The 71,577-nt window shown below is 43.9% G+C and overlaps 2 protein-coding genes across 3 annotated transcripts in view; both read left to right on the top strand.

The window, feature by feature from the left end:
* NOS1 (nitric oxide synthase 1) overlaps positions 1 to 14,580 on the top strand; it is a 140,355-nt gene extending 125,775 nt beyond the window's left edge. Inside the window, 4 exon segments of the mRNA XM_021007998.2 lie at positions 1,764 to 1,912; positions 3,909 to 4,103; positions 4,599 to 4,717; positions 7,675 to 14,580. Coding sequence (XP_020863657.1) covers positions 1,764 to 1,912; positions 3,909 to 4,103; positions 4,599 to 4,717; positions 7,675 to 7,690 — 479 coding nt within the window. The 3' untranslated portion in view covers positions 7,691 to 14,580.
* A 15,921-nt stretch (positions 14,581 to 30,501) lies between these two features.
* Positions 30,502 to 70,803, top strand: FBXO21 (F-box protein 21). Of its 2 annotated transcripts, XM_078154355.1 has the most exons (13): positions 30,502 to 30,785; positions 35,062 to 35,172; positions 37,592 to 37,727; positions 40,274 to 40,368; positions 45,861 to 45,982; positions 48,276 to 48,422; positions 49,296 to 49,429; positions 51,557 to 51,693; positions 55,844 to 56,020; positions 57,895 to 58,027; positions 61,982 to 62,172; positions 63,384 to 63,541; positions 67,839 to 70,803. In XM_078154355.1, exons 1-13 carry the CDS (start codon positions 30,517 to 30,519, stop codon positions 68,024 to 68,026), a joined length of 1,998 nt encoding a protein of 665 aa, XP_078010481.1. In that variant the 5' UTR covers positions 30,502 to 30,516; the 3' UTR covers positions 68,027 to 70,803. The 2 variants fall into 2 exon arrangements, with proteins under 2 accessions (XP_078010481.1, XP_020863602.1); XM_021007943.2 differs by lacking the exon at positions 35,062 to 35,172.
* Positions 70,804 to 71,577: the final 774 nt, after the last annotated feature.

Raw genomic sequence — 71,577 nt, 5'->3', positions numbered from 1 at the left:
GAGGAAAACAACAGAAGCATTCCCAATAACTAAAGGGGTAAATCAAGGATGCTCCTACTCCCCAGTATTATTTGACATAGTTCTAGAAATGTTAGCTGCAGTAATAAGACAAAAGGGAAATTCAAGGTATAAACATTGACAGAAGCGAGCCAAAATTATTCCTATTTGCATGTGACATGATGGTTTACTTGGAAAACACCAGACTGTCAATGAATAAACTAAATGAGATGATTAATAGCTTCAGTAAAAGAACAGGATAAAAAATAAATACACAAAAATCATCAGCATTTTTCTCTGCGATAGAAGAAAGAACCAAGAGGAAACAATAGAAAAAGAAATTCTCTCCAAAGTAACTACCAAATACATAAAGTATTTGAGAATTAACCTACCAAGACAAATTTGGGGCTTACATAAATAGAACTATAAAATACAGTATTTATAGAAATAAAGGAAGGTTTAAATAGTTGGAGATGTATTTATCGTTCATAGTTGGGCCATATTAATGTAATAAACAATGACCAGAGGATCACCATCTTAGAAACCATCTAGTCTAACCCCATCATTTTACAGATGAGGAAACTAAAGCTGGAAAAAGCTAAGTGACTTGCCCACAATCACACAGCGAGCATCAGAGATGAAATTTGAAACCAGGTCCTCTGTCTCCAGAATCAATATGCTAATGATATTATGAAAGATAATTTATGGATTTAGTGCCAAACCAATCAAAATACCAAGGGTTTATTTTACAGAACTAGATGAAATATCAACAGAATTCAGCTTAAGGAGTAAAAGGTCTACAATCTCAAAGGAATTAATGAGGGCAAAATAAGAATGAGGGGAACTAGAATTGGCAGATCTCAAACTATTCGATAAAGTAGTGATCATCAAAACTCCTTTGGCACTGGTTTAAAAAACAGTAGACAGAGCATTAGCCCTGGATTCAGGAGGACCTAAGTTCAAATCCAGCCTCAGATGCATGATACTCACTAGCTGTGTGACTCTGGGCAAGTCACTTAACCCTGATTGCCTCAACAAAAAAAAAACCAAACACCCAGATCAGTGACATAGACTAGATAAGCAAAACTCAGAAGTAATCAAATGCAATAAGTCCATCTTTTGATAAACCCAAGAATAGAAACCACGGAAGAAAGGATTACCCTATTTATCAAAAACTGGAAAGCAGTTTTGCAAAAAATAGGTTTAGATGGACATCTTATACCATATTCCCAAACAAGCTCCAAATGGATAAGCAACCAAAATGTAGAGAAGGTAGGGAGGCAGAGAAAAAAGGAAGGAAGGAAGGAAGGAAGGAAGGAAGGAAGGAAGGAAGGAAGGAAGGAAGGAAGGAAGGAAGGAAGGAAGGAAGGAAGGAAGGAAGGAAGGAAGGAAGTGAAGAAGGGAGGACCAACCAACCTATAATTCATTGTTATAGGGAACTCCCAGGTGAGGAAACTCTCTTTACTGATGTAAGTATAGCACCTTCCCTTCAACTTAGAGAGATGCTTAGAGTACTAAGAAGTTAAGAAATACTCAGCATCACAGAGCCAATATGTGTCTGAGACAGAACTTGAGCCTGGGTCTTCTGGCTTTCTAGATCAGCTCTCCATCCACTACACCACACTGCTTCTCAAATAAATAAATATTAACCATTATTGCAATAATATTTATAACTACTACTACTGCAATGACTATTATTTCTACATGGGCTTCCCACCTAATCAGCTGCCAGTGTTGTCAGTAACCTGAGTTTCCCTGACTTCCAGGCATGTCTCCATGTCCCATGGTCCTGGTCTTTGGATGTCGACAGTCCAAGATTGACCACATCTACAAGGAGGAAACCCTACAGGCCAAGAACAAAGGGGTCTTCAGAGAGCTGTACACGGCCTATTCCCGTGAGCCAGACAAACCAAAGGTAGTTAATCCTTCTGCCCCTCTCATGCCCCTATCTGATGGGCACACGCTTGGAGAGCCATTCTCTCTTACTGCTCTCTCCTGCCTTCTCGTTCCACAGACACTTAAGCACTCCAGTGGACTCTGGAGCCAGCGTCTTCAAGGCCTTGGGGTCTTGTCATGTGAAACAAGGTCTAGATTGGTTCTATTTGATACCAGAGGGCAGAACTAGGAACAGAGGGTTGGAGTTGTTTGTCCTTTGTTCTGGAATAGGACCATGACATCAGGGAGGGGATGCCATGGCTTGCAAGTGAATTGGACTTAAGTGAAGGAGGGATATAGATCAGAATGACTAGAGATGCCCCTGGATGCAGTGGGAGAACTTGGGTGAAAGCTGTAAGGAGGAAGATTCAACACGCATTTATTAGGGACCTGGGTGCCAAGCACTCTGTCCTCAATGCTAGTGACAGAGACTAAAATGAAACAGTCCCTACCCACAAAGAGTTTAAATTATATTGGGGGAGGAGGGGAGAGAATGAAGATAATACATAAACCAATCAATAGAACATACATACATAGTCACTCTAAAGCTGGGGGAATCAGGAATGTTCTTGAGTATATGTGGAGGAGACAACATAATAAACCCCAACAGTTAGCTTCTGAAGAAGAATAAATTTACTGGATCTGTTCTAGCAGCTGAAAAAGGAACAAGACATTTGTATCGGGCTGGCTTTTGGCAAAATTGTGATGTGGGATCACGGATCTAGAGATGGAAGAGTCTTTAGAGCCTATTGAATCTAATCCCCTCATTTTACAGAGGATGAAACTAAGGTCCATAGATGGGAAATGACTTGCCTAGGATCACATAGCTAGTAAGTGTCTAAGGCAGGATTTTAACTCAGATCTTCCTGGTTCCAACTCCAAGATTTTGTCCATTACACTGCAGTCTTTTTTTTTTTTAATGTTGTTGAGTCCTGGGATGGCTAGCTGCTGCTATGGACAGAACACTGGGCTTGAAATCAGGAATACTCATCTCCATGAGTTCAAATCCAGTCTCTGACACATATTATCTGTGACCCTAGGGAAGTCACTTAATCCTGTTTGCCTCACCTTCCTCAATCTGTAAAATGAGCTGGAGAAGGAAATGGCAAGCCACTCTGGTATCTTTGCCAAGAAAACACGAAATGGGGTCATGAATAGTTGGACATGACTGAAGAAGACTGAACAACAACAAAGAGTTTTGAAAGGAACTAGGGATCCCAAGAAGCATTCCAGGCACAGAGGACAGTCTACTTTCCAATACCTGGCCCTACTCAAAAGTAGAATGGATTGCCTTGGGAAGTATTGGATTTTCCTTCAGAAGAGGTCTTTCTGGAAAAGCTAGGTGGCTGCTTGTTGGGGACTCTTATTCAGGTAAGGGTTGGACAAGATGGCCTCCAAGTTCCCTTCCAATTCCAGGAGTACGAAATTCTTGGAAGTATAGGAAACGGGAGTCCTTGAGGAAGAGCTCCTCAGCTTTAACAGGGATAGGGACCATGTAAGTCCTTTGAGGCTTCTTGTCTCAAATGTAGTCATATAATAATAAGAAGGAATGGACAACTTTACCAGGAGAAGGAACCCTTTGAAAATGAGGGAGTCAAAGCTTGGCTTGAGAGAGGAGTTGAGAAAATGAGTTTGAAAATCAAATTAGATAATATAAGCAAAGTGTTTTGCAAACCTTAAAATGCTATATAAATGTTAGATAGTATCATGGTTATTGTTAGATATTATCATTAATCATCATCATCATCATCATCATCATCTACCTCCACTCTTCACAAAGGTAGGGGATTATGGGTATAAAATGTCACATATGCTGTCAGACACAGATAGGTTGATTTTTTTTTAATTTTCGTTACAGAGTATGGGTTGCTGGTTTTAAAAACAAGTTGTTTGTTTTTAAAAAAAAAAGGAAATAAGGGTGTCCAAGGTTCAGGACTGGCCAGCCCATTGCTATTGACACTCTCTCTTCCCCACAGAAATATGTACAGGATGCCTTACAGGAACAGCTGGCAGAGACCGTGTACAGAGCCCTGAAGGAGAAAGGGGGCCACATTTACGTGTGTGGGGATGTCACGATGGCAGCCGATGTCCTGAAAGCCATCCAGCGCATCATGATCCAGCAGGGGAGGCTCTCAGCAGAAGAGGCTGGGGTGTTCATTAGCAAACTGAGGGTGAGTGGTGACTAGGTGTCCTGGAATCTTCCATGGCTGGAGCATTTCATAGGTCACGTAGACTATTAAGAGCTGGAGGAGTCATTTCAGAGATGCTGTTTGGGAAGGACTTAGAGGCTACCGAGTTCAGCCCCATTCACTTTCCAGATGGTGAACCTGAGGCCCAGAGAGTTACGGGACACATCCAAGGTCAGGTCATAAGTAGCAGAGCCAAGATTCAAACCCAGTTCTTCTAAGTTCAAAGCCAGTCTTCTTTTCACTACACAAAGCTGTCTCCAACCTAATCCAACCCTCTTATTTAACAAAGAAAAAAGTTGAGGCCCAGTAGGGGGAATGACTTGCCTAAGGTCTCATGGCAAGTTAGGAGAAATGTCTATCACTGACTCATGTTTTTAGAAACCATAAAGTTCTCGGCATTTCCCACCAACACCTGGGCTCTTGTATGACTCTGGAGAACTTCTCCCTGGACTCAAAGCCAGTGTTTCTATCCCTCAGGATGACAACCGCTACCATGAAGATATATTTGGAGTCACCCTGCGCACGTACGAAGTGACCAACCGCCTTAGATCTGAGTCCATTGCCTTCATTGAAGAGAGCAAGAAGGACACTGATGAGTAAGCCAGCTCTGTTTCTTTGGAAATCTCAGGGACCAAAGGCAAGCACGACTTAGGCTAGAGCTGGAACTAGGGTGGAGCAACTGGGACTTTCACCAAGGGCACCAACATTCAGAGGGTTCTAGGAACAATTGTGTTTATTCAGCTGGTACAAATAACTAATCATAATACCTATTTAACAGTAATAATTAGTTAAAATAGGATGCTACAAGATGGTCTACTATCTCCCCCCAGCAGCTGCATCACAGGGGAGTTCCTCCTTGACTTGGCCCCGCCAAGGTCTTAGCAACCTTCCCATCATCAGCCTGCTCATGGCCTAGGTTCTCAATCCATGGGACTTCGTGTCAGGAATCTCTCTACCACCCTGAACTGAATGTCTCTTTTTAAAAATTGCTTTGAGGCTACCTTTTGTGGTACTTCTCCAGAGGAATGGAACTGCCGATGATAGTTCTGGCTTACACACAGAATGTTCCTCCTGCCTCCAGAGACCCCTTCCAGTTCCATTGGGCACATCTCTTAAGATACTGTCTTTGGATCATGGCTGTCCACTTGGCTGAATAGCAGGGGTCCCCAACCCATAGATAGCTTAAACACTTTCCATTGTGGTTTTGCTTTCAATCCACCAACTCCCCCAACCAGAACATAATGTTCCTACAGACTATTTGTGACCAACCCATGGTAGAGCCTTGCGAGATAGTATCGGTCTGACCAGCCACAGTTAGTCACACTGTACATTGGTCCAACATAGTGAGGACATTTTGGTCCTGTTCAACTATGAAGGACAACCACCAGTTTTCTTTGGGGATGGGGAAGAGACATGGAACCTGCGATCACACTGGTATAAGGAACTTCTAGAAAGGAAACTCCCTTACTCATGCAAATTGTAACCTTCTACAACTTAGAGTCTTATAATGACTGAGGCAGGGGCAGCTAGGTGGTGCAGTGGATAGAGCACCAGTCCTGGAGTCAGAAGGACCTGAGTTTAAATCTGGCCTCAGACACTTACTAGATGTGTGACCCTGGACAAGTCACTTAACCCTGATTGCCTCCCCCCCCAAAAAAAATAAACAAATAATGCCTGGGGCACTAAGAGGTTGTGACCTGCCCAGGATCAAGTGGCCAGCATGTATAAGAGTCAGGACTTGAATCCAGGTCTTCTCACCTCTCCGCCCAGATCTTTACCTATTACACTACACTGTCTCTCATGTAATCTTCTCATGAATAACAATTCATTGTATTTTGATAATGCCATCCACAGGCCCTGCTCCAGACACCTAGAGATTATAGGATTCAGAGTCAAAAGGAACTTCTGAGGTCATCTAGTCCAACACTTTCAGTCCATAAATGAGGAAATTAAGACCTTTGAGGAATGAAGTGACTTGCCCAAAGTTACCTTGGTAGAAAAGGGGAGGGCTGGATTTAAACCCCTAACTTCTGATTTCAGATTTAGCACTCTACACCAGAGATAACAGCGTGAGGTAGTAGATAGAGCACCGGACTTGAAGTCAGGAAGACCTGGGTTCAAATCCCATAAGCCGTGTGACCCTGAGTAAGTGAAATCACCTCTCTGGGCCTCAGTTTCCTCATCTGTAAAATAAAGGGGTTGGATTCAATGACCTCTATGGTCTCTTCCAACTCTAAATCTATGATCTCACAGGAAATGCCTTACAGCATGATAAAATGAGGACAAGACATCACTTCCTTAATGGCTAAAAGTATGGTTGACTTTATTGTCATCCTTACCTTGTCATGTCTTACCATAATTTCAGATCTATAAGATGCCATTCCACACAACACACACTCCCTCCAACTTGTGGTGACCACATGGTCTCTATTTATTTCCTAAGACTTTTAGATTAAACTGTCTTAGAATTGAAATAGGACCCTTCTTTAAACCACCACTAAACTGTTTCTCAGATGCATGTGTGGTGAAGCGGTGGTGACCCCGGATTCTCTAAGACCGTGCCAACAAGGTGCAATCTCGGCAGGTCCTAGCTGTCAAGGCTTCCACACCTGGTCAGCATCAGAAGCTTATTGTCTGAAGACCAGCTTAGTTAAGATGAGCAATGTGCCTCAACAGGCTGTCTGTAATGAAATGAAGGTTTTGACCGCAGCAGATCACCAGCCAGGCTGCAGTGAGAAGCAATCTGTGTGTTAGCAGAGGAGGTCCCCAACCTCCAAAAAAAAAAACCCATGGATCTTCAATACACTGAAACATCTTTTTTTTAATGCTTAACATATAAGTCACCTTATCTTCTAATACACAAGGTCTCCATATTTTTTCCCCAAGATAAGAAATCAGCTTGGGCGAATTTAGATGGATTGTGATCCAAATCCTTGGAAGAAATTCCTCATCAACAGGGCTATTGTCCTATTGGAGTAAGATGATAATGTGTCAAACATGAACCGAACATCTTCGGGGTTTGTTTGGGGGTTTGGGTTTTCTTTCTCCTAATGAGCTAGTTTCATTTAAAGTCACCATGGGCCTTATATAACACATAGCATTTTGTAACTTTTTTTCTCCATTCTATCATACTTCCTTGGCTATAGTCTTAGTAACATAATGCTTCTCTTGATTCTTTACTGTTGCTGGTTCCTCTCACCCACCCCCATCAAAATTGCTTTGTATACATGTTGACTTGTCTATGGCTATGTTGTTTTGCCCAATAGAAGGTAAGCTCCTTGAGAGGAATGATTGTTTCATTCTTTTTCTTTGTATTCCCAGCCTTCTGGCACATAGTAGGTACTTTTAAAATGTGATTGGGAGGGGAGGGAAGGAAGGAAGGAAGGAAGGAAGGAAGGAAGGAAGGAAGGAAGGAAGGAAGGAAGGAAGGGAGGGAGGGAGGGAGACATCAGGATCTTGGGAGATTGTGGGAATGTTTTCTATAGTCGTCTCTGGTCTACTGGGAGGGCTTTGTGCTAACCCCACTCTCTCCCCCTCCCTTCTTCCCCGACAGGGTGTTCAGCTCCTAACCAGGTCCCTTCTGCCCCATTCGGATGGATGCCAGGCTGGGATGCCTGCCCCCAGGCCTTCTCCAGGTGGAAGGTCCTAGGTTTGGGAAAGATGGACTCTGCTGACTCTTTCTTATGGGACTCCCGTGAAATGCGCGCTCCCTCTTGTCCTGTTGTTGCATCGTGGTTTTTGGGTTCGTTTTTCTTCTTTTTAGACTTCCCATGGGGCTTCCCTTGGCCCCCTTTGTTTCCTCTTTGAACTTTTCTGCTGCAATGCAATGGCTTCTTCTCCGCAGCAGCTCTTATGAAATGATTTTTCTTCTCACCCTCTTTCTCTCTCTCTATTCCAAGGGCATACCACAGCTGCATGAAATCACCAGATCACTCCCATTTGGCATTTCCATGTTGGTTTTCTGGGGTTTCTTTGGAAAGGCAGCAGGGACTGGGGAGGAGAGATTAGCTGTGGGTTTCTTCCTATGGATGGTCTCCAGCACCTAACGTCACACACCATCCTTTTTTAAAAGTTATTGTCATTTTTTGGTGTGCGTGTGCACGCACGTGTGTGTATGTGTATGTGTGAGGGGCATGGGTCCTCATCTGTTCTCCTCTTGCCTGTGCAAGCCTGTTGCCTGCAGACCTTTGGTGCAGAGAAATTGTTTTCCCTTGGCACATGCTGACCCTTTCTGTGTTCCCACTCAACAAAGCTGGCGCCATTTTCTATGAACCACTTGGGAGCCCCTGGATTGTACGACATTGGCATTCAAGTGGTCAGGGTGGCTGTGATGACTGGAGATGATTTGTCCCCCACTTGGGATTGAAATCAATTAGTATATAAGCCACCAAGGAACAAATCCATCTCATGAATTCCATATACCATGCTCTTGCTCCCACTTCTCTGTCCCCTGACACATCATCTAGTTATGTCCCTCAAACCTTTTCCCAGGTCTGTCTGCTACACTGCTCCTGGTCCAGGTTCTGCCACTATTTGGCACTGAGCAAGTCACTCCATTTCCCTGGGTCTCAATTTCTTTCTCTGTAAAATGGATGAGAATCTGTAAGGAATAAGCTCCTCCTCCCGCCTCCCCCCAAAAAAAAGTTGTCTGAAAGTAGAACAGACTTCCTCTCCAGTAGAGTCCTTCAAGCAGATTTGGATGGCCTGACAGGCAGCCAACAAGCATTTATAAGCACCTACTATGTGCCAGAAATGATGCTATGTACTGGAAGTACAAAGAAGGGCAAAACCAATCCCTGCCGTAACTTGGTACAAATAAGGTATAGACAGAGTCCATGGAAAGCCACTCATCAGTGATGTTGTAGAGTAAAGTTAACAAGCATCTATTAAGCACCTCCTGTGTGTCAGGCACTGTGCTAAGTGTTGGGCATACAGTGAAAGAAACAAACCCACAATTCCTGCTCTCAAGGAACTCACAGTCTAATGGGAATGCATTCCAAAGGCTGGGGATGGCCAAGGCAACTTCTAAATTTCTTACAACTCAAGAGTGTGTAAAAGAGGAGAAATGAAAAGTCTCTAAGCTGCCTTCTGAGCCTAAAAGTCTGTGATCCACTTGAAGCTGGCCAAAAGCAGCAGTCTGGGAATCACAAGCCCTACATTGACCTTGCTGTGTGATGTTGGGGAAGTCTCCTTGCCTCCACATGCCTCTGATTTTCTCAGCTATTTTTTTTTTTGAGAGAGAGGGAAAGAAGACTTTGCTTCCTCAGCTTGGAGACAGTATAAAGGTTGTTTCTTGAGCGCTACATTATGTCAACACTTAACACCGTTAGTTGGTTTCTGGCTCCAGTGGTAGACTTGCCCTCTCCCCCTGAGATATGAAACCTGAAAGGATAGTTACAAGAGGGGCAGAATAAAGACACAAGGTGTACCCATGTACCCTCGACAATAGGAGACAGCAGTGGACTGTGGTAGTTCAAAAAGTACAGGAGATGCTGCGTTACACTAATGGAATAAAGAAGGTTTTAGTCCTGTTGTCTGTCCTCTGCTGCCCTGATCAGACCATATTTGGAGGACTTGTCCAGAGGAGGATGACCAGAACAGTGAAGGGTCACCAGGTCACGCCATCCAAGCTCAATGGGGGACCTGGGGATGTTTAGAATCTAGAAGAAAAGATTTAGGACAGTGTGCATAACTGCTGAGTGGAAGAGGATTCAACTTGGAACTAGAAAAAATAGATGGAAGCAGCAGAGGTAGATTTTGACACAGGGACAGTGAGATGTAGCCAAAGGTGGTATGCCTTCACTGAATGTCTTCAAGCAAAGGCCAGAGGACCCCTTGGTATGGTTATTGTTGAGGGAATTCAGGGTTACGTTGGACCAGATGCCCACTGAGGTGCCTTCCAGCTCTGAGATTCTGTGATCTTGCGCAGAGGAAGAGATTCAGGGATAGATGTGTTCACTTCAACAGTCTGACCCTATAGAACAGAGGTTCTTCACCTTTCTTCCAAGACTTCTGACAATTTGTTGAAACCTATGGACCTCTCAGAATCATATTCTTAAATGCATTAAATAATAGATATAGGATTACATACAGGAAACCAAGTATATTGAAATACAGTTATCAAAATATTTTTAAAAGCAAAGTTCAAGGTCTCTAGGTTAAGAATCCATGCCTTAAAAAGATGAATAATTTAATTAGATGCTTTTGACATAATTCCCTTCTCTTGATCCAGATTTTAAAAGTCCTTTCTAAAAACTTTTGCCGCCCTACCTAATGGAAAGCAAATCTTCTCCCATTCATGATAATCCTGACCTCTCCCTGGCTAGGCCCCTTAGTGTAATTGCCTCCCCAAGAAAGAACTAGTAAAGTTTCTGCCTATTTGTAGGTGCTAATCAATGTTGGGTGGCATCTGAAAAAAACAATGGTCTCCCAGGTGATGAAGCCTCAGAGGGCCTGCTTTAACCCTACAGGATAAGAGAGAGGCCTCAGTTTCCCATCCATGCCCTAGCCCTTGGTTTTCTTTATTATTTTGGATGGGCAACATTTCTTATATAGAGCACCCTCTGACTGAGCTTGGAGACCTGGCAAAGAGAAAACACTCGGGCCCCCTTGGCCAGAGTTAACATAGCTGTGAGGCCAGATAATCTCTAAGAACCAATCTCATGGAAGCTAGGAGTGCAAAGGGACCTTCCAATGAGCAAGCCCGCCCAGGATAGATGGTTGTCCTTCTCCTTCCCTAAGACCTGTAAGGAAGATGGCATCACACATGGTTCGTGCTACTGTTCTATCCCACGGTGGTCAGCAAAATCTTCCTCATGTCCAGTCACAATCCCAAAGCAGTGGAGAGAGGTCCAGATTTAGGATTAAGAAGACCTGCATTCTAATGCTGCCTCAAACACATCCTAGCTGTGTCACCCTTGGTAAGCCGCTTTCGGATCCCATTTCTTCACTTCTAAAATGAGGCTAATAATATTACATGCTACACATGGTTGTCCTAAAGATCAAATGAAAAAATATCTCTAAGATGCTTTGCAACTATAACAAGCTATGTAAATGTTAGCAATGATAATTCGCTCTCCTTTTTTTCTTTAAGCCAGTTTTCTCTTATTTAATCAAGAGAATGGCTCCAGCATCCTCCTTATAAAAGCCCCTTCAATGAGTTGAAGATGGTCACTGAGTCATCCCTTCACCTTCTTCAATTAAAATAACTCTGGCTCCTCTCATGGCTCCTCCCAAGGCCTTTTTTTCAGTCCTTCTGAGCCTTCTGAGTCACATCTCCTAAGATATCACTAGCTCCCCAGAGCTGCTGCTGCTGCCTCTGCCCTCCCTCTTCCCTTCCCCTCTGACATAGACTGTCCTCTCTGATTTCCATTCCCAACTAAGCTTCACGTTTTCACAAATGCCCCAATCTTTGATAAATATCATTCGTAAGGAGGATTGTGACTGCAGCCACTCATTCTAAACTGGGACTCAGAAAACGAAAGAGTCAAATGGAGAAACCACAATGTGTCTCTAGAAATGGGTGTCATCCTAAACTCAGTCCCTGGCCCCCAACACAAGCTTCTTTATAGCCACCCGAGACTAGCTATCAGGTAGGAGATTAATCAGGTGAGATCCTCAATTTCCAAGTACTCCTTAACCTTGAAAAATCTTAAAACAGCTTTATCCTCAAACCAGAATCCTTCTGTGTGTCATAGGGTCATAGGATTATGGTTTTACAACTGGAAAAGGCCTTAGAGGTGATGCAGTCCAAGCCCATACATCCCTCAAAGAGACAAAGCAGCAGGCCCCAGACAGAATGAGAATATGGTCTGCTGAAGAGCAGCCCCTTAGATCTAGAGCTTTCAGTGATGCTGGAGGCCAGGCTCATTTTACAGATGAGGAAACTGAGGCAGGAGGTACTTAAGTGACTTCCTCAAGCTTACACAGGTAGTGTCAGAGGTTGGGTATGAATCCACATCATCTGATTCCAATTCCAGTGATCTTTCCATTGCCCCATGATTTCCTGGGCAGATCCCTTGTGAAAGAAAGAGAACCAGATCCTTTGACCTTCTTCATCCCAGGACAGTGGCCCAAGCATGGATGGGTTAAGATCTGCATTGTTGGAGGGTGTGGTCTTCAGAGTATCACTTTAAGTGAGTAGATGCTGCCCCCTTGTGGTGATTCTCAGGCAATTCCTTGAAGTCCTGGGGTTGTCCAAAACAATGTAATCCCATCCGAAAATTACAGAAATTCACTTTGCAGTTTTTTAAATCTGGTTACCTGGCATCTGAGAGTGGTCCCATTGGGGGGGGGTGCATTTCTTCTTCTCTAACTTATTAATAAGTAGGATTTCTTAACTCTAAATATCCTACTAAGAGTGAGGTAAAGGACCAGATCCTTCTTCCTCCTTCTCCAACTCCTGCCACAAAGAGTAAAGACAGAACCTGGTGAGTAAAATCATTTTCTCTCTAAGTCAGCAGAATGGTCCCTCAAAAAAGGCTAATGATCCCTAGATGCAGACCAGGCCTCAGCAAGCTAACAGCCCATTCCCAATAACAGAGAAGGAAAAGAAATGGAGAAATGCTTCTCCCAAGATGGTTGAACTTGAGTCAACCTCACTGGCCTCAAAAACTACATCAACCAAATGTATACACACTCAATGTTACTCTCTCTCTCCCCTTCCCTTTCTTCTTTTCTCCCTCCAACCAGACTCCTAGCTTACATGTCTTTTTATACCCTACTCTTACTATCTTCCATGAAGGGTCTAGGCCAAGAGCACCAAGAAGTTGCAGGGTGGGATGGCAGAAGATACATTCTTGAACCCAAACTATGAGGCAAACAAGTAACATTCACCCTGGCTCTCTGTGACATGGTGAACTTTCTAAACCATTCTCTGCCCACCTAGCTGGACCCCCTCCAGTCTGAATGCAAAGCTGTCCACTGAGTTCACATGAAAACCTACGCTTGAGAACTCTATCACTGGCTCTTTCATCAGTTCATCTCAAGCCCCTATGTCCATCTTCATCCATGCCACTCCACCCAGCCTGCCTCCTCTGTTTGCCCTTTGACATCTGAATCCTTCTTTCTCCTTGCATCTTTCTGAACCTACCGATTCCATCGGAGGGCCTGGGTTACCCTGACCCTCTCTAGCCCACAGATAATCAAGTGAAAGGAATGCTGACCTGGGATTCCAGAGTTGCATCTCCACACTCCGTTATCCGCCTGCCATTTCCAAACTTTCCACTTGTTTTGAGAATGCAAAAGGCCAAACAGCAGTGATACCCCAAACAAGACAGGAGGGCCAAAGGGACCCCTGTAGCCACACCGGATGTCAGAAGGGTCCTCCCAGGACATGGGTACAAGAAAAGCCTCTCTAGCCGCCTTCTCTCTGCAGGGCCCTTCAGGCCACTGCAGAGATTGCCTCTGGTGACCAGGGCATTGGTTACAACGCCATCTGACCCTGAAATGTTTCTGTGCCTATGGCCCCGAAGGATAAAGGGCAGCTAGGCATGTCTTCATCCTGGGGAAACAATCGGATCTTTTTTCCAAAAGCCAAAACTGGGGACAAGGGAGGATGGGAGAAAGAATACATATGCTTCCGTTTAACCTCAGATGCACCTTTAAATATCTCGTTTACATCTGCCTGGCTTAACACAGAACCCAACTTATCAGCCAGACTGCCTTTGTAGCCAGAGACTAATCAGACCTTCTGCCCCTCACAACCAGCTTGCTTCCAGTCAGAGTTGAACATTAAACAGCGAGGGTCTTAGATTCAGTTCTGTAGTTCGGATCAAATAACTCCATGAGGCTTTCTAACGGAGCTCCTCATGGATGCTTTCTGAAACCTTACAATGGCCTGAGCATTTCCTAAGCAAAATGCAAGGAAGAAAGGGTTATCTCCCAAATTGCAGTTTTTAAAGGAAGAAAGATTCCTTGAAAGCAAGGTGGAGCTGAAGATTCCTGAGCCTGAGATTCCAGGCCAAATTCCTTGGGTTCCCATCCATTCAGATGCACCATCCCCATCCCATCTCTCGTGAATAATCATAATATGTGCATAATAAAGAATACAACCGTGTTCTTTTTGTTGTGATCACCTACACCACTTGACAAGCTGAGGATGGACTCGGTGACTCAGGGGCAACTGTCTGGTCAGCTTCCGTCTTGAAGCACAGTTGTATATGTTTCCTGGGGGGGGGGGACTAGGAGGAACAGAGTTGGAGCAGGAGTGGATGCTGCATTTAATCATGGATTTTCCCCCCTACCTCTGAGCTCTTAATGCTGCTAAGTCTGTGCCATGCTCCAGCGCCTCTCTCCAGAACTGACTCCTGCTCAGTCTCTGAGGCTCTCCAGGCTGTGTTCTCCGCATGCACTTATTCTTCTGGATAGTTCCAATCTTCTGGTTTTATGGAATTAAAAAAAAATTATTCATGCTTGTTTGCATTATGGTTAAAAATTAAAAAGTGGACCTAACATCACAGACTGTGGTCTTTTGTGTGAATTGCTTAAAGTCTGTAAATTCTGTACCCTTCCACAAGATACAATTTTTGATTATACAGGATACATGTTTGCCCATCTGTGAAATGGGGTGAATAACATGTGCACTACTGGGGCAGGTAGTGGCACAGTGGGTAGAGCACCAGCCCTGGAGTCAGGAAGACCTGAGTTCAAATCCGGTCTCAGATCAGACACTTGACACTTACTAGCTGTCTGACCCAGGGCAAGTCACTTACCCCTAATCGCCTCGCCAAAAAGAAAAAAAACAACCTACCTCACACGGTTGTTGTGGAGAAAGAGCTTTCTAAATCCTAAACCACTATAGAAATGGAAGTTATTATTATTATTACTTTACTTAAAGTAAGGCAATGTGGTAAGAGCCAGAGTGCTAGGCTTAGACACCAGAAGACACAGTCCCAAACTTTAGCTCTGACACATACAGGCCCCTGGACCCTAAGAAACACACTTAACCAACCTCCATGTGCTTCTATAGATAGGCAACTATCTAGGACCAGTCTACTAAGTCATATATAGGTTGGGATCTACATTGGTACATGGAGTTCCCACACCAGGCGTTTCCCTATGCTGATGAAATCACTGTTGAAGGACCCAATTAAAAAGCGTTCATTAAGCCCTTACTATATTCCAAGCACTGCGCTAAGCATTGGGGATACAAACAGAAAAGTGAGCTGGCCCCTGCCTTTGAGGGGCTCACATTCTAACAAAAGGAGACAACACATAGAGGAGGGTTGCAGCTGCAGGGTAAATGGTAAGTCCTGAAGGTTCACAGGAAAATTCCTTCACAAGTTCACTTTTTTTTAAAACCACACCTGGGATTTTATTGATATAAAGAATTTCCAGTGAGGAAACTCCCTCTACCACTGGAGATTAGCACCTGCTCTGCAATTTAAAAGTCTTCCGGGAGTTCCCTGAGACACTGAGAAGTTAAGTAAGTGACTTACCCAGGGTCACACAGCCAGGACTTGAACTTCCTGATATGGAAGAGCAAATCACAGATCCAAGAATCCATTATTTCATTCACGCTATCTTTGTGAGTTGTTGTAGACAAATAAATAAAATAAAACAATAATAAATAAATGGGGGTGGTCACTTGATGGCCGATCTTCTAGTAATGGGAGTCTATGCACTTAGTTAAGATGATCTTAAGACCACAGGCTCAGCCTGAGGCCAGATCTATCCCTGAAACTCTTCCAGCTCAGAAAGGAAGACCTGCCAGAGATTGCCTTCCACATCCTTGGAGAACCTGAGTCAACTCCAAATCCCAATGGAGTACCAGTAGACTACCTTCCTTACAAGCTAAGAGAAGGAAAGAGGAACAAGTGGTCTGGAAAACCTGAGGCAACATGGCTAGGGTGGATCAAAGATCATCAAATCAGACCCTTGGCAGCAACCAGAGAGACCATCGGCTCCAACCCTTTAACTCGCTTTTAACAATTCAATAGACCTTTATTATATGTCTTCTATGTGCTAAGCAATGTAACGGTCGTTCCCTGCACCACGATGAATAGGACACATGTCCTGCTCTCAAAGAACTTACAATTAAAAGCAGAAAACCAAGTAGATAAATAACAGTGAGAAAAGAAGAATGAGAAATGCTCCAAAGCAATGTTCTGAGAGAAATATAAAAAGATAGAGACTTCATCTGAGATCGTGGAGACGCTTGAATTTTACAGATGAGGAAAATGAGGCCCAGAGAGAATTAAAAGTATCATATATTGAGAGCTGGAGAGGACCTTAGGGGGCATCTGGTCCTACTACTTTATTTTAAAGAAGTAACTAAGGATCAGGGAAAGGACACGATTTACCCAAAGTAACACAGGTAGTAAGGGTCAAAGCACAGATCTGAACCCAGGGCTTAAAGTGTGGTGGGTGTAGTAAGAGCCAGGAAATAGGTGTCAAGGTGGATCTAGGAGCAAAAAAAGGAAAGATGAGCATTAGGAATATTATCCCTCTGCATCTTCCCACCTGGAGCCCATTAAGGAATAAGAGTGGCCCGAGCTACTGGAGGAGGCAAAGTTCACACTTGCTTGTTATAAATTTTTACAACAGCTCTGAATTTGTGAGCCTGAGAACATTTCTTCCAAGTCTCAAGAAACACATAGGAGCTATCAGTGGCCACTCAATTACTGCGAGTTTGCAGACTGGGGAGTCCACCAGATTGTTTCTTTTCCCTTAAGGACAACGAGAATATGCTGTCAATATGGTGACAGCAGTGCCTCTGACCTCTCTGGGCTTCAGTTTCCTCATCTGTAAAATAAAGGGGTTGGGCTCAATGGCCTCTTGTGTCCTTTAATGCTCTAAATCTGTGATTTTGGGCCAAGATTACAAATTAGGTGCTGCTCCAAGGTGAGGGAATTTCCTCAGCTCCCCAGGTTTATCACATTGATACTGTAATCTGAAGCAAACACTCTCTTGAGGGAATTTAGATCTCTCTTTCCCTCCTGAAAGGGGAAGACGACCGGAGAATGAAAAGGCCAGTTCTTGAGATTTTAATTTCCTTTTTCACTAAAAGAGAAGAAAACCAGAAGAAGATGATGCCTGTGAAATTAAAGAAGGTTTTCATTAAGCAGGAAAGAAAAAAAAATAACATGCTCATGGGTACTATCTGGGCTGTGCTGAATAGGATGCCAGGTAATGGATGGGAAGAGTTTATATACCTTTTAAACAAACAAAGGTAAGGAATTTGGTGGAAAAGATGGGCTTAGAAAGGAATAAGTCAGTGGGCCCATCTCCAAGGGAAGGGGGAGTGAGGAACTCCAGATGTCAAGGCTGTGGACAGAAATCAGAAGGCATCCTTGGTGACCAAGCAGTTCACAGGTCAGGGCTTGATAAGAGATGTCTCCAAAAACAGGATAACTCTGATAGCCTCATAACCAAAGTTAGGGCAGTCTCTGGAGATAAGGTTGTCTCCAAAAAGACCATAAAACAGGATATATCCATAGTCTCATAACCTGCAGTCAGGAAAGTCTTTGAAGATAGGGATGTCTCTTGAAGGTCCATAAACCACCAAATGGCTTAAGGGCTACTTCAAAGCTGATGTGAGTTTAATTGGCTTCAGAGTTGGTGATTTTCTGCACATCCTGCTGGCTTCAGTCTCGGGGTTACTGCAAAGGACTTTTGGTATGTCAAGCAATTATGCTTCTTAATACAGCTAGTCCTCATACAACTCTTTTCTGTTACCTGGATAATTGGGGATAACTCTGTTACTTGAATAATCAAGCAAGTCAAGGCATTTAGTATACTCATTTACAGATGCACCCATATAGTACCACGGAAAGAACATTGCAGAAATCGGGGTCAGATTCTGCCTCCATCACTTATCTGTATACTGTGACCTTCCACAAGCCACTTAATTTCTGTTCAGTTCCCCCGTCCACCTGAATTTTAATGAAAACAGTCAACACGACAAAATGAATGTCTTTAAGCGGGGCAAATGAATTGTGCCTGGGGTGCTACTTAGCAAGTGCTGGGGAACCCAGGGGCCTGGGAACAGGGTTTATATAGGGTACTAAGGCAGAGAGAATGTCTAGGCTGCAGGTGGGAGAGGTCAGGCATCTCACTGTCTCACCAGATAAGGTAACAAGCTAAAGTCGACAAAGAAAACTTGGGAATCTCAGCCAAAGAGGACAGCTTGGGAGATTTACAAAACAATCAGAGGCTGGAGTGATAATCAGAGCTTGTGATCAGCCCCAGGCGATTCATTGGCCTGGGAACAAAACCAGGCCAAGCTCAGTCAGTTCTCGGCTGACTGCATTTGTGCCGCTCTCATCTATAACATGAAGGAGATGGAGCTGATAACGTCCACGGTGCTTTCAACTCTGGATCTGCGAGCCTGTGATCTTACTGGCTGTGTGATCTTGTATAGGTCATTTAAACTCTGTGTTCCAGTTTCCTCATCTGTGGTAGGAGAAGATTGCCATGCACGACTTCTGAAGCCCCTTCCAGTTCTGACCCTATCATGCCAGGAGACTGTGTGGACGGCATGTAAACGGCATTTGGTGAGAATCTGCCAAGGAAAGCCCTTGAAGTGAGCGTGAAGGCCACGCCAGTAGAAGTGGACTTTGGAAGTTCCTATCAAGTAGAAAGGACTTTATGGATCTGGAGATTAAACAATTAAGAAGCATTATTAAGTACCTACTAAGTGCCAGGCCCTGGGGATAAAGTCCTTGCCCTCGAGGAGCTTATGTTTTGCTGGGGGGCACATCATTTCCCAACTGGATGGTTCAGTGGACAGAGCACTATCAGGAAGACCTGAGTTCAAATCCAGCCTCAGACACTTATAGCTGTGTGACCCTGGGCAAGTCACTTAACCCGTGTTTGCACTCCAGAATCTTTGCCAAGAAAACCCCATAGACTATATGGCCCGTGGGGTCACAAAGAGTCGGACATGACCTAAAAACAACAATGCGACATTAATCAATATTAACATTTGTGTGGCCCTTTAAAGGGCTGCAACATGCTTTATACATATTGCCTCATTTGGTCAACCCTAGGATGTAGGTGCTATTATTTCCCCATTTGGCAGGTGAGGAAACTGAGGCTGAGAAAGGTTAAGTGACTTGCCTAAGCATGTTTGAGGCAGGATTTGAACTCAGATCTTCCTGACTCCAAGTCCAGCACCGTCTACTGCCTCAAGTTGACTTGATCAACCGCTAAGCATTTATGAATCACATTCCAGGCACTGTGCCAAGTAGTAAGGCTGCGTAGACACATATCAGCCTCAAAACGCTTCCCTAACGACTTCATCTGTGTTTAGAGTAGAAGGTATGGGTAGGAAAGAGGATAAATCTCAATGGACAAAGTGTAAGTTTAAACCTAGAAGGTACTATACAAGCCACCGAGTCCATCTCCTCCATTTTGCAGCCATTAAGCCAGACACCTGCTAGGTGCTGAGGACATAAAGAAAGACAAAAACATGGTGCCTTCACACTGTCAAGGAGTTTACATTCTAATGGAGAAGTCAACATTCAAGCAACATTGTACCTATAAGATATATGCAGAGTAGAAGAATGAAATCCAAAAGAGGAGGCATGGGGTGGAGGGGAGAGGAATCAATCAATCACCAAGCTTTTATAGATACCTATTACGTGACAGTCACTCAGCCAAGTCCTGTGGATACAAGAACAAAAGTGAAACCAGGCTCAAATAAGATGGGGAGATGACACCTGGAAGGGATGAGTGACAAAGGAAGGGAGTGTGTTGGTCTAGGAAGCAGGGGGCGGGGAGGGGGGGAAGTCCATTGTCACACCCTGCATCTGTCAAAGCTTGGTGATTGATTGATTCCTCTCCCCTCCACCCCATGCCTCCTCTTTTGGATTACATTCTTCTACTCTGCACATATCTTATAGACTTATCTGGGCAACATACTGAGCAGGAATAGATCCATTCAGACTAATTCTTAATGTCCTTCTTTAGAAGGACTGAACCCTGAAAGAAAGAGGGATGGGGAAGCTCTGAGTCTCCAAGATAATGATTACTAAGAAAATTCATTTTTCCCAATGTTAACTAGGCAGGGATCTGACCCTGAATACAGCATCATGGACTCCCAGATATAGATCTGGAAGGGACTTCAGATGCCATCCAGCCCAACCCTCTCATTTTATAGATGAGGAAACTGAGCCTCAGAGAAGTGAAATGACCTGCCCAAGGTCACACAGGTAGTATGTAGGTAGGATTTGAATCCAGGTCCTTTGGCTCCAAGTACCATGATGCTACAGCTCCACTGTACCCTGATGTTTTTATTTGAGTGTGCTTTGTTGTTTTTTTGTTTGGTTGGTTTTTTTATTTCACCCTTGGCAAAAGGCATCCCCAACTGCATAACATTAATGTAATTGTTACAATGAGGAAGCTATGCAAAAACAGCAATTAACAGCTTAACCTACCTGGAAACAAATTAAATAACCATCCTTCATTTCACTTAAAGAAAACCAGGCAAGTTAATAAGATACTGTGAGTAATGAGCAAAGGGATATTTAAAAACCCAGAGCCCTGGTCAGAGCACATAGTGTGTTCCCTTCTGGGCGCTCTTTTTGGCAGGACATAGATAGGGGTCCGGAGAGTGATCAGAGGTGAGCAACAAAAATGGTGAAGGGCTCCAGGATATTTGCCTCATGGAGATCAGTTGAAAGATGTGGGCACCATTGAGCCCCCAGAAGAAAAGTCTTAGGAAGTGTGACATTGAAAAAGTTCAAGAGACAATTTCTGGGTAATCATTTTATTAATAATGCTACCATATTATTAACGAGGGATGGTCATTTGGCCTTCTCAAACCAAAACCAACTCACTATAGGCTCACAGTTTACATGCCCTTGGAAGAGTGTGTTGTGTGTCCCTGAGGGTGACAATCAGCTCTAATTGGTTAACAAATAATTAGAGAGAATGAATATTATTATGAGAGGTAGACCCATTCTAATGAGGGTTAGGGGGACTGGACTTCTTCAATTATGCCATTTACTTCCAAATCACCCCCAGCCTTGGGCAATTTAATCAAAGAATTTGCCTCCACCCAGACCCGAGTAGAACACAATGGCTTCCCTACCTGGATGGGGTCTGAACCAGATTGGTAAGAAAGTTAATCCAATCTCATTATCAGAAACATCCTTCAAAGACTGAACAACCTGCAGGCTTCTGAAAAAACCCTGGTCCTAATTCAATAACTGATTATTAATATGAAAGAGCAATAATCATTTCTCCCAGAAGGGAAAGGTTAACTGTGTTCAAATATTTGAAGGGAAATTAGCCATGTTCTGCTTGGCCCAGCAGGGCAGAACCAACCAGGAACCATGGGTGGTCATTGTAAAGAGGCTGATTTAGGCTGGAGGTTAAGATATTCCTAAAAATCAAAGCCATCCAAAAGTAGAAGGCACTGCTTGGGGAAGTGGTGGGACCCCTCCTCACTTCATGCAAAGGTCATTTGCTGGAGATGTTGTAGAGAAGAATTTTGTTCAAATATAGGTCAAACTTTATAGGTCTCTTCCAACTCAGATTTTATCACTGTCCTATCTGAGGAGAAACCATTGGCTTTTCTGTGCCTCCATTTCCTCAATTGTAATATGGAATGGAGTCCTCTCACCAGCAGAGAAAGGGAGATTCTCTTCTTTCCCTGGGCCTGCAGCCTCCAGGGCTCAGGGAGAAACAACAAAGTTATCTCAGTGGTGTAGTCTAGTGAGCACTAGACTTGGAGGCAGGGTAGGCATGTTAGAATCTGGCCTCAGCCACTTGCTGTGTAACCCTGGGTAACTCTGAGCCTGAGTCTTATCTTCTGTGTGCAATGCCCCCTTAGGGCTCCTTCACTGAATTCACACTGCCATTGGCTGGTTGGGTCCCCATGAGGCAGCTGTTACTACTTCCTGGGCCCTAGGTGCAGCTGTGCCCCTAAATACTAGGTCAAAAGCCCCTACTGGTGTACTTCTCCTTAATCAGCCAGTAGACTCAGTTCTTTAAGGACATTTACTCAAATATCATAGCAAGGACGGTATTTGGAAAGCATTTGCACAAACATCTGGAGCACAGTCTCCCACAAGAGTCCAGGAGGAGGGAAGAGTGGACACAAAACACACATGGTCAAGGCAACTTCTAACTACACAGCTGCAGGTCCTTGCTGTCCTTTCTCTCGCCAGAGGGGTAGCAGGAAGGTCACTCCTCTGTTCGGGGCTGGCTCTTCAGAGGGCTGGCTGTGGAGCAGCATCCCAGCTGGGCTCCTTCCTCCTGGGTTTTCACTGGCTCTGCCCCCATGCCTGGGACTTATCCTCTCTGCTGCCTGGCTTTCCTGGATTTTTTCAAATCTCAGCTAAATCCCACCTGCAAGAAGCCTTCCCCAGGCCTCCTTTAATCCAGTGCTTTCCCTCTGAAACTACACCCCCCCCCAATTTATCTTATATATATCCTGTTTGTACATGGTCATTCACTTGTTTTCTTTGCCCTTAGACTGTGAGCTTCTTAAGGGCAAGGCCATTTTTAAGCCTCAATTTATATCCTCAGATCTTAGCACAGTGCCTGACACACAGTAGGCACCTAATAGATATTAGTTGACTGACTCTTTCTAGGGTAGCTTGTCCTGGGCTAGGAGATAATGCATTTTTTTTTCAAGAGCAATGTTACCAAGTCCTTAGATGAGATCAGCAGAAGACTTTTCCCTTTAACTCCCTCTGGACCTCACCCCTGAGGCTGTTTGTCCTTTCCCTCCCTTCCCTGTAGCCTTAGGGTGATTAGTTTTATTACAATCATTTGCACCTCCCATACTCCTTAGGAAATTTTACATGTTTTTGTTCAATGACCAACCCTTTGTGACCCCATTTGGGGATTTTCTTGGCAAAGGTCCTGGAGTAATTTGCCATTTCGTTCTGCAGCTCATGATGAAGAACTGAGGCAAACAGGGTTAAGTCACTTGCCCAAGGTCACATGACTAGTAAGTGTCTGAGGTCAGATTTTAATTCAGAAAGATAAGTCTTCCTGACTCCAGGCCTGGCACTCAATGCACTGTGCCAACTAGCTGTCCTAATTTTATGTGTAACTAGGTACAAAGGTAAAGATATAGTCCCTGTACAGGAGGCATATTCACTTTCTTGAAGAACTCTTAATATATACAATTAAGGTAGTTACTCGTCCCTTGTTTCCTGACTGTACTCCTTTGGACTTTTCCATGCCCCAGGAATCTTTTCATCTTGCCCTGGTATTGTAATGCAGAACATTATTTTGCCATTTAGGTAGTAGGGCCCTTTAAGCCATGGAAAGCAAAACTTGGTGCTTCATCTTGCCCCAGACCTCTTTCCTCCTAAATCTAAACAATAGTGAAATGTACTCTCGCATAGCTCAGCACAGCCCATACCTCCAATGCAAATGGATAAGAAAGCTTGCAATATAATTGCTTTAGATAATTATGTTTATACCAGAGACCAGGACACCTGGTCTGGTTAGTGTGATCCCTGACCTGTAATGATGGGGTGCTTGGGTGCTTGTGCTTGTACTTGTGCCCCAATTTCTCCCTAGTCTCAGAAACACTGTCTCTGACAACCACTCCCCAGCCCAAGGACACTGTGCCTAGCAGTTATTCATGCATGGGCCTCAGCAGGACCCTTATCTCTCTCCCTGGTGCAGCTACACAGAGCTGGGCTGCTCAGGCCCCAGCCCTGAGATCATGTCCTGGAAGCCTCCCAATTCCTTAGTTGTGAGAAAGCTTTCCTTTATTGCAGTGCATTCTCATGTCAAGACAGAGGGAGAGGGGTGTCCTTGACCAGCCCAAGAACTCTTCCTCTTGCCAGACTTCAAAGATCCATCCCCTCCCTGTCCTGCATACTCCCTGTACTTTCCCATCCATAGCCCCAAAAGACACCTGCACCTTTGGATTACCTCATCAGTGTTCCTCACATTTCTTTCCCATGCTCTTTTCCATATAAACCCTAGCTCGACCCCTGATGGCTGCTGCTTGATTTGGATGTAAATACCCCTGGCAGTCACGAGCTAATAAATCCACATCTTAAATTACGCCTGGATCTCACTCGCTGATTTCTCAGTACAACAGTATTCATATCTCATCGGTGCCCTCTCTCCCTGGACCATTCTGGTTGGAGGGCTGAGCTAGAGAGCTCATCCCAGAACCTCCACTATCCAACAACACTGGCCTTTTTGCTGTTCCTTGAACACTACATTTCATCTCTCAGTTCCAACCATTTTCATTGTTACAGGAGGAAATAAATAGTAAAACTATACTAGTAGTGGACCTCAACTTTCCTCTTTCACAACTAGATAAATCTAACACAAAAAAAAAATAAGAAAGAAGTTAAGGAGGTGAATAGAATTTTTGTTTAAAGCTTAGATGTGATAGACCACTGGAGAAAACTGAATTGGGATAAAAAGTATGAATATACCTTTTTTTCAGCACATTGCACCTACACAAAAACTGACCATGTATTATGGCATAAAAACCTCACAATCAAATACAGAAAGGCAGAAACATTAAAATGCTTCCTTTTTAGATCATAACACAATAAAAATTATATTTAAAAAAAGGGCTACAGAAACATAGATTAAAAATTAATTGGTAACTATATAATACAATCCTAAAGAATGAGTGGGTCAAAGAACAAATCATAGAAACAGTCAATAATTTCATTAAAGAGAATGACCACAATGAGACAACATAACAAAATTTATGGGATACAGCCAAAGCAGGACTTAGGGGAAAATTTGTATCTCTAAATGTATCATCAATAAAATAGGGAAAGAGAAGAAGAATGAATTAGGCATGGAACTAAAAGAAAACTAGAAAAAGAACAAATTTCAAATCCCCAATATAACACCAACTTGGAAATCTTGAAAATCAAAGGAAAGATAAATAAAAATGAAAGTAAGAAAACCATTGAACTAATAAGTAAAAGTAAGAATTGGTTTTATAAAAAAACAAAAACAATAAAGTAGACAAACCATTAGTTAATTTGATTTTTTTTAAAGAAAGAAGAAAACCAAACTACCAGTATCAAAAATGAAAAGGGTAAATTCACCACCAACAAAAAGGAAATTAAAGCAATTACTAGGAGCTTTTTTTGCCCAATTATGTGCCAATAAATTGGACAATCTAAGCAAAATAGATAATTGTTTATAAAAATATAAATTGCCCAGTGGATAGAGCACCAGCCCTGGATTCAGCAGGATCTGAGTTCAAATCCGGCCTCAGACACATAACACTTACTAGCTGTGTGACCCTAGGCAAGTCACTTAACCCCATTGCCTAGCCTATATATATATATATATATATCCCAGATAAACAGAAGAGGAAATAGAATATTTAGATAGCCCCATTTTAGAAACAGAAATTGAACAACCCATCAATTAATTCCCTAAGAAAAAAATCCCCAGGGCCAGATGGATTCACAAGTGAATTCTACCAAATATTTAAAGAACAATTAATGTCAATACTACATACATTATTTGGGAAAATAAGCAAAGCAATCCTACCAAATTCCTTTCACTACACAAATATGGTGCTGATACCTAAACCAGGAAGAACAAAAACAGAGAAAGAAAACTATGGACCAATTTCCCTAATGAATATTGATGCAAAAATTTTAAATAAAATGCTAGCAAGGATATTATAGCAATATATCACAAGGATCATACACTGTGATGAGGTGGGATTTATACCAGGAATGCAGGGATGGTTTAGTATTAGGAAAACTATCACCATAATGGACCATATCAATAACAAAATGAATAGAAATCATATGATCATATCGATAGATGCAGAAAAAGTTTTTTTTTACAAAATACAACACCCATTCCTTAAAATGATAGGAGCTTTCATTAAAATGATAAGTAGTTTCTATCTAAAACCATCGCTAAGTATTGTATGTAGTGGGAATAAGCTAGAAGCCTTTTCAGTAAGATAAGGGGTAAAACAAGGATGACCATCATAACCACTATTATTCAATATTGTATTAGAAATGTTAGCTACAGCAATAGAAAAAAAGAAATTGAAGGAATTAGAGTAGACAATGAGGAAACAAAATTATCTCTCTTTGCATACAATATGATGGGATACTTAAAAAGTCCTAGAGAATCAACTAAAAAACTAGTTGAAATCATTAAAAACTTTAGAAAAGTTGCAGGATATAAAATAAACCCACCCAAATCATCAGCGTTTCTACATATTACTAACAAAGTCCAGCAGCAAGAGACAGAAAGAGAAATTCCACTTAAAATAACCATAAGCAATATAAAATAATTGGGAGTCCAATTGCCAAGAGAAACCCAGCAATGGCACGAACACAATTACAAAACAACTTTTCACACAGTTAGATCTAAACAATTGGGAAAACATTTTAGTTGCTCATGGGTAGGCCAAGCCAATGTAATAAAAATGATAGTTCTACCTAAATTAATGTCCTTATTCAGTGCTATACCAAACCAGCAAAAAGTATTTAATAGAGTTAGAAAAAAACTATAAAACTCATCTGGAAGAACAAAATGCCAAGAATATCCGGGGTATCAATGGGGGGAAACAATGTGAAGGAAGGTGGCCTGGCCACGCCAGATCTCAAACCGTATTATAAAGCAGTAATCATCAAAACAATCTCGTACTGGCTGAGAAATAGAGTGGTATACACATCACACCTATCAGATTGGCCAATGTGACAAAACAGGAAAATGATCAAGGTTGGAGAGGATGTGGGAAAATTGGAACACTAACACATTGTTGGTGGAGTTGTGAACTGATCCAACCATTTTGGAGAACAATTTGGAACTATGCCCAAAGGGCGACAAAAATGTGCATACCCTTTGATCCAGCAATAGCACTTCTAGGGCTATATCCCAGAGAGATCAAACAAATGGGAAAAGGACCCACATGGACAAAAATATTCATAGCAGCTCTTTTTGTGGTGGCAAAGAATTGGAAATTGAGAGGATGCCCATCCATTGGGGAATGGCTGAGCAAGTTGTGGTATATGAATGTAATGGAATACTATTGTGCTATAAGAAATGATGAACAGGCTGACTTCAGAAAAACCTGGAAAGACTTGTATGGTCTGGTGCTGAGTGAAGTGAGCAGAACCCAGAGGACTTTGTATACAATAGCAGCCACGTTATGCAATGACTAAGAATGTTAAACTGAACCCTTCTCAGCATTACGAGGATCTAAGACATCTCCAGAGGCCTCGGGATGGAAAATGCTGTCCACATCCAAAGAAAGAACTCTGGAAGTCAAATTGCTATCACTTATTTTTACCTTAAGTTGAATTTTGTTTCATCTTTCTGATGGTTCCTCATATTGGTTTTAATTTTTACTTACAACTTCACTAATGTGAAAATATGTTTAATGGGTATGTAAATGTAAAGCCTATGTCGGATTGTGCACCGTCTTGGGGGGGGGGAGAGAAAAAGGGAGAAAAAATTTTCAACTCAAAAGCATATGGGAAAAAAATTTAAAAAAATAAAAGAAAATAAAAATAAAAAAGAAACATCAAAAAAAAAAAGAAATAGAGTGGTATATCACTGGATACACATTAGTAGATGACCATAATAATCTAGTATTTGATAAATCCAAAGACCCCAGCTTTTGGGACAAGAACTCACTATTTGACATAAACTGCTGGGAAAACTGGAAAAGGGAATGGCAGAAACTAGGGACAGACCAACATCTTACACCGAATATTAAGATAAGGTCCAAATGGGTATGTGAGTTAGACATAACAGCTGATACCATAAACAAATTAGAATAGCAAGGAATAATTTACCTGTCAGATCTATGGGGAAGGGAAAAAAATTATGACCAGACAAGAGATAGAGAGCATTATGAGATGTAAAATGGATGATTCTGATTATATCAAATGTAAAAGTTTTTGCATAAACCAAAGCAATGCAAACAAGATTAGAAGGAAAGCAAAAAGCTGTGAAATAATTTTTGCAAGTATCTCTGATAAAGGCCTCATTTCTCAAATATATCGAGAACTGAATCAAATGTGTAAGAATACAAGTCATTACAGGGGCAGCTAGGGACACTTAACACTTATTAGCTGGGTGAGCCTGGGCAAGTCACTTAACCCTGACTGCCCCACCAAAAAAAGAAAAAAAAAGAATACAAGTCATTCCCCAACTGTTAAAGGTTCAAAGGATATGAACAGGCAGTTTTCAGATGAAGAAAGCAAAACTATCTAGACATGTAAAAAATGCTCTAAATCACTATCAGTTAAAGAAATGCAAATTAAACCAACTCTGAGATACCACCTCACACCTATCAGATTGGCTAATACGACAGAAAAGGAAAACGATAAATGTTAGAGAAGATGTGGAGAAATTGAGACACGAAGGCACTGTTGGTGGAGTTGTGAACTGATCCAATTCTTCTGGAAAATAGTTTGGAATTGTGCCCAAAGTCTATAAAACTGTGCATACCCTTTGGTTCAGCAATACCACTACTAGGTCTTTATCCCAAAAAGACAAAAAAGAAGGGAGAAGGGAAGGACCTATTTGCACAAAAATATTTATAGCAGTTCTTTTTGTGGTGGCAAAGAACTGGAAATCAAAGGGATGTCCATGAATTGGAGAATGACTGAGCAAGTTGTGGCATGTGATTGTAATGAAATATTATTGTGCTGTAAGAAATGATGAGCAGGCAGATTTCAAAAACACCTGGAAAGACTTACATGAACTGATGCGAAGTGAAGTGAACAGAACACCAATATTGTACAACAATCAACTCTGAATGACCCAGCTATTCTTAGCAAAACAATAATTCAAGACAATTCCAAAGGACTTGTGATGAAAAATGCTGTCCATCTGCAGAGAAAGAACTGCTTGAATGCAGATTGAAGCATACTATTTCCACTTTGTGTGTGTGTGTGTGTGTGTGTGTGTGTATTTTATTTCTTTTTTGGTCTGTGTCTTCTTTCACAACATGACTAATATGGAAATATATTCTGCATGATCACACATGTATAACTATATTAAATTGCTAACCATCTCAGGGAGAGGTTAGCGATAAGGGAGGGAGAGAATTTGAAACTCAAATTATTTTTAAATGAATGCTAAAATTATATTTATGTGTAATTAGGAAAAATATTATTTAAAAAACAAACAAAAACATAGATATCTGGGTGAGGGAAGGGAGAGGTATATATTGGGTACATAAAGGTGATATAAAAACAACAACAAAAATAAACTGGCCATAACAAAAACAAATAAAATTTTTAAAAAAGATGGTCTAGAGTCAGAGGACTTGGTTTTGATTCTTTCTACTCACTCATTTACTAGCTAGGTTGGCCCAGTGGATACAGCTTCAGGCCAGGGATCAGGAAGACTGACCTTCCTGAGTTCAAATCTGACCTCCAATACTTACTAGCTATGTGACCCTGGGTAAGTCACCTCACCCTGTTTGTCTCAGTTTCCTCATCTGTAAAATAAGCTAGAGAAGGGAATGGCAAACTACTCCAGTATCTCTGCCAAGAAAACCCCAAATGGGGTCAGACACGACTGAAAAAGACTGAAGAAGAGCAGCTGGGCAAACGACAGGACTCTCAGAGACTCAGTTTCCTCAACTATAAAATGTGACCATAGGATCACAGAGCCAGAAGGGACCCCTAAAGATCATCCAGTCTAATCCACCTCATTTTACAGACAAGGAAACTGAGATCCAAAGAGGGAAGTGATTTTCAAGGTGGCACAATGGAATCACGGGGACCTGGGTTCAAATTCTGACTGCGCCACTCACCATTTCTGTGGCCTTAGGCAAATCAAAAGAGATAATCCAGAACCACTTTACAAATCTTAAAGCGCTGTGTGAACGCTGGCCATGATTTATAATTAACCTCCCCGAGGCTCAGTTTCCTCTTCTGTAAAAAGAGGGGATTTCATAGGATTTAGAGCTGGAAAGGAGCTTTAAGGCCACGTGCCAGACGTTCCCTCGGGCAGGGGCTACATTTAGCCAGGGGGTCTGTGAACCTGACAGCTGTATGTCAATATATCGTTTCCCTTGCACATCCGTTAATTTTATTTTGTGTACTTAAAGACATGATTCTGAGCAGGGGTCCCTAGACTACCAAAGGGGTCCATGGCCCCCAAACGGTGAGGAATCCCTGCTGTAAGGAAACCTGGGGTCCTAAAGGGAAGATGCTTTGTGCTCCCCCAATCCCACATTGAAATTCCTCTTCATCACCGCGGGGGGTGTCAAATCAGGAATTCAGTTCCTGCGCCTTTAACAGACAGGGCCGCAGGAGGTGTTTGGGAAGATCCGCTCCGCTGACGTCATGAAGGTCCCCACGTTCTTCAAGCGTGCTGATAATTTAGCGACGCTCCCTCAATGTCGCTTCCCTAAGGCGACGTGTCTGAAAACCGTTAGGCAGGATTTTGGCGACGCGCCCTAACGGCAGGGTAGGAACGCCGTGACGTCTCCAGGTACACATTCAAGATGGCGGCGGCTGAGGGGACGGCGGCGGCGGGGCCGACCGCGGCCCCGGCCCTGGAGCCCGCCTCGCCCCCCGGCGCCGGGGACGGCCCGGCCGTGGCGGCCACGGGGACCCTGGGCCTCACGGACCTGCCCGGGGAGCTACTGGAGCTGATCCTGTGCTGCCGCTCGCTGGGCGCCGCCGACCTGGGCCACGTCGCCTGCACCTGCCGGCGGCTGCGCGAGCTGTGCCAGGGCGGCGGCAACGTGTGGCGGCGGCAGTTCCGAGAGAGGTGAGCGAGGACCTCGGGCCAAGCCTCAGGCCGGGCCCCACCCAGCCCAAGCCCCGCCCCGCCCGCCGAGGCCACGCCCCCGTGGGGCACGCCCTCTCGCCACTGTGCTCCGGCCTGGGCGTCCCATTGGCCGGTCCCCTCATCAGCCCCGCCCGCTGGCGGCCCCACCCTGGCCCCGGCGCGGCCCCGCCCCCCCCGCCCCCTCTCCTCCAGTCAAGCCCTACCTTCCCCCCCGCCCCTCGCTGCCGGCTTGGTTGCCTGGGTTCCAGCAAGGCTAGCCCCGCCCCTCGCTGCAGGAGCTCCGAGGAGCCTGGGTGGGCGGCGCCCGTGGGCATCCTGGCCGGTGCCCATCCGTTCACCTATGCAGCCCAGCCCACTCGAGCTCCGGGGTACAAAGACACAAAGGCACGGGTCCTGTCCAGGCAACCAGCATTTATTAAGCGCCTACTGGAAGCCAGGCTCTGTTTGACATGAATGTTTGCATGTTGTGTCCCCCTTTAGACTGCCTGTGGGCAGGCAACGTCTTTTACCTTTCTTTGTATCCCCAGCGCTTAGTGCCAGGCACACAGGAAGCGATATTGACGAGCTGGTAGCTGGGGGTAAAAAAAAAAAGCCAGAACCCCCTACTCGCAAGCAGCATAATAATAACTAGCATTTATATAGCTCTTTAAGGCTTGCTTTAGGTATATTACCCCATATCACGACACTCTGGGAGGCAGGTGCTGTCATCATCATCATTATTGTTGCTTTCTTCCAGAAGTCAGGAAGACTTGAGTTCAAATGTAGCCTCAGAAATAACCCTGGGCAAGGCACTTAACCTCTACCTCAGTTTCCTCATCTGTAAAATGGGGATTACAATAACATCTACCTCCTAGGTTGTTGTGAGAATCACATTAGATAATAATTGTAAAGCTCTTAGCCCAGTGCCTAGAACATAGCAGGCACTATATAAATGTTAGCTAATATGGTCGTGAACCTTAGCTGTTACTTTACAGGTGAGGGAACTGAGGCAGGCAGAGGTTAAGTGATTTGCCTGGAGTCACACACTTTAAGCTATTTTTTTGAAAAGCACTTTACTTGTCATTTCATTAGATCTTAACAACTGGCATATATTACACCTGTATTATCTCTATATTACCTATGTTATCTATATGTATTATAATTATCTCTGTCACCTTTTTTTGTTGTTCAGTTGTTTCAATCGTACCTGATTCTTCATGACCCCATTTGGGGTTTTCTTGCCAAAGCCACTGGAGTGGTGTGCCATTTCCTTTTCTGGCTCATTTTACAGGTGAGGAAACTGAGGCAAACAGGGTTAAGTGACATGCTCAGGGTCACACAGCTGGGAAGTGTCTGAGGCTGATTTTGAACTTGTCTACTCCAGGCCTAGTTCTTGTCCACTGAGCGACTCTGGCTGCTTAATATTACCTATATATTATCTAATTTAATTGTCAAAATTAGCTGGGGTTTATATAGTGCTTTACATATGGTATCTCATTTAGTCCTCACTGCAGCCCTTTAGTGAGGTTTTAGGTTGGGGAGGTGCTGTTATTACTGCCATTTAACAAATGAGTAAACTGAGGCTGGGAGAGGCTTCCTGATGCCCAGGGTCACCCAGCTATAAATAAATGGCAGAGGTAGGATTGGGCGTCAGGTCTTCCTGACTTCCAAGTCTAGCCCTTGCTGCGCTGTTGCCACCTAGCTTTCTCTCTTTTATAGTGGAAAAAATACAAGGTTTGGTGTCAGAGGACCTGGGTTTGAATCGCAGCTTTGCTAGTGTCTGGCTGTGTGATTTGGGGCAAGTCACCAAACCTGAATTTCACTTTCTTCATCTGTAAAATGAGGGAGTTGAACCAAGTGACGTTTTCCTTCCGGCGCCAAGTCTGTCATCCTGTATTCTCTCAAACCCCATCCCCCCCAGCCCTGCTCCTCAGCCCTCAGCAGGTGGGCCCCTCTCCCTCAAGGATGAGGCTGGAGCCCACTAGGGCTGAATCTGGAGTCAAAGGAGCCGGTTTCAAACCCTGGCTCCGCTGTTTGCTTCCTGAATTTCACTGTCCTCATTTGTAAAATGAGAGGGTTGTGCCAGAAAACCTCAGGGTTTCCTTCTAGCTCTAAATCTCAGCTCCTGTGATTGCTCTTCAGCATTGCCCACCCCCATCTGGGCCCAGGTCCAAGAAGACCCCTCCATTCAGTCCCCCATGTACTGGCCCCCTCCCTCTACAAAGTTTGGTGGGGTGGCTCCCATGCTTTTCTGCTCTAGACCTGCCCCCTCCCCTAGGAGAGGCGAGAAGCTGCCCAGGCTAAGGGTGGGTGGTAGGTTGACTCCCTCAGCTCGTGCCTTATTCAGTTTCCCTTCTCCAGAGAACTTAGCCTTTCCCAGCATAAGCTTCCAATTTTGTCAAACGAGCTAGTGAAACTGGGTGATCTCGAACATCCCTTCCAGCTCTGAATCCATTTAAATCGAAGGAACATTTATTCAAGGGTTACTTTGTACAAAGGCACGTGCCAAGTGATGGGGAGCCAGGGACAAAGTGACAGCCCCACCCTCCAGAAGTGTATCGTGCTGGGCACACGCGCACACCAGATGCTGAGGATAGTAGCAAAGGAGACACCCACAGAGTGCTGTCGGAACATTTGGTTAGAGTGAGAGGGGTCACTGAGGGGGTGACATCTGAGTGGAGTACAGCATCCAGAGACCTGCTTTTTCCTATTCAAGGCCACCCATCATGTTTACTTTTACCTGTGCAATATTATTGGGCAGGGATTGCGGTTGATTTGCACTAGACTGTGGCATCTTTCCCAGGCATGGCCCTGATGGGCAAGACATGGGGAAGGAAGGGACTAGAAATGAGGGAGCTGGTGTAGTGGAAAGAACATTGACCTGAGTCAGGAGATCTGGCTCCGGTCCTAGCTCTGCCACCCACTGGCAGCTGGGGGAATGCCAGCTGGTCCCTTCCTCTCCATTTGCTCGTCTCTCCAGTAGTCCCTTCCAGCCCTGCCCCACCATGATCCTTGGAGAAACCTCAGCACTGATGGTCTGTCTTCCCTGCTAGCCTCACCTTTGCCCATGTGCCTTCCCTCCTCACCTCCAACATCATGATTCACAGATGAGTTTCATGCTTTTCCTAAGTATCATTTATTTGGTTACAATTTCTTTGTCTTCTGACTTCATTGACATTGAGAATGTCAGTATGGATGTGGTTCAGTTCTTCTAGCAGTGTGCCCACTCATTGGTCATTGGGCAGACATGGCATGTGGAGAAGATCAACAGCTTATTTAATTGACAGTCCAAGACCTGAGCTTCCTTTCATCATAAGCTCTTCTTTCCACCATCATCGTTACATAATGGAACACCATTACCGTTTCTTCATTTCATGGGTCACCATGTCTAAAGAACCAATGCCTCTGTGGCCAACCTGCTGGGAATGAGTCTTGTCCTTTACCTAATCTGGTCTTGAGATAACAACCACCATTGTCTGGCACCAGGACCTTCCATTTGTGCCGAACCTACGTGAGTTCGCCCAGTGCTTGTTGATTGCTACATTGGTTTGCTGAGTAGCCTTCAAGAATCTAGGAGACCTAGTAAATGAAAAAATTGTTCCTTTCTCTACTTTTCATAGTTCCTAGTTCCACATCTCTAAGTGCCTACCCGGCATTTCCACCAGGATGTCCTGCCAGCACCTCAAATTCAGTATGCCCAAAACTAAAAGAATCATCTCCCTCCAATCCTCCCCTGCCCTGCCCTGCCCTCACATACAAACGTCACCTATTTTTGTTGCTTAGTACAGCCACTTTCTCAGTCCTTGAGGCTCAGAATCTTTGGACCTTCCTTCTCCACCAACCACCAAAGTCCTTGGGATTCTCCCTATGTAGTACCTCTGTCCCCTTCTCTCCACTCGTACTGCCACCATCCCAATATAGACACCCATCGTCTCTCATCTGGACCATTGTAACATCCTCCTCCCTGGTTTCCTTTCTTCCTGTCCATCCTGCTTCTCAGGCCGTCTTTCCCAGATAGAAGAGTAGAAGCTGCCAAAGTGATATTCACAAGGCCTCGTTTCTGACCATGTCTACTGCCCTACTCAAAAACACCTTAGCCCTCCATAGTCTGGTTCCAACTAAGCTTTCCAAGATATGTTCACCTTTATCTTGTTGAGATACTGTGCATTCTGGCTTGGCTTTTCCCCAGACACACAGCTTGCAATCTCCCACCCCATACATTTATGCAGGAGACACAAATGCCTGACATAACCCCTTCTTTGTACTTGTCTTTAAGAATCCTCATCTTCCTGAGGCCCAGCTCAGCCGCTGTATACTCCATTCAAGGATTCTCTTCCTCAGTTTTTCCTGGATCTTTCCTTTGTCCCCAGCCCGCTGTCCCAATAAGGTAGGTACATTTACATCTCCCTAGGCCAGGGCTCCTTAAGCACTTTGATGGGATCATGGCAGTCTGGTGAAGTATATGGACCATTTCTCAGAATCATATTCTTAAATTCATAGAATAAGATCTGTACAAAGAAGCCAATTATATTGAAATATACTTATTAAAGTATTTTTAAAAAACCAGCCAGGTTCACAAGATCCAGATTAAGAACTCTTTTTGCCCTGGTAAAATTCAAGCTCCTCCAGGGTAGGAACTGCCATAAAAAAATTCTTAGTCCTTAAGACGCTGTACTGTAGCAGATGCTTAATGACTACTGACTGAATTCAGTCAAAAGCTTCTTTCCTGTGCACTGACCCTGCTTGTCCACAGCTTCCCTCCAAAAGGAGCTCCTCTTCTCATGTCTGACCACTCTCTAAGGCTTTGCCTGGCCCGCCTCCCATCTCTAGGTTTTCAGTTTCCAAAATATGCCCATCTTGTCTCTCTTCCCGCACACTGGAAGCCTCCCTAGGCCAGGGACAAGTCCAGTTGCATTTGCTAAAGCCGTTGTGTAATCTAATAATGCAGGCCTTGTCTTACAAATCTCTCCATGTTCACTGGCTCATTGTCTACTGCCTCCAAACATGCCCCCGTCTCTCCTATTCTGAAAACTCGCCCTTTCTCCTCCGGTGGCCTTTTCTTAGTCTCATTCTCCTTGACCTCTCTGCGGCCTCTGACACTGTAGATCACGCTCTTCTTTTGGATATTTTCTTTGCTAGTTTTTTGGGACACACCCCTCTACTGGTTCTCCTCCTCCCAGCCGACCGCTCCTTCTCAGTCTCTGCTGCCGGCTCCTGCCCCAGACCACACTGCCTAACCAAAGTTCTGTCCTAAACCCTCTTCTCTTCTGCCTTTATACCGCTTCACTTTGGTGATGATCCCATCAGCTCCATGGATTGAACTACTGTCTCTGTGCTGATGATTCTCAGATCTCCCTGTCCTGCCCCCACCTCTCAGCTGACCTCCAGTCTTGCATCTCCAGCTGCCTTTCGGAGGTTTCTGAACTGGACGTGCCCTATGTTCAGTGGGCATCTTAAACTCATCATATCCCAAACAGAACTCGTCGTCCCCGCCCCAAAACCATCCCCCTGCGCCTTCCTTCCCTATTACTGTTGAAGGCGTCGCCGTCCTCCCGTCCTTTAGGCTCACAACCCAGGAGTCCTCCTGGGCTCCTCACTCCCTCGCCCCATCCCCGTATCCAAACTGTTGAAGGCGTCGCCGTCCTCCCATCCTTTAGGCTCACAACCCAGGAGTCCTCTGGGCTCCTCACTCCCTCGCCCTCATCCCGTATCCAAACTGTTGAAGGCGTCGCCGTCCTCCCATCCTTTAGGCTCACAACCCAGGAGTCCTCCTGGGCTCCTCACTCCCTCGCCCCATCCCCGTATCCAAACTGTTGAAGGCGTCGCCGTCCTCCCATCCTTTAGGCTCACAACCCAGGAGTCCTCCTGGGCTCCTCACTCCCTCGCCCCATCCCCGTATCCAAACTGTTGCCAAGGCCTATTGATTTCACCTTGGCGCCATCTCTCAAATACACCCCCTTCTCTCCTCTGATACTGCCCCCACACAGGTACGGGCCTTGATCACCTCACACCTGGACTATGGCACCAGCGTGCTGGTCAGTCTGCCTGCCTCAAGTATCCGTTCAGCCCCTGAAGTGATTTTCCTAAAGGGCGAGTCTGATCGTGTTGCCTCACTCAGTAAACTGCAGTGGCTCCCTGTTGCCTCCAGGATCAAACACAAAATGTTCTGTTTGGCGTTCAAAGCCCTTCGTAACCTGCCCCCTGCCACCTTTCCAGTCTTCTCGCAACTTGCCCCAACATGTACTCTTCACTGCAGGCACACTGGCCTCCTGGCTGTTCCTCAAACGAGACACTCCATCTCTCAGCTCTGGGCGTTTTCTCTGGCCGTTTCCCACGCCTGGAACACTGTCTCTCCTCAGTTCTGACTCCCGATCTCCCTGACGTCCTTTCAGTACCAACCAAAATCTCACCTTCTACAGGCAAGCTTCCCAGAGCCCTCTTAATTCCAGGGCCTTCCCTCTGTTAATTGTTTCCCATTTATCCTGGATACAGCTTGTTTGTACATAGGTGTTTGTTGTCTCCCCATTCGATTGTAGATTCCTTGAGGGCAGGGACTTTTTTGCTTTTTTGTATCCCCATGGATTAATACAGTGCCTCGCATGTTGGCGGTGCTTAATAAATGTTTATTGAGTGATTGATAGGATAAAGACTGGTCACATTCTTGTTCTCTGAAGCCTCAGGATGGAGGGGGCGATGGGCTGCTTTATCCTGTGATGTCTTTGCCCCCAACCTGCCTGCTGCACATGCCCTGGAACTTCCAGATCCCCCTCTGAGGCAGCCGCTGAGTGCACATCTTTCTTTTGTAGGTGGCCCTCCCTCCTGAAGTACTACAGTCACACCGAGGGCGTCAACTGGCTGGAGGAGTACAAAGCTCGGCAGAGTGCTGGCTTGGAAGCCCGGAGGATGGTCGCCTCCTTCTCTAAGCGGTTCTTTTCGGAGCACGTAAGGACCTTGTGATACAGCCCTCATGTGTGCGTAGGGCCTGCCACTGCCTCTGGCTGCTCCTCGTGCCATCCAGGCCATCTCCATTCTGGGCCCCATGGGAAATCCAGCATGTGGTCGTCCAGTCTCTGCTGGGAGACCTCCTAGGGTGGGGAGGGGAGCCCACGGCCTTCCAAGACACCCCCATTTGGGTGCTTTGGGACAGGTTCTGTGATTAGGAATAATTCATTAAGCCTAAATTTGCTTCCAACTTCCTCTTGGTATCCCTGACTTTTTTTTTTTAATCAAGATACTTCTGTATTCTCATATATACAGGGGAAAAAAAAAGAGTAGACACCATTAAATGACAATGAAAACCATTAGCTTTAGGGGCAGCTAGGTGGCGCAGTGGATAGAGCCCTGGCCCTGAAGTCAGGAGGACCTGAGTTCAAATCTGGCCTCAGACACTTGACACTAACTGTGTGACTCTGGGCAAGTCAGTTAACCCCATTTGCCTCACAGAAAGAAAGGAAGAAAGAAAACCATTAGCTTTTAGTTCAGACAGATAAAAGGACAATAAATACTGCATAGTAGAGATAGCAATTTTTCCTCTTCTGGTTATTGAATGCTTCAGTGAAAAGAGAAAATATTATTAGCTCAGGTACTTTTTGGATGAAGAATCCAGTGGGATCAAGCCGAACAGATCCAGTCCCTTTTTCATAGGGCAGCCCTTCAAAGACTTTGAAAGATGGCTCTCCTATGTCCTTCCCTACACTTCCTTTCAGACAAGCTCCCCATTCTCTGTGCCTCGTGTGACATCATCTCCAGTCCCTGCAGTGAAAACGGTGCTGTAGATGTGGTCTGAGCAGGCAGTGGAGAGCAGGGGCCTGAACTCCCTCTCAGGATACACTGTCATTTTGGATTTTTCTTTGTTTCTCAGATTACCCTGGGCAAAGAATTCATCACCAAATAAGTTAGCCTGCTAAAAAAAATATATGTGTCTGTGTGTGATAGGTGGATGGAATTATATACATATATATATCTATGTGCATCTAGTTCAATGTATTCACATTGTATGTGTGTGTCCCCTGTCTCTTTTTAAAAAAGTAAATCTGTTTGATAACTTTTATGTTTCCAATCCCTAAATTTCCCCTATATCTCTTTCCTTTCCCTTCCCCTAAAATCTTTTCTCTGTAGATTTGGCCCCCATTCATTTAAAAACATTTTTTCAAAGATAAGATTCATTTGAGGGTTTTGGCTTACAAAAGTGATCATTCTTTGTTTAATTGTAACCTTATTGACACTCAACTCCTTTTTTTCTGACTTTGATTTGTCCTAATAAATAGAATTATTAAATTGGGCGTGGTTTCAAGATTCCTAATGAGGACATATACCATATGTATATGCGGATATTGAGCTGACTAGTCTTACAGACAGAAAAACCTGGGTTTGAATCCTGCCTCTGCCATTAGCTGTATGATGTTGGTCAAATCACTTTATAGTTGGTGTCTTAGGAAATTTTTTTAAGATTTGCCAAGCTATCGGTGGGTTGCAGGCTGTGTGGGTAGAGTGAAATCCCACACTGGGAATTCCTCAGAAATTACAAATCCTTTATGATTTCAAGATTCTTATAAAGGTTTGAAATAGAAAATAAAGTTAAGGGAGTTGTTTTATGGATAGCAGACATCTCACCGAGATATATCAGGACTGTACAAAGTTGTTTTAATAATGTAGCTTATATTACTTTATGCAGTATAACATTAGAGTATGTAGTTTATACACAAAATCAGTTTAACTGGAACTTTCCCTGAAATTAAAAAAACTCATAAGACTTATACTTATAAAAGCTCATTTTGTTCTAGTATTGTGGCAGTACCTAGCGCAGGGCCTTGTACATCATTGCAATTAATAAATGTGTCGATTTAGATGTCATTGACTGTTTTAGCTGCCGGTTTCCCTCTCTGCAGTCAGACAGCTATCCCCTGGACAGACAGCGGCCTGTTTTTATAGCTCACCATTCCCCATTTCCCCAGACCCCTCTGCGTAAGTGTTATTATATCTAAGGTGAGTGAATTAGCTTGAGAGTGGACCAGGGTTGGTGCTTTATTTGGCTAAAGCTCCTGCCCCAGCCTCACATTCTCAGTGTCTTTTTTTTTTCTCAAAGATTGACCTTTAATTTTTTGCTCTCTTTAAAAAGAATTTCTAAAGAGAGCGGCCACAGAAACTAAGTGCTATGAATCGGGAGTCTTTACTAGGGTCCAGCCTTGTGGGAGGCATGCTAACAGCACCCTAAAATAACTAGAGGCTAACATTTAAACCTTCACTTCTCTTTGAGGCTATGACTGACTCCTACATCATCATGGGCCTGGTGATTGTTCACCCTCCCAGCATGGCAGCACATGCCTGTTTTGATATTCCAAGATAAGAGAAAACCACCATGGCAGTCTCACCCGTATTAGTAAAAGTGAGGCAGCTTTGTTTTCAATAAAAAAAACTTCAGTTTTTGTGCTCATGCCAAAATCAGATTGTGGTTCAGTCCTGTTTCTCTGCATCTGTTCCTTTTCTAGGTCCCTTGTAATGGCTTCAGTGACATTGAAGACCTTGGGTGCCCAGGACACTTTTTTGAGGATGAACTGATGTCTATCCTTAATATGGAAGGAAGGTAAGTCAGCGGGATGACCCTTTTTATTTAAAAAGAGGCCCGGGGTGGGGGGGGGGGCGGCTAGGCAGCACAGTGGATAGAGCACCTGCCCTGGAGTCAGGGCAAATCCAGCCTCAGATACTTACTAACTGTGTGACCCTGGGCAAGTCATTTAATCCCAATTGCCTCTTTACAAAAAAAAAAAAGAGTAAAATCACAGAATTGGAAGTGACCTCAGAGTCCATTTAAACAGCTTACATGTGACCCATCCCAAATGAATGGTCAGTCAATGTTCACTTGAAGATTTGCAGGGAGGCAGAGAACACAGCAGAGGCAGCTCCCTCTCCTTTTGGGGACCCCTGGTTGTCAGATCGCTTTGTTTACCTTGAGCCTAACTCTGCCTCCCTTTGGCTTCATCCACTCTATCTAGTTTTGTCCCTGGCTGCAGACAGAACAAGTGTCCTCCCTCCTCTGTGGCAGCTCTTCAAATCCACTTCAGTTCAGGGAATGTCCATTAAATCCATGCTTGGGCAAGGCCTCGCCCTGCGTGCTGAGAACAGAGACAAAATGAGACGATCACTTGCCCTCGGGAAGTTTGTGATTTACAGTGGGGATACAACCCCCAGAACAGGCCATACGGGAGAGTTTCAGAAGGGTGAGGGCACCGACAACTGCTGTTAGGATCAGGAAAAGCATCACAGGCGCCCTCAGGTAGCCCTGGCAAGGTCAGGACTCTAAGAGGTGGAGGTGAGCGTCCCAGGCAGCCCAGGGACCATCAAGGTCAGGAACCAGCCAGGAGGCCAGACCACAAAGTGCAAGAAAGGGAGAGATGTGGAATAAACCTGGAAAGGAAAGTGGGAACCAGAGTCAGGGGTTTAGCTTTGAATGCCTCTGGGTATGTATTTTATCATAGCACTAACAGGCAGCCAGAGAAGCTTTTTGAGCAGCTATAAATTACCTTTCACTGTCATGGCTCCCTCTTGTGCTAATCCCGCTTCATCATTTGCCTCTCCACCCAACTATAGCCCCTACCTTCCAGAGGGCTGCAAGGATTTGCTGGCTTCTTGCCAGTCCTTAGTATCTGTGTTTCTTCTAAATTCTATAATGCAGCCCTTCCGCAACACTTTTCTTCTCCCAGTTAAACATCCTCAGTCCTGTTCAGAGTGTGACCCAGTCCTGTCCCACCCTGGTCACCCTCTGGATGCATTTCCCAAAACTAAACACAACACCCCTGGTACGACCAGACAGAGTAAGATAGAGCTGTCACCTCCCATTTCAGAAGTTTGTCAAGATCCAAGTTCTAGACTTGGGGACTTGTTGACATTGCAGCTCACTGAAGTCCCAGATTTTTGTTCATTTAACTGTGCCACCCCCATTTTGTATTTTGGAAGCTAATTGTTTTAAGCTAAGTATAAATTTTATATCTATATTTCTTTAAATTTAATCTTATTATATTCTACCCATCTATCTAGCCAATTGAGACTTTTTGGTAACTATCCAATGTGTCACCTCTCCTTCTCAGCTTTCTACCTTTGCCAGTTGGAGGTTTGCCATCTGTGACTTCCTCTAAGGCATCGACCAAAATGTCAGACCTCACACAGCCAAGCATAGATGGATCCCTGGAGCCCTCCATTGGAGCCCTCCATCCTTATTGTCAGATAACTGTTAATGTCCACACTTGGGTGTGGTTATTTAGTTAGGCCTGAGTCTGCCTTCCCAATACATTGAACCCACATTGTTCCATTATACCCTCAAGGTTAACATAGGAAGTTTGCTGAGATCAAGGGAAGCCATATCTTCAGCATTCCTCTATCAGTCTAATAACTTTCCAACAAGGAAACAAAGCTTTCTGGCATCACAGAGCATTGGTGAAGTCGTGTTTCACTGTTTTTAATGATCATGCCTTCCTTTGAAATATTTTGACAAGCCATCCCTTTAATCATCTAGAATTTGGTCAGGAATCTAAGTCAAGCTCACTGGCCTAGATTTTCCTGGTGTACCTTTTGTGGAAATTGTGGCATCTCTTCCCTCTTCCTTCTGCCCCTCTTCTATCTGCCACATTCTTTCAGAGGTCACTGATTGTGGTTCTGCCATCACAGCCCCCGTACAGTGGCCTGGGTTATCAGCTCCAACTAGACATTCCCTCTCTAGCTCATTCAGTTATCTCAAGTGTCAAGGTTTTGGCTCTGGGTTTTCCAATCCCAGGATTGTTCTCCTTGGTAAGGAAAGTGGACACAGAATAGGAGTTGAGTAGCTCTGCCTTCTTCCCATCCCCCATGATCATCATCCTCTACCTCGATTCATGGTCCTGGGCCAGCAGCCTCGAGGCTACATGTGGCCTTCTAGGTCCCTGGGTGCAGCCTTTTAACTGAGTCCAAGTTTTACCGGACAAATCCCCTTTTCTGTGAAGTTTGGATTCAGTCAGAGGGCTGCACTTCAGGACCTGGAGGGCCACACATGTCCTTGAGGCTGCAGGTTCCCCACCCCTAGTCCTGGGCAGTGGTTTTCAGGTGGGACAGACCTCGGAAGGTTCTCGGTCTCATGCGACTTGATGCTGTAGGAACCCAGCAGAGTTTCTTAGTGCTGGCTTTGGATGCCCCTCACCAGGCAGTCACCAACTACTACCCCTCACCTCTTCTTCCTGAGACATCCATCGCTCAGTGGCACCCATGGGCATCCTTCCTCTGTGCACAAGCAGCTGCTTTCTCCAAGGGCCCAGGTCATCCCTCTATGTAAAGAACCTCAGGCCGGCTACTTAGCTCCTAGTGTCTCATGGTCTTTCTTCACTTTCCTCTTCAATATCATGCAAGGTTTTCCTTCTGTCTCTAATTATTTTTGTTTTCACCTTGAAGCCCTTTAAAAAATATTTTACTGATTTTTAATAATCATTACTTTCTCCAGATCTCTTTTCCTCCCCCCACCTCCCACCTCCCGGTCACCATAGCCTCTTGTGCAACAAAACAAACTTTAAAACCACCATGTGGCCACCTCTGACAACATCCACTTCAGTATGCTGAGAGGAGGGAAAGGGGGTGGCACCCTCAGTCTTCTGGAGCCGAGATCGGTGTTTCCATTGATCGAGTCTTGATGTCTGTCAGTCTTCTTTTCCTTTCTGTTGTTATTATTATGTTGTCATTGCTTTACATTACTATTCCTTGGCCCTGCACTGTCCATACACGCCTCCTTGAAGCTTGGCCCTGCGTTGTCCACCGGAGCCCTCGTGAAGCTGTTCTTCCATGCTGTTTAAGGAACACTTCGTCCAATTCCCCTGTTTGCCTGGAGAGTAGGGACAAGTTCCTGGAAACTTTTTACTTCCTCTTGAAGGAGGAGAGCCAGCCTGCCCTTTGATAGTAGATAGATTTTTATTTGGCCACAGCAAAAGGATTAACATTGTACACACTGTGCAAGTCACGACAGAATTTCCTTCGCCTTCCATGAATGCCGGAAGGGAGATAACACCTGGTCCTCTGGTGTTGATAGCTCTTGTGGCCAACTTTATAGGCAAATTACCATTTGATATCCCTGGGCAAATACCTGATTTAGTTTTTTATGTCTGAAAGATTAATCCTAATAAATGAAATTAAAACATACCTCGATTTATGTTCTTGAAATGTTATGAAGTCTTGAATCATATAAATGTGTTAGTGGAGCTTAATGTGATCATATTAACACCCATTTCTTCAAAATTTACAAAGCACCTTCCTTACAACAAATCCCTAAAGTATCAGTAGTATAATTTTAATTGTCCTCATTTTACAAATAAGAAAACTGAGGGTCAGGAGGTGAAGTGACTCATTCCTTGTCATATGGTGTCAATTCCAGGTCTCCTTTTTATACTTCTTAGGGGAACCCTACAAACCATCCTGACTCTCAAAAAATGTATTATAAATTATTAAAATTTTTGACACAATTTTAGCTGACCTTCGGCACAGCTGTTGTGTCCTCTGATTTGACTTAGTTGGTCTTCTCTATTGCTTTGGGGATTTCTCTTAGGGAAACAGTGGTCAAGTTTTTACTTTGGTTCAGCAAATTGTAGGTGCCGTACTTGCTGAGGGGCAGCCTGTCTTCTTTCTACAGACATTTGACTGAGCAGGAGGAGAAAGGGCTTTCATTGCTTATTTCTCATCCTGTTTTGTAAATTGTTTTCCATGATAAAGATTCATTTTCAGGATGTTTAAAAGGATGAGTGGATTATGTGCTTCAGTGTGTTTATGAAAAGATTTCTTGCTCCAGAGTTGCTGGGATTTTACTGATGAAGGAGAAAAATATTTAGGATTTCCCTTTAGAATGGAATTGTCAGCCAACCATATTTGGGGCATGGGCCCCTTGGATAGCAGTCAGATGAAACCTGTGAATTATGCTTAGAATAATCTTCTGGGATTGCAAAGGAATCACCAAATAATTTACCCAAAAAGTTTTTTAAAGTTCATAGAACCCCTGCTTTAGAAAAACAATTTTGAAATTGCTAAAAACAAGGGCACACATTCGAATATCCAATAATGGGATATAATATGAGAGACTGTGGAGATGTTCTCATTCTAGACCTTGGCTAAAACAGAGGTCATACTGCTATTTCCATCCTGATTTCTCTTTAAAGTAAAAGTGCAATCACAGGCAATATTGTACAGACCTGAAAGCAAAAACCAATTTGTGTATCTTGGACCTAAAGAACACAAGATGGTTATAAGAAGAGATTGTTCTCTGCCTTCTGTTTCTAATCACTGGGGAGGAGGGAAGAGCCCCAGATCCTGTGTCACAGAAGGACGCTGACTTCATTTACTTATTTCCCTCGGGTCTCCTGATCTGGGGAACAAAAGCAGGAGGTAGAAGTGGTTTGAGTGAGTGGGCATGGGTTCAAGACAGTGCCAAAATATTTGAAAGTTCTTTACAAAGGATGCTGTGCCTTTTGTGATCTGCAGATTTCAATCCATCTGCATTGAGTGAGTTTTTAAGGCAAAGTGTTTGTCTAAGATGAGGTCCACATGCCAGCAGATATCCCAAAAGGCCCTGACACAGCCTCATACTAGCCTTCTGGGGCTGCCCCTGCATTGCCCTTAACATGATCAGTCACTATCTCTCATCACCTTTTCTCAGAAAAGTCTTCGTGCAGGCAGAGGAGTCTGAAAGTTGGAAGATTTATATTTTGCGCCTTCTTTGCCTGACTGATTTAATATATGTTACCTTGCCGATGTAAGAAGCACAACCGTGGCTAATGCTATCCCAGCCCTACCCGACTGTGGAGTTGTGAGAAGCAAGTGAGGTTGTACACAAGGGAATATTTTGATAATGGTCAACAGTTATCCAAATACAAGGTGGTGTTGATTGACTTGTAGGGTGATTTTTCCGAGACTTTTCTGTATATTTTTGGACCAAATAGTACCTATACTTGGTATGTTTAAAATGAAATGGAGCCTAAGCTTACCATTTGTTATGATGAACTTAATAAGAAGTGTCTTGAAATGAGTCTTTAAACATGATTCAGTCCTACTTTTTTTGTAAACTTGGATCCTTAGGAAAGCTCTGACCTGGAAATATTATGCCAAGAAGATTCTTTATTTCCTACGGCAACAAAAGATCCTGAAGAATCTGAAGGCATTTCTTCAGCGACCTGAGGACCATGAATCATTTCTAGAAGGTGTGTTTAAGGTGCTCCATGATTTCAAAGGATTTGCCACCAGAGTTGTTGCCAAGTTCAAAATTTCATTGCAAAAACCTGGTCTCTATTTGCCTGCCTGCTTTCTGCCCAATAGGTCTTTTAATGAGTGATTTCACTTTCTCTTCACCCATTTGGCCCCTGAATAGTGAGGATGCAGGGGTAGGAGCCAAGCAGAAATTGTGTGATCTTGTAGGAATGCTGCCCATAAGGCATGTTAGTGAAGGCAGGCTATTGACACTGCGTTTTGCATGTGGCGGACACTCAGAGCCAAAACACTTATTAATTGCTCCCTGGGGATCCTGCTTTCTGTTTGCAAAGCATTGTTAGCTATTCTTTTACTTAAGTAAAAGTGAATAAGACTTCTGCTTACTATCACTCTGAGAAGTTACGCCATGTAGTCATCCCTACCACTCTTCGAGTGAAAACCAAAGAGTTTGACTGCAAGGGGGTGGTGCGGGTGGGAGACAGCACAGGTCACGATAAAGAAGGCTGAGGTCAGTCCATATAGTTGGACTTTATTTTGTTTGAAGTACCATGCATTCTCATTCAGTTCGACAAACATTTGTAAGCACCTGCTATGTAGGAAGAGCTGTTTTAGCCCTGGTGATACAAAGATGAAAAAAACATGGTGCTTGCCCTCAAGTAGGTTATAGTCTACTGAGGGAAATGCAATATGTACACAGAGAGGTGCCCTACCATACTTTTGTGGTGGGGTAGAGGGAATAGAGACTTCCTTTGGAGAATTAGGAAAGGCTTCATAGGCACATAAGCGAATTCTTGAAGGGCAAAGAGGAAGGAGTGCATTCCAGATACTAAGGGAATGTTGCAAAGCCTCCCTCTTGAAGTGGCCCCTTGGGTTGGAAGGTAAGAGTGTATGAAAGGGGGGAAAAATGAGAGGAATGACTGCGAAAAGAGGCTGCAGCTGGCTATGGAGGGCCTTCAGCCCCGGGCTTGGGAGTTGATGTTTTATTCTAGAAGAAATAAGGAGCCACTGAAGATTTTTGAAATGGTTATACCAGTGTCTTTAGTTATTTTGACCGACTCTGCAAAGGATGTATTGGAAAAGAGGGACTGGAGACAAGGAGTCTTGTTCAGGATTCTTACCATAGACCAGGTCGGAGACATTGAACCTTCTACATACCATGAGTTTGAGAAAACATTTCTGAGCCCAGAGAACATAAGTTTGGGCTTATTTGGCCTTTTGGATTTTTACATGTCTCCTCTCACCATCAGATAATCATGAATTAATCTTATTGATAAAAGAAAACATGTTCTAATGAAAATTTTGGTAATTTTTTTCTATTTAGAAAAAGTTTTTTAATAGCATTACTCATCCTTATTAGTATAGTGTTGTGTGTCCCCACTTGTCACATGAAAGACTGCAGCTTTATTCCCCATTCGAGAGGCCCACAGAAGTTTATCTGAGTGTAGTGTGGTCCAGTGGCAAGAAGGCTGGCTTTGGAGTGAGAGGAGAACCAGGCATATCGTGGCTTTGCCACCTTCTATCTGGGTGACACTTCTCCCCTCTGGGGATTTGACTAGATGACCCCTAAGGTCCTTTGAGCTAAGATCCTATGATCATTTAAAACACATACTAACATCAGCTGTTGGCCTTCTGCTCCCTGTGAGTAGACACAGGCTTGTTTTAATTTTCTTGTTTCAGTCTTTGTATAACACAATGCCTGATACATACTAGGCACTTAATAAATCTTATTGACTTGATTTTTATGTTAAAATTAATTCCACATCCATAGTAGAAGAAGTTGTATCTCCAAATTTCTCAGCTTCCTACTTGAAATCATTAAATACTATGTAGTGTGTCATTTGAGGTTTCATCTTCTTTTAAAGAACTGCTTGTGTTAGTGTTTCTAGGTTCATCAAGGTATTGGAGTGGCTTTGCAAGAGAAATAGCTGAGTGGTGTGACAGGGTCTACTTTGAACGTTTCCTTCAGTAACAATAAGCTGAGTCATAGGTCTTGAATTATCTTGCATCCCTTTCACCTACATTTGTCATCGTCAGTTTGTAGACTGTGTAAGTCACCCAGATTTGTGTTGCTTTTCAGACATGAAGTCACGAGTTCTTAAAAGTTCATATATTAAGTCCATTAGAAATCAACCTCAGTTTTAGAGGTGTCTGATGGGGAGGTGCCGCGAAGTGCTACAGTCTTGATGGGATACACCAAGTTGCTTATAGACATGAGAAGGGTAATGATGAAACTAGCTTTCTGGTCACGCTTCTGGTTCATTGCCTGTGTTGGGTATTCATTTTCAGGTGCTGTGTTAATTGACCAGTATTGCAATCCTCTTGCTGATATCTGCCTCAAAGATATCCAGTCCCAAGTCGAGAGTATTACAGATCAAGTTCGCAAAGTCCTTCGTGGGAAGAACTGTCGCCACCCCAGCTTGGCCTTCAAGGCAGGTGTGGAATTGCTTCTAGTTCCAGTTTTGCTTTGTAAAAGAAAACCAAAGAGTTTAGAGTTAATCTGGGAAAGTGTAGAACATTTCCTGCATTATCAAAATATCTTGAGATATTTTATATCTAATTGCAGATGGTTTAATAGTTATCAGAAGTCTTCCTCTATAACACATATGCATATACATGTATGTTATATACATATATATTTTTCCTCTTCTTCAAGGTTCTGTGCCTACTGTTACCATGTATGTATTAATTTTCTTATCTATTTGACCAGCTAACTCTAATAAACCAGTGGAAATCAGACTCAGGTTTTAGTGCAATGGGAGAGTGACATACCCCACCAGCAGTTGATGAGAATGTTTGTCGTTCACAATTCAGTTAGTGATATTTATATAATACATCAGACAAAGAAAAGAAAATGGTGCTCATTATGCTACAGCTGGTTATACAAAGAATAAAAGTGTGCTTGTTCAGGAGAATCGATGTCATAAGCAAGCCACAGGAGATAAGAGAAGGAATGTGTTCTTATTTGTATAGCTAGTTGCACCAAATCAAAGAGAACTACCTGACAAGCTAGATAGAGGAGGGGTCATTCCAGAGACCATGAAAGGCCTCCTTTTTAAGCAATGAAGTCTTGTTGTGCCAATTAGGGCAGCAGAGAAGACGCTGACGGGAACCAGCTGTTGTAACTGGTCTTGCAGTTCATGCAGGGGTTATACACAGCAAATTGAAAAATACAGAACAGAAGAGAGTCACTTATATTCTCCCCAAAATCTGCTTTCATCAATTGCTTGATGATTTCTAGCGGTGATCAGACTATCCGGTTTGTTTCTATTGTCAACTGTGTGTTTTGATCTTCTGTGTGTTTGTTAGGTGGGGCCATGATAACTGAAGGTGAGCTCCAGAGCCAGGTCCTCGAGGCCATCAACTATGTGCTTTATGATCAGCTCAAATACAGAGGGAACCGAATGGATTACTACAATGCCCTGAACCTATATATCCATCAGGTGAGGGAGTGAGTCCTGCATTGGGGAGAAGTCTCACAAAGACTTGACTAGCACTGCAGAGTCTCAAGATGGGAGGTGTCCCACTTGTAAAACCTCACAAATGGGCCAGCACTCAGAAAACAGTTCCTTCCCTTGTAGACTTGGTAATGTGTTCTAGGAAGCCAGCGTAGGATTGTTAAAGCTTTAAACCAAGAGGCCATCTGACCTTGGGCACTTTAAATGCATCACATGGACTGAGTTTGCCATTTCAGCCCTTCTCTGAATTCCTTTTGATTGAGTGACCAAGCCTCACGTCTATGTAACTTTTCTAAAATAAATTTTATTGCTGCCTTTTGTTTTTACTTCACTGTCATTTCAGAATATAGCCACCCCCCTTTCCCTGGAACCTTTTGAAAAACAAAGCAAAAGAAATAAGCAAAATCTACTCACACAGGCCTGGTCGTCTGACAGTGTACATACTGTTCTGCTCCAGTATTTTCCCCACGTCTCTACTAAAAGAAGAGGCAAGAGGAGGAAGGAGGAGAATGTTTTATTCTCTTTTTGTTTGAGAGCAAGAATGATTGTTACGAGCATTTCGAGTTTAGCTCCTCTTTACGGGCCTTTACGTTTACGTCGCTGTCATCTTTGTGGATGTTCATCTCCTTGGTTCTGCTTACTTCGCTGTGTATCAGTTCATATGGGTCTTCCCAGGTTTCTCTGAATTCCTCACATTCATCATTTCTTCTGGCACAATAATAATCCATTACATTCTTAAGCACAATTTGTTCATCCATTCACCAATTGAAAGAAATCCATTTTGTTTCCAGTTTTTTGCCACAACAAAAAGTGTTCCTATGAATATTTGTTATATATGAAACTTTTCTGTCTTTGATTTTCTTGGAATATGTACCCAGTGATGGGATTGCTGAATCAAAGGGTATAAAGAGGGAAGTTTTTGTCACATATAGGCAAATGTTTACCCGAATTTTTGTAGTGATTCACAACGGCATCAATGATATATTAGTATGCCTGTTTCCCCAGACCCCATCCACCATTGACTTTTTCTGTCTTTATTTTTGCCGGTTTGATGGATGTGAGGTGAAACCTCAGAATTGTTTGAATTTATATTTCTTATTCATGATTTGGAGCATTGTTTCCTGTAGTTGATGGGTTGAATTAAAAAAAAACACTTTATATCCTTTGGCAACTCTTTTATTGGGGAGTTTTATATATTATTGTCCTAGTTTTATATATTATTGTCAATTTCTTATATATCTTGGATGTCAGATTTTTATTAGATATTTGATCTGAAGATTTTTCCCCCACTGTATAATTTGTCTTCTTACCAACTGCATTAATTTTGTTTGTTCAAAAGTTTTTTAAATTTTGTGTAATCAAAAATTATCCATTTTTTCTTATGTGATCTCACCTAACTCTAGTCATCTAAAGAATTTTCCCCCTGCCCATAGGAAAGGTACAAACTTCCCTTCTCCTCTAATTTTTATTTTTTAATGATGTGACCTTTTATAATTAGGTTCTAGGTCCATTTGGACTTTATTGTAATAGGTGGTGTAAGATGCTGGTGTAAAGCCAATTTATGCCAAACGATTTCCCTCTTTTCCTAGCATTTCTTGTCAAATAGTGTTTGTTCTTCCTCCCAAAAGTTTATGTTTTTGAGTTTGTAGAACGCAAGTTCTGGGTTAGAGTGTTCAATCACTACCCATTCCGCTCACCTGTTTTTTTTTTCTCTGTGTGTGTGTGTTTTTTAAAACAATATTGAGGGGGCAGCTAGGTGGCGCAGTGGATAGAGCACCGTCCCTGAATTCAGGAGTACCTGAGTTCAGATGCGGCCTCAGACACATAATACTTACTGGCTATGTGACCCTGGGCAAGTCACTTAACCCCATTGCCTAGCAAACAAACAAACAAAAAAACAGTATTGAGTAATTTTGTTGATTATTACATTATACTGTACTTCAAGATCCAGTCGTACTTTCCTTCATTCCTACTTTTGTTCCTTTTTTACCGTGAAATAATTCTTTAAAAAAAAACACTTCTACAGTTTTTTATGTCTTAGGTTTTTTTAAATATATTAAGCTCTATTAGCTGATGAGTTTAGTTTAGTTTTTGTTTATTTTTCTCTTTCAGGTTTTGGGCCGAAGAACAGGAATCCCAATTAGTCTGTCTGTACTCTATTTAACGATTGCCAGGCAGCTGGGAGTCCGACTGGAGCCGGTCAATTTCCCTAGTCACTTCTTGTTAAGATGGTGTCAGGGTGTCGAAGGGTGAGTTTTTGTAAAGTCATGATTGGTTCTAAGGACTTGCTTCAAGTATAATGTATTTTTAGTAACAACAACAACAATAATAATAGCTAACACATATATTGCTTACTATGTGTATCTCATTTGACCCTCACAAGAACCCTGGGAGGTAGGTGCTATTACTGTCCCCAGTAAACTGAAGCAGGTAGAGGTTCAGTGGCTTGCCCAAGACCACACAGCTATTAGATGTCTGAGGCTGGATTTGAACTTACATCTTCCTCATTCCAGGCCAGCACTCTGTCTACTGTACCACCTCGCTGCCCCCAGTGGGATACCTCACTTTTGGTATGAGCCAAAGAGTGTTTCAAAGTGGTGTTTCTGTGACTCTTATAGCATCATCCGCTCCTCTTCCTCCTCTTCCCTTTGTCTGTGTGGGGAGTCATATCCTTACACGTGGTTTTGATCGCTTATACTTTACAAGATATCTTGTGTTGGGGATTGGGGGCTAGATTTTTTTTCTTCCCTAGTTATTTATTTATTTATTCTATCATTGTCTTTTTTGGAAAACTGGGACGATTAACTCTTTTGTCTCATGTAGTTTTCATTCATGATTTCTTGAAATACAACTCTGGTGAACCAGGCTTTGATAAAGCCCGTTGGGATTGAAATGGAGTTATGTGACTATGCCTTTAAACCCTGATCACTCTGACTGTCACTGATTGGCCGATAACAGGCCCCAGCCCAAGCCTTGCTGGTTCATTGTTTGGGTTTTGATGACTCCCAGTGAGCGTAAACAGCAGTTGTTTCTGCTCTGGCCAGAAACTCTGAGGGCCTTACCTGCCCGACTGATTCTTTTAGGAAGTCAGACCAGGCCATCTTTTGCCTCAGTTCTTACCTCATCTTTAATCACCTAATAGGCGTTTCTTCAGACAAACTGAGACCTGGGAGAGACCTTAGTTTAACAAGGCTGAGGTCTCCCGCTGCATCCGGGCCATCGCCAGTCATCCTGACCTGGTGTTACCCCTGGACTCCGATGACTGAAGGAGACAGCGAGGCTGGTGACTTTGCACAGCTCTGCCTCACTTAATTCCAGTTCCTTTGCAAGTCAGGACATCACCCTGCTGATGTCACTGGTCCTCTTGGAGAATGAAGGACAAAACAACAGCATCACCTTCAGTTCTGAAGCAGAACTGGCACAAGCGTCTATACAATTCATTTTAAATTTTCCCTGAATGCTACATGCACCCAGCCAAGGTTATCTTAGCCAGTCTCCTCATTCTCATCCACCGCGTCCTTCTAATTGTGCAAGGTGGATGATCGAGGCTCCTTTGAGCTGTGGCTTCCTTCTCCTGCACAGCCTGGGCCTGTGTCTCCCTCCTTTGCCCTTGCCGTGTTCATCTCTGAGGAGCTAGCACTGTCCATCACTCTCCTCTCTTCAGTACTCCTTCCTCTTTAGGTTTTTACAACAGTGCTCTCTCCTGGTTCTCCTCCTGCCTGTCTGACCACTCCACAGTTTCCTTGCTGGGTCTTCACCCAGTTCTTGGTCACTAACTAGAGGTGTCCTCAGAGGCTTCATCCTGGGCCCACTTCAGTATTTTCCTTGGTGATCTCATCAGCTCTGATGGATTGCTTTGTTATCTCTATACAGAGGATCCTCAGATCTGTTTGTCCAACTCTAACTTGTCTTCTGGCCTCTAGGGTTTTTTTTGTTTTTGTTTTTGTTTTGTTTTGTTTTGTTGGCTAGGCAGTGGGGTTAAGTGACTTGCCCAGGGTCCCACAGCTAGTGTCAAGTGTCTGAGGCCGGATTTGAACTCAGGTCCTCCTGACTCCAGGGCCGGTGCCCTGGCCTCCATTTTTGCATCTCCAACTTACTATTAGACAATTCAAACTGAATGTCTCACAGACATTTTACACTCAGCATGTCCAAAACTAAACTCATTATCTTTTCCCCCAAACCCTCCCCTGTTCCTACTTTGCCTGTGACTGTTGAGGGCACCGCCTTCCTCCCAGTCCCCCGGACTCACAACCTTGGTGTCATGCTGGATTCCTCCCTGTCTCACCCCCCACATCAAGCTGTTGCCAGGTCAGTTGATTTTACTTTCGTAACATCTCTCAAAGGTGCCCCGTCCTCTCCTCTGATACTGCCCCTGCCTTGGGGCAGGCCCTCATCCCTCCCCCCTGGACTAGTGCAGTGACTGCTGGTTGGGGTCCCTGCCTCCATTCTTGCATTACTCCAGTCCGTCTTCTCCTTAGCTGTCAGATTGGCTTTCCTCTATGTTTTATATGACTTCATATGTCTAATCAACATCATGTTGTTTGCCTTCTTAAAGGGTGAGGAAGGGGAGGGAGGGAGAGAATTTGGAAATCAACAATTTTTTAAATGATGTTAAAAATTTTAAATATAATTAGGGAATATTCAGTGAAATAAGTAAAAACATTTTTTAAAAAATTGATTTTTCTAAAGTACAGATCTGACCATGTCATTCCCACTCCCCTCATCTCCACCCCCACACACACACATACACTCCATTCATTAAAGTCCAGTGACTCCCTGTTGCCACCAGGATGAAATATAAAATCCTCTGTTTGACTTTGAAGGCCCTTCATTATCAGGCCTCCTCCCCCCTGCCTAGTTTTCTTATACCGTATTCCCTTTCACATATCCTGTGGTCCCACGGGAGCTCTTTGCTGTTCCTTGCACGGGACACCCCCACCTCTCAAATTCATTCATTTTTCTTGGCCATCCCCCATGCCTGGAACACTCTCCCTCCTCATCTCCCTCTCCTGGCTTCCCTGGCTTCCTTCACGTCTCCTCCAAAGCCTACCTTCTGCACGAAGCCTTTCCCAGGCCTCCTTAATCTTAGTGTTTTCCCAAGGAAATTATCTTCTCCATATCTTATACGCGTCTTCTCTGCACGTTGTTGTTTATATTCAGTCCCTCCCCCTGAACTGTGAGCTCCTGAGGAGCAAGGACCGTCTTGTGCCTTGCTTTGTTTCCCCGTGCTCAGCACAGTGCCTGGCACATAGTAGGTGATTCCTAAATGCTTGTTGACTTAATTTTATCATTAAACATTTTTTTCTATCAGATTTTAAATCTCCTTTAGTCATATTTCCATCGTGCACATGAGATGAAGAAATGTCACTATTTTTATTTTCAAAAAATTCAAAAACCTTGATAACCATTTATAATTTTTTTCCTTTTTACCATCCTTTGATTTCTGTCCAATTCCAAATAAATTTCTTTTCTATTCTCTACATCTTACCTGTCATAGCCCAAAGCTAGTTAGAGACTCCACAGTGTATATAATAAGACCCGACTTTCTTGATCCTATGTAGAAATCCACAAACATTTTATCCAGATCTAGAAAAATTCGTTATCAAAAAGACAGTCTTTTGCCAGCAGGAATAGTCACTCCAGTGTCTTGGAAAAAAGATTAAATTCAGAGTTTGAAGATGTGGCTTCTAGTGCTGGCTCCATCATCTTTCCGTGAGAACCATCCCCAGCGTTCAGGTCAGATGAAGCTGTGTGTGCCAGAGCACTCTGTCAAAGGCAGGTGGGACTGTCTGAGACCATGAGAACGTAAGGGCCAAGGCATTCCCTACCTGAGAAGTCCTAAAGCACCGTTGGTAGGCTTTGGCCACTGATCATCACCAAATGAGAGAGCCTTTGTCTCTTGGGGTAGAAAAGCAGATATTCAAACCAGATCTTAGCAGACTTGGACAGCATGATGTCCTTTTGTTCAGTCATTTCAGTTCTGTTGGTAGCCTCGGTTGTCAGCACAGTTTTGACGACATTTTCTTCTTAGTAAGATTATCCTCCAGTTGGGTCAGTAGTGTCATTCTGCTTGATCCAATGACTTGGGTGTCAGCTAAACTGAAAGAAAGATCCTTATGTAGCTTGAGAGAACTTGGACGGCCTCTTTTTGCCCAGAGGTCTTTCTAAACTCGAGGAACATCGTCAGCCATGTAACTTTCCTTGCTGTTCCTTACTGTCAATTCATTTCAGCCTGGGAATGCTGCAGAGGGTAAATACAAGGTCGCCAATTTTAAACAATGACATTCTAAGTGACAATAGGGCGTTTGGCCTCAGGCATTTGGGGAGCCTGTTAAAAAACGTCAGATATCAAAATGTACGTTCCAACCTGAGTTTGGGCTCTGTGGGCTTTTTCACTAGGAGCCAAGATATTTTTGACTACATTTACATAGACGCCTTTGGGAGAGGAAAGCAGCTGACAGTGAAAGAATGTGAATATCTGATTGGCCACCACGTGACAGAGGAGTTCTACGGGGTTGTTAGCTCTAAGAAGGTATTGCAGCGAATGGTGGGAAACCTCTTAAGCCTGGGAAAGCGGTGAGTCCTGGTTGTCTGACTTGAGTCTACCTAATGTCAATCTTCAGATGGTTCCCAGAAGCTTCTCTAGCCCTGCAGAAACCCTTATCCTAGGGCATACCTAGCTGTCCCACCCCACAGTGACTCCAGAGGAGTGAGACTCTGTTATAGAGTGACAAAGACGTAGATGGCCATTTCTCCCTCCCATGGGTAGGCCATGAGACGCCTTCCCTCTGTACACTTAGGAGGGCTCAAAGAACAGTCTACAGTCTACTTAGAGTTGATATACAGATTAAAACTGAGAGAGTGTAAAAGAGGGCAGGATGCTAGACACCAAACTTATTCTGGAGGCAGGATGGGTTCTTTTACATTATTGCTCAGTCATCTTTGAATTGACATTTAAATGTTTCATCTTATGTTTCCATGTGTTTTATAAGGTGTAACTCAGCATTTGTGAAAAAGGCTCCTTAATTAGTAGTTGACCCAAACATGGGCTAAATGTCCAACAGAAAGTCCCAGATGTTTCCATGTTTAAAATTTAATTCCAGTGTTTACAATGTTCAAGGCTTTGTGCTTGGCTCTGGGGTGCAAAGATAAAAATGGGATGTTGTCTGCCCTCACGGTGCTTACATTCAATCTGAGAGAATCATAGCATCTACAGAAATGGATAGAGTACAGGGAAAATCAAGGTCAGAGAGAGCTCGAACCACTGAGATGGATCCCGGAAGGCATCACAAAGTGGGTGGCACTTGTCCAGATCCTTGAAGAAAGACCAGGGTTCTGGGTAATGGAGGTGAGTAGGAAAGGCCTTCCTATAAGGGACTGTGTGCAAAAATCTTGCATCTTCTAGACAAGGTGCTCTTGACCTGGAGTCCATAAACTTGTTTTTGGTTTCTTTTTTAAAAGTATTTTGATAACTGCATTTCCGTATAATTAGTTTCCTTTGTATTTTATTTTCTGCATTACAAATATGATTCTGATCAGGAGTCTGTAGGCTTCCCCGGACTGATTGCCCAAGCGGTCTTCAGCCCTTTCTAGTGAAATAGCCCTGCTCTGGGTACTGGGGAGCCACTGAAGGGTTTTGAGGGATGGAATGGCATGGTCAAAGCTGGGCTGTCTTGGGAACAAGTAGCAACTTCATGGACGGAGGGGTAGAGAGAGGAGAGGCTGATTCAGGAGTCTAATGAGGAGGTGTTGAGAGTGACTGGTGACTCAGTCAGGTGGGTAAAACTACAAAAAAATGGGAAGATAAAGGTATGTCAGAATTACTTCAGGGATTTCAAAGGGGAAGTGGATGTTTTGGTTTTGAAAAGACTTGATTATGGGAGAAATTTGGAAAATGTGGTGCTCTTTAATAATGGTTTTCTTCTGTTAGCCACATTCGATTGTTAGCCCTGAATAGGCATGAGATGTCCCTTTTCAGGTTCCTCTTCCTTTAAATGCCTACTGTGGTGCCCCAGAGCACTGTGCTAGGCCCTAGGGTGGATACCTAGGCTCCTGGGGCCCAGGAGTCCCAGAAGTCTTGGTGTCTTCCCCAGGGCCCACAGCCTTGCAGGGGATCCATGACACACAAGAACACAGACGTTTGGGTTTCTCCCCATCCACAAATGAGAAGCCAGGTTTGTTTGTTTGCCTCTTTCCCCCATCTAAAGTAGGGAACCATTTGTTGAACAAATTCTCTGAAAAGAGCCATTAGAACCAAGGGTATGTGTTTGTTTGTTTTTTTAATATTTATAAAAAGAAATTGATGCCTTATAGCCTCCACCTTGGAACACAAATGGATGCCTTAGAAAATGGAAACATTGATTTCATTTTTTAACACCAGAGAGACAACAAGAAAGAAAATGCAGAAGTTAAGAGATACTTTTTGATGTGTCTTCTTCTCTTGTCGGTAGGGAAAGCACGGACCAATCTTACCAGCTCTTACGGGACTCCTTGGATCTGTATCTGGCCATGTATCCAGACCATGTGCAGCATCTCTTGCTCCAGGCCAGGCTCTACTTCCATTTGGGAATTTGGCCAGAAAAGGTAATGGGCTCTAGTGGCCTGTGGTGAAAGGGGGTAAGGGGGCTCATGCTGGGGAAATAGAGCTGCAGACATCTTGGTGAAGCAGCCAACGAGGCGAGCTAGAGCCAAAGTGTCAGGGCCTCTCTGCGTTGAAGTGAGGTGGAGGGAACATACATATTCCTAGTTTGGTGTCTTGGTGTTACTATGCCACCTAACCATTCATTCACTGACTGAAACGTGGGCTAAATGTCCAACAGAAAGTGCCACGTTGTCATCTTTTGTATCTTAATCCAGCGTTCCCCGCTTTTGTCTGGCACATCTACCCCTTGACTTTCAGAAAACCTTCCTATACCCCCTATTCAGTACGAAAGGAAATCTATTCTAGAGTTTATCATGTATATCTACATTAGGAATGAAATACATTTTATAAAGAAAACTTTATTTGGTAGATAACATTTGTGATGTTTAAAAAGTTCAAGAGATAATTTCTGGGTAATTTAATCATTTTATTAAATGATGCCAGCATTTTGGCCATCTCTCTCTTAGACCAAAGACAATCATAGTGGCAGGCTCACAGCTTATATATGCCCGTGTTCCCCAGAGTGGAAATCAACTCTGATTGGTTAACAATTAATGAGAGAATGAATATTACAATAAGAATCTGGGTTGTGTTACTTTGAGGGTCTTGGAGTGACAACATGTCAAAGAGAGATTGTCTCTATACCCAGACCCCCCCTTGGCCTTGAGCAGTCTATTCAAAGAATTTATCCCCACCTAAACCTGAGGAGAGGGCCCTGGCTGCCCCACCTGGGTGGGGTCTGAACAAGAAAGTTAATCCAATCTCATTAATCAGTAATGTACTTCCAGAGCCTGAACTTTTGACATCTGGGCCTTAGAAAAAGCTGGACATCTGGATTTCCTCAAATCATTGGTTATTAATAATCATTTCTCTCACATTTTTGGCATTGTAAAGTTGTTAAATATTTACCAGAAACAGTTGGCTCCAGTCTGTCCTCAGCCAGCAGTCTTATTCATGGTATAGTTATCCTGGGCAGCCTCTCCTTTGTTTCTTGCTTTGGATTTGATTGAGAACAGACCTAAGAGTCCAGATTCACAGAGTGAGCGTGCTCAGTAGGAAGGAGATGTGCTCCAAGGAGGCCTACATCGTGCCATTGACTGATTGGACATCAGTTTTGGGGTTTCAGGCTGTTGCAGAGATCATTCTTTCACTTTACCATTCAGTAATTGTTCTTAGCTCAGTATGAAAAGCACTTTGCACCCAGACCTCATTGGTTTGGTTTTGGTTACCAGAGTTGGGGAGATGAGTTGGAGCCCACATCAGCGTGGTCGTGGGGGAGGGTCAGGGAAGAAAGGCAGTCACCAGGCAGGTAGAAAGAAGAGGAGAGAGCAGGAACAGTTCTGAAGGAGACGGGGCAGGACTGTGTGGTTGGTGGATTGGAGCCCAAGAGGGAGGATGCTGAGGTTTCTGAGTGTGAGTCGATAAGCTATTTGTAGTTTACTGTTTCTAAGCTTAGAAATAGCTGGAAGACAGGTGGCACCGCTAACAAAAATAAGGTGGTATGAAAGGGGAGCCAGGGGCTGCAGGGCAGAGGGCTCCCTTTGGAGCACACTGCCCTTAGTGGGATGTGGGGACATCCCAGGGAGGAGGAGATGTGGGACCAGAGCACAGAGCAGGAAGCGCCATCCCAAGGGAGGATGGGCGGCCTGCCGTGGAGGAGGGGGCGCTACCCCTTTGGAAATCTCTACACAGACTCCAGGTGGTCATTTCCCAGGAGGGCTGTGAGGACATTCTGGGCCCAAGATTATTCGGACCAGGGGCCTCTGGAGTCTGAGGCAGCAGGAGGAGAGCCTCTGAGCAGAGCTGGGCATACCCATCGTGGGAGGGCTGCCTCTCAGCTAGGATGGAGGCCCGAGGGGAGGAGCCAGCAGGAGAGGCAGGCCAAGCACTCACCCGGGCCAGAGGACAGGAATCACGCACGTTCTGTCTAACTCTAAGGCTGGCAGAGCGTTCACGTATGGCCTTTGACATACAACCCTGCGAGGAGAGTGCCCTTCTTAGCCCCATTTTACAGATGAGAAAGCAGAGGCAGACACGGGTGAAGTGACTTGCCCAGGGTCCCACGGCTAGGAAGTGTCTGAGACTGGATTTGAACTCGGGTGTTCTTGCCTCCAAATCCAGTACTCCATACACTGATGCCTTGGTGGGCAGAAGGAGAGCCAGGAAAGTCTCATCTCAAGAAGCAAGGAACCAAATTCTGGATTTTCAGAGGTCTTCTCATCCGAACATTATATTCTATTTCAGAAACTCTGGTAACTGTCCTCTGTGAGGAACCTAGCTCAGTGACGTATGTTGAAGGCTTAGCTACTTTATCGGCGTTTTGTGTGCGTGGTTCTCCTGAGCTCCCTCTACTCCGGGATCCTAACCACAGGACTCAATGATGGGCAGAGGAAAAGCATTGCAAAGTCCACTTCTCCTAAGAATCCGTGTTTTTCTCTCATGCTACATTTTCAGCAAGGCTGGACCTCCTAATCTAACAAGGGAGCATGATGGACTGGGAAAATCTGAGGAGTAGTTCTAAATGACAGGCGGCGTTTTCCCCAGTGCTCACTTACACAAAAATTTCTATGATAAGGACAGTCAGGGACTGATGTGTGAGTCTGGTAATTCTGACAAATATGGATGTTCACCCTGTTCCTGCACTCTTTTTGTGGCCGCCTCCGATCGAATCATGCACCTTGTTGGAGCATTGAGTCTGAAGGTAGTGCCACCATCTTGGGCACATCTGTTCTGTCTCCCAGTTCCTTTGTGTGGTGGGTTATTTTTCTTTTGCATACTTAAAAAAAAAAGGTTGTAACTAGATGCAGACATACTCTTAGAGCTGTCAGAGACTTTGGAGGTCGTGTAGTCCAAAGTGTTGATTTTATAGATGGAGAAATTGAGGCCCAGAGAGGTACACTGACTTAACTACCTTCATGCAGCTAGTTAATTGCCAGCAGACTATTTCTTACTTCGGTGTTCTCTCTACTGCACCCCGCTACCTACAGATAATTCCCTACACTTTCACACAATGAACAGGCTAAATTTCAAAACGCTCTCAGATCCTCAGGAGTGGTGGCTTCATTGAAAACAAGCCTCCTAGCCCATACTAAGGGCAGCCAGCTAGCATAGTGCTGGGCCCAGAGTCAGGAAGACTCATCCTCAAGAGTTCAAATCTGACCTCAGATACTTACTAGCTGTGTGACCCTGGGCAAGTCACTTCACCCTGTTTGCCTCAGTTTCCTCATCTGTCAAATGAGCTGGAGAAGGAAATGGCAAATCACTTGAGTATCTTTGCCAAGAAAACTGCAAATGGGGTCATGGAGAGTCAGACACAAGTAAAAGTCAAGTCAAGTAAAAGTCCTGTCTCCAAAAGTCTCATGGAGGAAAATGCCATCCACATCCAGAGAAAGAACTATGGAGCTTGAATGCAGATCGAAGCATACTATTTGCTCTTTTCTTTTTCTTCAGTGTTGTTTTGTTTCTTCTTTCTTGTGGTTCCTCCTGTTGATTCTAATTCTTCCTTGCAACATAACTGATGTGACAATATATTTAATAGGAATGAATATGTATAGCCTATATCAGATTGTGCGCCATCTTGGGGAAGGAGGTTGGGAGGGAGGGGGAGAAATTTGAAACTCAAAAGCTTATGGAAGTGATTGTTGAAAACTGAAAATTAATTAATATTTTTAAAAAGCTATTATAATAAAAATTATAAAATAGATTTAATATGAAGTCTTGCAAAAAAATAAATAAAGTAAAAGTCACAAGGCAGACGAGCAGCTCGGGCGAGACCAGCCACATCTGGAATTTGAGGGGCTTGACAGCAGCTCTCCCTCCTTATTTGCCAAGTGTGCCCTCTGTCAGTAAAAGTACAACTAAGAGCATTCGTTCCTGCCCTTCTTTGGCTGCTGAAGGTACTGGACATCCTGCAGCATATCCAGACCTTGGACCCCTCCCAGCACGGGGCAGTTGGCTACCTGGTGCAGCACACCTTGGAGCACATTGAGCGCAAGAAGGAGGAGATCGGGCTGGAGGTGAAGCATCGGTCGGAAGAGAAGCACCGAGATGTCTGCTACTCCGTCGGGCTCGTCATGAAACATAAGAGGTGAGAGCGTGAACCTGCTGCAGGGCCCCTGAAGAAGGGGTCGCTGGTGTCCTGGGCTGGTGAGTGGGCTGCCTGTGCCCTCGGTTCCCTGTGTGTGTATATATGTGCACATGTGCGCACACGCACACACATATGCTGTCACATACAGGCAGAGATTCTGGGCCTGAGATTTCATTGGTCTAAAGCAGTGGTATCACTCAAATAGAAACTGATCCCATAGTAGCAGATTGACTTAGAAAACCACAAACAGCATGTATGTTGTATCATATTTTTTATTTATTTTGTTAAACATTGCCCAGTGACATTTTCCTCTGATTTAGGCCACATTTAGGAGTTTTGCAGGCCCCATCTCTGATGTAAAGAACTCCCACAGGAAGAAACGCCCTTCTCCAGTGCAGCTGGAGAGTCTTAGAGCCGCCCAGAGCTGTGGAAATGAAGTGACACGCCCAGTGTCACCCAGCCAGTGGGGGGCAAAGGCAGAGCTTTACCCTACCCCCGCTGCCGCTCAGCGGCCTGTTTCTGTATTCTTGTGGGACAGGAGCGGTCAGGCCAGTCTGGAGCCAAAAAAAAACAGTCAATGTTGGTGGTTGTCTTTTTTAAAAATAATTTTACGTTGCTTTGTTTTTGCGTCACTTGCCTTTCTCAGTCTCTTTCTGTTTCTCCTCCCTGACATTGCCTTAAGGAGATACCGTTGTCCCAGTGATGTTGGCTTCTGGTATTAAGTCTGCTCTCCTTCCTTAGGGGCAGTGAACAAGAAGGCTTCCTTTCCCTTTTATAACCCTGCCCTAGAATTCCCCAAACTCTCTAGTGGCTGCTGGCCTCGTGTGCCTTCTGAAAGCTCTGTCCCTGCCTCCCTCTTGTGCTCAGAATGGAGTCTTCAATTTCAGGGCAAAGTTCACTGATCTTGGATTTCCCTAGATGATGTCATAGGTTCCCTTTCCTCAAGACTTTTTTTTCCTTTGCTTTTTAAAAAATGCTGAGTTATCAATGAGAGGGGGTTTTTTGGTCAAAATAAGTAAAATGACAATCCGGGAAAAGGGAGAGGATTTATATAGAGCAAAAAAGGTGAGGCTGAAATCATTTTCTACACAGGAGACAGAAAGGTAGGGAATTTGTAAGAGTGTGAGTCGTGGGCAGGGGTGCCGTTATTTCTGCCTTCTGCTCTTTCCAGAACGATCCTTTTTGACCATCCGTCGTCCTTCTCTCTTTAGGTACGGCTATAACTGTGTAATCTATGGCTGGGATCCAACCTGCATGATGGGGCACGAGTGGATCAGAAACATGAACGTGCACAGCTTGCCTCATGGCCACCATCAGCCTTTCTACAACGTGCTAGTGGAAGACGGGTCATGTAGGTACGCAGCCCAAGGTGAGTTGGCGCTGCCGAGCTGTGTGTATTCATTGATGCTTATCATCATCGGTTACCCTTTCCTCGTGGATACGGGATGACTCCACAGTAAACCACTTCTAGGGCTTGTTATTACTGGCCTGTAGGCCTTACAGGGCGCATTGCAACGTGGCTCAAAATGAACCACACTCTGAATAATAGGACGGTACATGGGGGCAAGCATCGTGAAGCGCTGACTCAGCACGGGACCCACAGAGAAAGGAAGAAGCATCTTAGGATCCTGCAGGAGCTCCCTCCACAAGGCAGCCTGCAAATAGCTGTGTAGGCACCAGCCAGAGACAGTGATCTGGGGGGAAGGAAAGCCCTGTGAACAGGAGGGAGAGGCCTTCTTCTTAAGGTCGGGTCTGAGCTGAGCCTTGAAGGAGGCCTGGGGGGCAGAGGTGAGGGAGAGGATTCCAGGCCTGAGGGACAGCCAGTGAAAAGACACAGAGTTGGGAGGTTCTTGTCCTGTGTGCAGAACGGCCAGGAGGCCACGGAGGCTCAGTCACAGAGTTTTTGGAAAGGAGTAAGGGGTGAGGCCTGGAAGGGGTGAAGGGCTTTAAAAGCCAAATAGGATTTTATAGTTGATCCTGGAGGTAACACAGATAACATGGTCAGACCGACACTAAGGAAGATCGCTTTGGCAGCCAGGGGGAAGATGGCCTGGAGTGGGGAGAGATTGAAGGCAGAGTGACCATGAGAACTCTGGAAGATTTCTGACATGGTTTATCCAAATCGAGTGGATTGCTGTGTTTCCCAGCAGAGAGTGGTCGTGCTGGAATATATTCATTAATTTCCTTGTACCCGAGACTTAGCTGTAATTCAGACCACAATGGTGAACATTTCTGTAGTTTAAATATTTATGTTAACTTTAAAGCAAAGCATTATCTAGGAAAAATGGAAAGGATTTTTTTTGGGAGGGGTTTGGTCCACGGTCTATCTAATTGTCACGGTTTGAGTTTTCCCATCTCAAAAATAAATAAAATAACTGTGCAAGAGACAACACTACAGGTTTAAATTTTTTAAATGTCTTTGAAATCCCTGGATCACTCGTGTCCTTAAACATAGGATGGAGGCAAATGATGTTCAAAGAGAAATAACTACATCATCAAAACAATAGGCAAAAATAAAACCTTTTTTAAATTTCATTAATTTGATTTATCAACAAAACCCCCCTTTTTTTTTAAAGGAAGTTACGAAGCCCCAGTTGTTGGCATCAGCTTGACTGGCTTTCACGGCCTGTCATTCACTCTAAGGGTCTCGGTTATTACTTTCGAGGCTTCAGTGGAGCCGTGCGCTCATCAGTGAATGTATCAATGTGCCTGGCGAGGCCACATCCACACCCTCTCACCATATCCCCTCTAAACCCTCCCTAGAAGGGTGTGGGGCTTTCCTCTCGTTCTCTTGACACTGGATGCCAGTGGAATTCATCATTCATCACTCATCGTTTAAGGTTTAGTGCACCTCCTTCTCTGGTCCTCCTAATGTGAGGACCAGATTTTGTCAAGTCTTATTAAAGGTCATTTACATGTTTTTCTAGGACAGCTTAGGTGCGAGCCTGAAGTCAGGAAGACTCATCTTCCTGAGTTTAAATCTGGCTTCAGACACTTACTGGCTGTGTGACTCTGGGCAAGTCACCTCACCCTGTTTGCCTCAGTTTCCTCATCTATAAAATGAGCTGGAGAAGGAAATGGCAAACCACTCCAAGATCTTTGCCAAGAAAACCCCAAGTGGGGTCATGAAGAGTAGGAAAAGACTGAAAAACAACACATGTATTTCTAGATTTGTTTAGTTAAAATTTATTTCTGTACCAAATGCTGATTGAATTTTCTTGCATGGCTCTAATAGTCTTATTACTATGAATATGTTAAAAGCTTTGCAAATCTTCAATCCCTACCCAAATGCTATTAGCTGTTATGATTTTGGTAATAGCTCAGCCCTGCAGGATCTATGAGTTTCTCAGTGAGGGTACCCTGACCTCTTAGTAAGCCATCTACATGAGTCGCTTTGGCCCAGTCACTTTCATCGCCGCGTGTCAGATCTTTGGATAGTGAGCTTTTCTGAACTTACGGAGACTTATCCTTGGGTGACAGATCGACACGTAAAACTTGTCTCATTCGGTGGGCTGTAGCATGGTTTGTGGTCTGTTGCCGCGACTCTCTAGGACCCAGGGCCACCCTCCTAGTAATGAGGATCTAAGCAGGACATTAGTGAAGGGTTGCCATTAATAGGGATTCTCAGCCAATCTCTGCATCTCCTACTGAGTCAGACAATGGAATCCATACCAGATGAATTTAAAATACATTAATATTTTGAATACATTAGTATTGCATAGTATCTATGTAATTAAATAAGAGACCTAATCAAAATGAGAACCTTTTTAAGCAACTGAATGTGACGCTTTCGCCACCAGAGGGCACATTTTGCTGCTTTGACAAATCCCTAGACCTTAGAGATGATGTGTTCTAACTTCCTCTGTAGATAAGGAATGGTCCTCTTCAGACAAACAACCACAAGAATAGATAAGGAAACTGAGGCCCAGCACAGCCCTCTGAGAGCAGGCTTCCATTTCCGCTCCATCCAGACTCCTAATTTTTTTGGATCTCCTGAAATACAAATAATTCTCCTACAGCTTGAAGGTTCCCCAGTCTTCTGAAAACCTAGTTCTGAGTGCCCATGGCTCCCAGAAGTCAGCCTCGCTTTTCTTCGTGTGTCAGAGTCGAAAGCCGAATGGCCTTCTCAGATGCAGGGGAGCATTTCTCAAGGTTTTCTGGGCTTTCACCAGTCCGTATTTTCAATGCTTTGGCATAATATACTATTATGCCTCCCTTCCTTGTCTTTTCCTCTCCCCAGACAAATGTTTTGAGAAGCTTCCTCTTTTCTGGGGTCTGAATCCTTCTCATTAGACGAATATTTACTTTTCCCCTGTGATTTCTAGTCCCTAGGGATTTGGTGCCATCTTCATTATCTCAGTCACAGAATTATGCCCCTTCTGGTTTCCTTGGTGCTGTTAGGAACCGTGCCCTGCCAGACTGCTTACCTGGCGAGGGGCTTCAGCTGGGCAGTGCCCAGCAGCCAGGCTTCATGCTTCTCTCCAGCTTCTGCCAGGAGTGGGGCGGGAGCCCCTTGTGGGCTCTTCTGTGCCTCTTTGCTGCTTTCACCCAAACATTTGCCTTTCCTCTCCACGTCTGCTGTTCGTCCCAATTCCCGGGGCACCGTCCATGTTGCCATATAGCTGAGCTGTCTGTAACAACATCACAAATAAGAAGCTGACTCTCTACCCACCGCACCTCCACTGCTCCCAGGAGGTACGCAGCCAGCCAGCACATTGCTGTGTAATAAAACATGAAGGAGACCAAAGCTATAAATTCTTGGCTAAATTACTAGAGAGAAACTAGAAATTAAGTCTGTTGGGCTAAATGACCCACCTGAATTAACTTTACTTTAAACTGTCTGCCTGCTGTGAAGAGAAGCAGCCTCTCTATGGAAGGCAGGTAGAGGGATTGTTTCTTGGTAGGACTCCTAGTTTCTTCCCCTTCTCATCATCCTGTCTCCCCTTTCTAAATTTGGAAAGCAGAGAATGCAGACAGAATGTGGGCCCCAGCTTGACTTCCCCCTTGTCCAGGTTCCAGCCTGCTATGGTTACATCATCCTGAGCGCTCCCCGAGGGTGCTCGCCTCTCAGTCTTTGCTGATTGGTCCCTCTTGCTACTGGTTACAAATAATCCTCAGAAGAAGGGATGTTTCCTTAGCCAGTAAAAGTTTGGATTTTGTCAAAGCCATCAATGCTTTCAGAGACTTGTTTTTTTTTTCTTTTAGCTGACTTTCTTTTTTTTTAGTAATTTATTTTGATTTATCAACAATCACTTCCATATGCTTTTGACTTTAAAATTTTTCTCCGCCTTCCTCCCCAGCACCCTCCCCAAGACAACACGCAACCTGATATAGGCTGTACACATACATTCCTATTAAACATATTTTCACATTAATGATGTTGTAAGAATTAGAACCAATAGGAGGAACCACCAGAAAGAGGAAACAAAACTCGCCTCCCCCAGTGAGGCCCAGAGAGGTCCAAGTCATTGTAGACTGAAGATCTAACCCATGTCCTCTGGCTCCAAGTGGGGCATATGAACTGTTGACTGGAACATCCCTTATGTGCTGTAGGGTGGCCTCCATGCCCCATCACCCTTTAAGGTAGCACAGAGTTCTCTGGATAAGCTGCTGTGGAAAGGTCTGTTTTTGTCTCCAGTGTTGATTTGCCTCTCTTCTTCCAACAGAAAATCTGGAATATAACACAGAGCCTCAAGAAATCTCTCACCCGGATGTTGGTCGATATTTTTCAGAGTTTACTGGAACTCATTATGTAGCCAACACAGAGCTAGAAATCCGGTACCCAGAGGATTCTGAGTTTGTATGTGAAACAGTGCAGAATATCTACAGTACCAAGAAAGAGGACAAAGAGTGAGGGTAGACAGAGGACGTGGGTGAGTGCGTGCATCTCTGCCGCGGCTGCTGCTCTCTCCTATGAGGACTGGCTTCGGGGAGCACATTGTCCCCGCGGTCCTCGGGCTCGACCTCCAACCAGGAATTGCACTTCTTAACCAATGATCTTGGCTACCTTCTAAGTTAAATAATTCTACTGCGTGTTAGCACTTCGAGACGAAGGTGATGTCACCTGCCTCCAACGCAAGCGTGATCATTTGGAAGGCAGTCCAGTTGGTTGGTGACACGGCTTGTCCTGAGGAGATGATTTATTAGGAATTGTTGTTCTCAAGGTTAACCTCTTAACCATTTTTAAAATCTTTTGCTTAATGTAGTTTGTGTCTATGAGGATTTAATTTTTTTGAACAAGAAGGGGTTATATGTGTATATAATAATTTTTTAAATCAAATTTCCCTTGGAATTTGTGCAATCGTAAGTCAAATTTGTCTTATTTATCCACAAGTTTAATTAAACATTTGGAAGTTAACTTGTAAGTGATCCCAGGAATGTAGCTGGAAATACTTGGGCCTCTCTTTCCAGAGACCCTCATTTCAGTGAGTTTAATGGCCTTTTGAACTTTCTTCCTGCTCTTTGAAACACATGAGATGTGAGGAGCATTGTCCATTTTCCTGTTCTCAATTCCTTCTCCTAGCTCAGGAGTTCATGTCTTTACCCCACCTAATGGTTGCTGTATTCCATTTCCAACACAGTAAATTATTTCAAGAACATTCATAAGAGAAATGTGCTGTGGCGGGTTTTTCTATATAAACTCAGTACTGTTGCCTTTAAACTATTTAAATTCGGCAAATGAGACTATCCTTCCCCCAGGAAGTGGTCCTTGCCAAGGGCTCAGTTCAATGATCTCTCACTTTCCAGCATGGATGAGTGTCTGTGTGATGCTTAAAGCCAGTTAGGTGCCTTTTTATGACACCTAACCTCCCGGGACCTTTAATGACCTGTCTTCCTTTTGACCTGAACAGCCTGCCAGGGAAGGAGAAGGAAATGAGCTGTTGCATACCCCTTAGGAAGTACCTAGGGCCAGAAGAGTGTCAGGACAAGCAAACTATGATTAAGTTGCTTGGGGAAAGTCTGGGATAGTAAACCACTAGTCTGCTGTTGTCTTCTTTGAGATTTACTTAGCTTTGGAATGTGGAGGTGCCAAGCTTTTACACAGCTTCGTCACTTGTTTGATAGACCCCTGTGCTTTTCAGAAGCTTGGCAGCCCTAAAATGAGCTAATGCCATATTTAAGGGGAGTGGGTGCTGCTGCTGGAGTCGGCTTCTAATCCTTGTGCCTATGAGCTTAAGGCATTGCAATTGCTGTAGTGACAGTAAGGCTCTAGGGAGGGGAGGTGCACTCTCCACTCCTCCACATTCTGTCTGTTGACTTGCATGCACTATTTCTCAACATGTTGATGAATGTTTTATGTTTACATAGTAAAACCCTGGGGACCACAGCAGCCCTGGGGAAGGCCACGTAGCATTAGACAACCTCACGGAGACCATGGCCACGCTGCTCCCACCAGCTCCAAGAGGAGCTCTGGCCACTCTCCACATCCACGTCCCTCTTCTGTCCAGACTAAAGGCGGGTCGCTTGGACTGGAGTTTGAAAGCGTGCAAGTAACTGATCTTCCAGGGAGCCTCTGGAGAGCCTGTCCTGCTTAAGGGAGAGCACTTGACGATGAAATCTCATAGAAGTAAAGATCAGAATGCGATTGGTTTTGACTTTGCTGAGACAATTGTAAATATGTATTTAGAATGTTTTTAAATGTGCTCCTTAAGTGACCCTTCATTTGGTTCCAGGAAGCAGGTACCAGTTCTTAATGTAAGTTGTCCTTTGGGCACTTTATATTTTTCTAAAAGTCTGTTTTGGACCCAGTATGCCAATACATTGTAAGTTTCTCCTTAAAAATTGCCAAAACTTTTGTCCACTTTAAAGCAGCGTATTACATTAATCTGTAAACAGAGCCTTTACAGTATTTAAAAAATAATGTTAAATGTTTGGACATATTTTCATCCCTTTTTCCCCAAGTGAATACAAACATTTGAATTTTGAGATATAATTAATAAGTGATTAATTTCATCCACACTGTCAGCAAAGGTGACCTGCCAAATTTCACATCATGCCCACAACCTAGAAATGACATGAGTAAAATGTCTCACCTTTTCTGGCCTAAAAATGGCCCAAAAAATGTATTCTGTACTAAACTTTGTATAACACTGGAGAGTAAAAGTGGGATAACTTTGCATGTCTGATTTCACTGAAGGATTCATTTTTACAAGCCTGTGACTAATCATTCAGAATAAATGTTTGTAATGCAAAAATTTACAGCTTTTTAATTATCACATTGGGTGGGTGGGTGTCATAAAATAAGAGGTAGAAAGAGTGAGGCTTTGGTGTTGAGGCACATTTAGCTCACTGTAGAAACTTGGTCAGTGACTCGTGTTCAAAACAACCTCCCAGTCAGCCTCCCTCGAGGCAGCAGGCTGCTGCAGCAAGACTTCGCTGGGAGAAAGTTAATCTTGTTCTGATTAGTGTGTAAGTTGTAATTCGGTTTAGGTCTGTCTCCCTTGGCTGTGTGATTGGTTCTTTCTATCAGGTCTTCAAAGACAGAGACATGCTATTCAGAAATTATTGTTTAGCAATCATTGTTACATTTTGTGATGTCTTCGTAAATCTAAGTGTGTTTGTGGTGACAGGCACTTCCAATTCTGGATTGTCTCACTTTCACAGTATTAAATAAAATCGTGTCAGCATTTACAGGCTCTTCTCTTTATCTTCAGACCCTTTGATCCCTAACATTTTTTAAGTCATTACTATTCAAGGTGAATAAAGGTGGAAGGCGAAGCCCTGCCTTCTACATTTCTTAGATGCCTTTATTATGGCCGTAAGACAATATTTTGAAATTATTAAGATTGAGTGAACTCCTGATGTGAATTTCCTGTTTGTTCCTGTGTTTAAGAAGCAAGGGCGGGGCGGGGGGGGGGGATGGACACACTGAATGAAAAGCCCTCCCCACAAAAAAATGGTCCCCAACATGTTTCAATGTATTTTGCCTTATTTTTAGATGACTTTTTCCCTGGGCATTCTAATGCATCATCCAGCCAGTTTCTTCCCGGACAGTAGAATTTATCAAAACCGTTGTGGTGGGTGGGGGTGAAGGATATGGGGAGTTGGGTGAGTTCAGTGCTGAGGGTTGAGATCCTGAGAAGGAAAAGTGGTTATCTTTTTTGTAGCCATTAGTTTTGTATCCCTCCAGAGGAGATATGTAGAACCCCTCACCACTGACCAAGATGTTTAACAAAAAGATGTCAACGTTTAGCAAGAGTGGGTGGTTCTTCCTGTGTGAACTGCCTAGAGAGAGCCTCCCCCACCTCCTCTTCAGCTGGGAATGGTGCTGGGGAGTTGATGACAGATGTGGCAGTTGCATGGGAGGGAGGGGGAGGTGTACATGGTTAAAACCAATAGGTTTTTATAAAATAGCACTTTAAAAAATGGGGGAATGGAATGGAGAAGTAGCTGGTAGAGAAGAAA

This window comes from Phascolarctos cinereus, unplaced genomic scaffold (genome assembly GCF_003287225.1).
Source record: "Phascolarctos cinereus isolate Bilbo 61053 unplaced genomic scaffold, phaCin_HiC Scaffold_4;HRSCAF=312, whole genome shotgun sequence".
NCBI classification, from domain to species: Eukaryota; Metazoa; Chordata; class Mammalia; order Diprotodontia; family Phascolarctidae; genus Phascolarctos; species Phascolarctos cinereus.
This window is presented reverse-complemented; position numbering and strand designations above follow the sequence as displayed.

Excerpts from the sequence above, each read along its gene's own strand:
- FBXO21 (XM_078154355.1), top strand. The coding sequence starts at position 30,517 with ATGGCGGCGGCTGAGGGGACGGCGGCGGCGGGGCCGACCGCGGCCCCG. Across the intron at positions 35,173-37,591 it reads CAGCCCGCTGTCCCAATAAG|GTGGCCCTCCCTCCTGAAGT; the intron begins GTAGGTACATTT and ends TTTCTTTTGTAG. Across the intron at positions 45,983-48,275 it reads CCATGAATCATTTCTAGAAG|GTGCTGTGTTAATTGACCAG; the intron begins GTGTGTTTAAGG and ends ATTCATTTTCAG.